At 43.3% G+C, this 62,400-nt stretch overlaps 1 protein-coding gene across 1 annotated transcript; it reads left to right on the forward strand.

The window, feature by feature from the left end:
- Positions 1-33,617: 33,617 nt before the first annotated feature.
- LOC309554744 (olfactory receptor 1468-like) lies at positions 33,618-34,415 on the forward strand (the record flags this gene model as incomplete). Its single annotated transcript, XM_082256446.1, has 1 exon — positions 33,618-34,415. One exon carries the CDS (start codon positions 33,618-33,620, stop codon positions 34,413-34,415), a length of 798 nt encoding a protein of 265 aa, XP_082112572.1.
- Positions 34,416-62,400: the final 27,985 nt, after the last annotated feature.

Raw genomic sequence — 62,400 nt, forward strand, 5'->3', positions numbered from 1 at the left:
CCCTCAGTGCATCTAGAGTGGTGTGAAGTGGTGCGGGGGTTGTGGAGAGTGGATTGGGAATCGGAGCTCACCCTTCAGACATCCACCATCTCGGGAAGCCAGAAATATAGAATTTGTTTTATATGAGCCATTTTTCAACCGTCTGTTTTTGCTTGCAAAAGTTTTTTATTTTGGATAACAAAAGGATAACGAATACAGACAGTCTCAGGTAACATAACCATAACCAAATACATAATAATATACGACTAGCGCCCTCTTGTGGAGAGTCCTAGTGAAGAACCCAACAAAGACATTGCAGTATAATATAAGCATTGCAACAAGCCATGTAAAACGAAAGAACCCGTGGACCGGAATGAAGTCCGAGGGTACTGTAAGTGCATTTAAAAGCAAATCAGCAATCATGTGTGAAAAAACTTCAATGCCAACCTTGAACTGGGTAAGAACAAAGCCCTAGCCTGAGCAATAACAACTTGGTTTTGGCAACCTAAAAGCCGGGCAAAGATAAATCCTGAGAGAGCTAGAGATACCGAGAACCAAGAGAGAATAGGAAAGGAGAGGCAGCAGAATAGGGAAATGAAGGCGAGAAGAGAAGAGGAACTCAAGAGGAGAAAAGATAAAGTAGAGTGATACCGGAGTGGAAGCGGAGAGGGGGAAGAGGAAAGGAGCCTCCTCCCACCCCTCCTGGAAGAGTAGCTACGATGAAGGCGGTGTAATGTACAGACACCAGGGCTCCCATTTTGCATTAAATTCAGCCTGCTTGTCCCGGAAGATACTAACTATCTTCTCCTGGGTCATGATCCAGGAGATCTTGCGCTTGGTCGCCCCCATAGAGATCGAGGGAGACTTCCACGCCCGAGCCAAGGCAAGGTTCGCTCTCAGCAGCATAAAGTGCATCAGTTTTACACTGGTTCTAGGCCCCTTTAGTCCGGGGCCAAGAAGCAGTGCTACTTCCGGGGTCTTGGGAACAGATAGCCCAGTAACTTTGCGAATCATGCTAAACAGTTTATTCCAGAAGCTACGGATACGAGGACACTCCCACCAAATATGAGGCATGGAGCCCTGGTGTCCACAATTGCGGAAACAAAGGGGGTCAGTGCCTGGGTACATTTTAGCTAGACGGGTGGGTACAAGATATCAACGAGTAATAATCTTAACATTTGCTTCTATGAGAGACATATTCAAAATACCTTTAACCGCTTCCATACAGAGCAGTTAGACCCCCTTCCTGCCCAGACCAATTTTCAGCTTTCAGCACTCTCACACTTTGAATGACAATTGCTCAGTCATGCTACACTGTAACCAAACAAAATTTTTATCATTTTTTTCACACAAATAGAGCTTTCTTTTGGTGGTATTTGATCACAACTGGGGTTTTTTTTTTTCGTGATATAAGCAAAAAAAGAGCAAAAATTTTGCAAAAAAAACACTTTTTTTTTAGTTTCTATTATAAAATTTTGCAAAAAATAAATTTTTCTTCATACATTTGGGCCAAAATTTATACTGCTACATATCTCTGGTAAAATTAACCCAAATTAGTGTATATTATTTAGTCTGTGTGAAAGTTATTGAGTCTAGAAGCTATGGTACCAATTACTGAAAATTTATCACACCAGATGTACTGATGGCCTATCTCCTTTCTTGAGGCCCTGAAATGTCAGGACAGTACAAATACCCCCCAAATGACCCCTTTTTGAAAAGTAGACAGTCCAAGGTATTTAGTAAGAGGCATGGTGAGTTTTTTGAAGTTATAATTTTTCCCACAATTCTTGGGAAAATGAAGAAAACATTTTTTTTTCTTTTTTTTTCCCAAAACGTTGTCAATTTATAAGCTATTTCTAACACATAGCATGTACACAGCAAAAATGACACCCCAAAATTCATTCTGCTACTCCTTCTGAGTATGGTGATACCACATGTGTGAGACTTTTACACAGCCTGGCCACAAAAAGAGACTCCACGTCCAAGTAGCACCATAAGGCGTTTTAGGAGCATAAATACACATAAAACTTTCTTACTACCTATCACACTTTTCAAGGCCCTAGAGCACCAATACAATGGAAAAGTCCACAAAATGACCCCATTTTGGAAAGCAAACACTCCAACGTATATTCTATGAGGCATTATGGGTCCTTTGAACATGTCATTTTTTTCCACAAGTTTTTGGAAAATGTGGGAAAAAAATGAAAAAAAATTTTTTTTACACAAAGTTGTAAATTTATAGAATATTCCTAACACATAGCATGTACATAGCAAAAATGACACCCCAAAATACATGCTGCCACTCCTCCTGAGTATGGCAATACCACATGTGTGAGACTTTTTCACAGCCTAGCCATATAGAGGGGCCTAAACATCCAAGGAGCATCATCATGCATCCTAGCCACTTGCCTAGGCCTATTTTTGACATTTGGTGTTTACAAGCTAAAATCAGTTGTTTTTGCTAGAAAACTACTTAGAACCCCAAAACATTATATATTTTTTTTTTAGCAGAGACCCTAGAGAATAAAATGGAGATTATTGCAATATTTTTTATCACACCGTATTTGCGCAGCGGTCTTCCAAACGCATTTTTTTGGGAAAAAAATCACTTTTTTTAATTAAAAAATAAGAAAACAGTAAAGTTAGCCCAATTGTTTTCCATAATGTGAAAGATAATGTTACGCCGAGTAAATAGATACCCAACATGTCATGCTTCAAAATTGCGCACGCTCACAGAATGGTGACAAACTTTGGTACTTAAAAATCCCCATAGGCGACATTTTAAAAATTTCTACAGGTTGCTATCTTAGAGTTACAGAGGAGGTCTAGGGCTCAAATTATTGCTCTTGCTCTAACGATCGCGACGATACCTCACATGTGTAGTTTGAACACTGTTTACATATGTGGGCGGGGTTTCCGTATGCGTTCGCTTCTGCGCGCGAGCTCGCGGGGACAGGGCGCTTTAATTTTTTTTTTTTTTACTATTTATTTTATTTATTATTTTTTATTTTTACACTGTTTTTTTAAAAAAAAAAAATTGATCATTTTTATTTCTATTACAAGAAATGTAAACATTACTTGTAATAGAAATAGGCACGACAGGACCTCTTTTTTGTGAGATCTGGGGTCAAAAAGTCCTCAGATCTCACAAGTACACTAAAAGATAGAAAAAATAAAAAAAAAAAATTAAAAAAAAAATTAAATAAAATGAAAAAAAAAAAAAGGGACCTTTAAACTGGTTGCTAGGCAATGACGTTTGCCGTAGCTCCGGTCCTCCAAGACCATAGAGTCAAGTGAGGGCAAGCTTGCCCTCACTCGACATCCTGTCTGTGAGGATCTGGGACCGGATCGTTTTCCCCGCTGCCGGCGGGTCCGGTAAACGGGGAAAAGGACCAGAATGCAGCGGGAGGGGGGGGGGCACCTCTTTCGCCACCCCGGAAGGGTGATCCCGCGGCGAATCCGCCGCTGGGACCACCCTTATCGGAAAGCCAACCGTCCACCGTTTAAAATAATACCAGGGTTATGGCAGCTATCTGCTGCCATAACACCGGTATTTAGGTTTAAACGGACGACGTATATAAACCTTTTTGGACTTGGACATGGTGGCTGTATGAAGGGTGACAGGTACTCGGGTACTTTGCTGGGCAGGTGACAGGTACTCTGGTACTGATGAGCAAGTGGCAGGTACTCGAGTACTCCGATAGGTGACAGGCAGGTGATAGGTACTGATGAGTAGTACTGATACTGATAGGTGATACTGATACTGTACTGATGATGGGCACTGATGATCAGTACTGATACTAATAGGTGATAGGTACTGATGGGTACTGATGAGTACTGATGAGTAGTGATGGGTAATGATGAGCAGGTGGCAAGTACTCGGGTACTTCAGGTGTCAGGTACTCTGATGAGCAGGTGACAGGTACTTGGGTACTCTGATGGGTAGGTGACAGGTACTCGGGTACTCCGATGACGGGTACTAAAAAGTACCAGAGTACCTGTCGTCAGAGTACCCGAGTACCTGTCATCAGAGTATCCGAATACCCATCATCAGAGTATCCGAGTACCCGTCATCAGCGTACCCGAGTACCTGTCATCAGAGTACCCGAGTACCCGTCATCAGCGTACCCGAGTACCTGTCATCAGAGTACCCGAGTACCTGTCATCAGAGTACCCGAGTACCCATCATCAGAGTACCCGAGTACCTGTCATCAGAGTACCCGAGTACCTGTCATCAGAGTACCCGAGTACCCGTCATCAGAGTACCCAAGTACCTGTCACCGGCCCATCAGAGTACCTGTCATCAGAGTACCCGAGTACCTGTCATCAGAGTACCCGAGTACCTGTCATCAGCCCATCAGAGTACCCGAGTACCTGTCATCAGAGTACCTGATGGGCTGGTGACAGGTACTCGGGTACTTTGATGGGCTAGTGACAGGTGCTCTTTATTGGGGGGGGGCAATCAGTGTGTTTGGGGTGCACTGTACTTGGTAACTAGCTGTTACCACAATCTCCTCCTCACACAGGATCAGTGTGTGAGGAGGAGAACACGGTGACAGCTAGTTACCGTGTTCTCTGATGACATTTGTGACCGGCTGTGATTGGACACAGCCGGTCACGTGGTAAAGAGCCAATTTCATTGGCTCTTTACCTAGATCGGGGATCGACTCTGTCCGAGGGACGAGCCTCGTCCCCGATCACCGCGCTGCGTGCCCCCGGGGGCGCGCATTAAGGAAGGAACGAGCGCTGGAGCCGCTCATGTGATCGGCTGTGATTGACACAGCCGATCACGTGGTAAACAGCCAATTTCATTGGCTGTTTACCTTGATCGGGGTTGGGCTCAGTCCGAGGGACGAGCCTCACCCCCGATCGCCGCGCTGCGCGCCCCCGGGGGCGCGCAGTAGCGGGGAGATCCGGGCGCCGTCATATGACGTACGCCCGGATCGAGAAAGGATTTGTGCCGACGTCATTTGACATGACGCGGTACGGAAGGGGTTAAATGCCCTCCTAAAGATGGAGTTCCAGACATCCGGCTCCCAGGACAACTCAAGATCCCTTTCCCAAGAAAGGGCGTATCCAGGCTTTTCAGGTGAGTCGATCAATGCCCCGTAGATCAGCGAAATACCTCCCCTCTGGACATGAGCCTGCGAACATCCGCTTTCATAGGATGTGGCCCGGGGTTCAGTATCTGAACCCGCGACCATGGATGACAGAAAGTGTCTTATTTGGTGTAACCAAAATTTCTCTGTGGGTGGCAAGTTTACTAACACAGGGCGAGACCGACAGGGGGCCTTGAGGCGACAGAAAATGTCCTATCCTGAACAGCCCCTTGTTGGTCCACCATCTGAAAGCTTCAATGTTCATTCCCGGGGGGAAATCCGGATTATTGAAAATATGTGTCAGGGGTTTATGAGCCGAAATGAGTGTAGGATGTTTATATAGCCTGTCGCAAAGCCCAATAGAGTGGGAGAGGGTAGGTGCCAAAATTGGGGGTCTCCTACATGAGGGGGAACAAACCAAGAAGTCTATAGTGTGATTGGGAACAGCTTGCCTTTCCATGTCTACCCAGTCCGGTCTACCACCCATTGCATATATGACTGAAAATTGTGCCAGTTGGGCCGCATGATAATATCTCCAAAGAAGAAGGACCCCAGGCCCCCCTGTAGACGGCTTCTTGTGAGAACCCTCTGAGGGAGTATGGGTCCCCTAGCGCCCCAAATAAACTGAGCTATTTTAGACTGAAGCTTTTGAAGTTTTCCCTTAGCTATCGGTATAGGGAGTAGAGGGAGGAGAAGGTTCATCTTAACTGAATGAACTCTTCCCAACCAGGAGATGTTCCCTCTGGCCCAAAGGTCCATATCTGCAGACAATTTAGTGAAAAGAGGGGGGTAAATGGCTTGGTATAAGGATGAAATGGAAGCAGTTAGATTGACCCCTAGGTACGGGATGGAAGAGGAGGCCCATGTAAATGGGAAGTGTTCCTGGAGGGTTTGTAGTAGAGGAGGAGGAAGACTGATATTCATGGCTATGGACTTAGAAAGGTTAACCTGGAGGCCTGAGACCCGCCCAAACTCATCTAAAAGCTTGAGAAGGTTGGGGCTAGTGACGAGCGGGCTTGAGAGGAAGAGGAGAAGGTCATCAGCGAATAAGGCGCACTTGTGTTCCCTACTTCCGCATGAGATGCCTTTAATGTTGGGATTACTTCTAATAGCGATACCCAGCGTTTCGATGGCTATCGCAAAAATTAGGGGAGATAGTGGGCAACCCTGTCTGGTGCCTCGGTGTATCGGAAATGCGTCCGAGTAGTGGCCCTGCAGCTTCACTTGTGGATTGGGAGAGGAGTATAAGGCCCCCAGGGTGTTCAGGAAAGAGGGACCGAAGCCCCACCTGGCCAGGATATCAAACATGTATGGCCATTCTACCGTATCAAAGGCCTTCTGAAGGTCCAAGGAAAGGAGGAAGCCCTGCCGAGGCCTCCCTCCATCCCAAGGAGCCCCCAGAAGAGAAATTATGTCTACAGCCCTGTGGATCTGGTCTGGACCCTGCCTGCCCGACATGAACCCCACCTGATCCTTATGGACATAGCGACCTATAAAGTCTGCTAGCCTATTGGCCAGAATTTTTGTCATAATTTTCAAATCGTTATTGATCAATGAGATCGGTCTATAATTCTTAACGTCAGAAGTGTCCTTCCCCGGCTTCGGGATAACCGATATGTACTCTGTATTGGCTGGAGCCTCTAATTGCTGACCCTGCTGGAGGGAGTTGAAGAAACGGGCCATATACAGGGCAAGCACCGGACCAAACGTCTTATAGTAGCCTGAGGAAAATCCATCAGGGCCAGGGCCCGAACCCTTTTTCAAGTGTTTGATTACATCTAAAATTTCAAGATCTGATATAGGTGATTCCATGGAAGCCCTATGGGCCTTAGATATACTGGGGAGTGACATGCCATCCAGGAAGGCTGTCCTGCTATGGGGGATTGCTCCCTGATTATAAGTGTACAACTGAGAGTAAAACTTGTTAAAAGCATTCATAAATTTTTTTTGGGTTCTGAGTCAGGGTCCCCTCCGAAGTCCGAATTTTAGGAAAAGCAAAGGATCTGGGTCTGGGGGATAATTTGGCTGCAAGTCTGGGGCCTATTTTGTCATTTTGGTAGTAAAATTGTGCAGAAGACCAACGCAGGCTTTTCTCAGCCCGGGTGGTAAGAACCATGTTTAGGACTAGCCTCCAGACGCTGTTGCAAGGCCAATGAAGGCTGTTTCCTGTGTGCCCTAGACAAATCTTGGAAATCCCGTTCAAGTTTAGCGACATCAATTTGATTTTCCCGCTTGAGTTTGGCCGCCAACTTAATGAGCTTTCCCCGCATAACTGCCTTGTGTGCAGCCCACAGGGTCCCAGACGACACCTCACCCTTTTCATTCAATTGGAAGTATTCAGTAATGTCTTTTTCCAGCATATTGCAGAGAGAGGGATTACTGAGTAAAGATTCGTTCAGGCGCCACCGAAATACCCCATCTCTGGTCAGAGGGGACATTAGATCTAGAAGGACCAAGGAATGGTCCGAAAGAGGGGAGTCCTTAATAGTCGCCTTGACAGCCAGAGGGACATCTGCTGAAGATAGCAAGATATGATCAATCCTGGCGAATGTACCATGAGGGGCAGAGAAGTGTGTGTATTCCCTGGAGGAGGGGTTGAGTTCCCACCATATGTCTATCAGTCCCAGCGAGTGAAAGTGTTTGGCAATGGTGAAACCGCATTTGGGCGGACATAAGTTGCGAGGTCGCCTAGGGATTGATTTGTACGTCAAAAGATGTGTTGGAATCTCCCCCCACTATCAGTGAGCCCATGAGGTACGGTGTGAGCTTAGCCCACATTTTGGCAAAAAACTGGGTTTGTCCCTGGTTGGGAGCATAGTATGAAACAAATGTGTATTGAGTCCCCTCCATAGTCCCCGATACCAGAATGTATCTCCCATCCAGGTCTCTAACTTCTGATGTGGGGGAGAAACCCATGTGTTTGGAAAAGAAGATTCCTACCCCTTTGGTCTTAGTCTCTGCATTGGCCAGGAAGAATTGAGGAAATTTGGAGTGGATGAATTTAGGCGTATAATTTGCAGGGAAGTGGGTTTCCTGAAGCAGGAGTACGTTTAATTTTTGGGAGTGAGCGTGTTGAAAGTATTTCCGTCTCCTAACTTGGGAATTCAGCCCCTGAACATTGTGAGTTGCTACCTTTAGAGGAGCAAGTGAGGATTTGCTTACAGCCATGTGTCCAGAGAGGAGGTATAATGCCTTGTAAAGGACCCACCTGAAGTCCTGAGAAGAATGGGAAGCCGGACATTCTGGAGCAACATCAAAGGCGTCCACCAACCTTCAGACCGATTAGAAGAGTCCACTCCAGCATCTGAGGGAAAAAGAGACAGATAAGAGAAAGCAGAGCAAAGAAAAAGAGGAAGAACCGGAGAGGGAGAGGGCCAACCCAAAGGCCCCTGAAGCATGAAAGCCAGGGGAACCCCCCCACCCCCAAAGTCTGGGACAGGCCTGCCTAGTCCCAGACCACAGGAGAAAATACCTGTCCGCATAAACTGCAGACAGATGTCTGACTCCGCCCAGGGCAAGTCGCACCGGACGGGGTCCGAGGGAGGCGCAAAGCTCGCGCCCCAGACCAAACCAGACTCCAACCCTAAAATATTGTAAACATCAGAAAATATGAGAAAAACTAGCTAAAAAGTCGACCCCCAACCCCCACCAAGTATACATTTAAAGTGACCTCCGAGCACCTGGAGGAAAAACAGTAAGAGGTGGCTCCTTCCGCATACCAAGGGAGGTGGCGGGGAGCCCCGGGAAAAGACCGCGCATCCCTAACGGATAGCAGTCATCGAGTTCACTTGACCCCGGGACCACCCACCAACTCCCCACTGTAGGGTGGCAACCCCAAGGGCGAAGGTGGAGGAGGGTAAAAACATAACACTGTACAGCTGGCTGAAACAAAAATAACAAAAAATAAAAAATATCACAAAAACACACCAGGCCCAACCCACAGGCCTGAATATTAAAGGGACCTAAGTCCTACAAGGGTGTCTGTGAAGTCCCCTAACTGAAAAACCAAAAAGGGGAGAGAGAAAAAACAAAAAGCTAGATGACGAGCAGTTCAGGTGACATGTGAGTCCTTGGACCTCTTGGAATGTTTCTTCTGAAAAGCAGGGGCGATGGGGCTGGCTGGAGAAGGACGTTTGGAGGAAAAGGAGGAAAGGAGGGCAGAGATTGTGAATGTTCCAGGGAGATGATGCCCAATTGTAGAAGGAGTCTTTCGCCTTCCTGAAAGCTTGAAAAACCATGTGTCTTGCTCTTATAGGCAAAAGAGAGACGAAAAGGAAATGACCACCAGTACTTGATTGCCTTTTGGGTTAAAGCATGCAGTAGCGGTTTAAGAGAACGCCGTTTCTGGATCGTCAGAGGCGATAAGTCCACGAAAATTTGGACCGGGTGTCCTTGGATCTCCAGACGATCTGAGTTCCTGGCAAGTCGCATGACTTCCTCCTTCACCTTTTTGAAGTGGGGTTTGACCACAATATCCCTGGGAGGGTTATCTTTCCGGGGTTCTTGAAGGGCCCAATGAGCCCTGTCTAATTCCAGTCTATGTGTCGGAATGTTGGGAATAAGGGTGGCTATGAAATTCTGAACTGCAGCATGGACATCTTTAATAGCTTCGGGTAACCCCCGTATGTGGAAATTGTAGCGCCTGGAGCGATTTTCAAGATCGTCAATTTTGGAAATAGCTGTTTCCAGGCGATCGTGTAGATCCTGAATGCGGTCTGTGTTTTGGTTGGTTCTGGAAATTGTTTGATCCATTTTGGACTCCATGATTTCAACTCTGGTGCCCAAGTTCTGTAGATCTGCTTGCATGGTGTGTGTAATTTGGCTGGCAGTTTGAGCCAAGCCATCTGAAAGCATTTTAGAGAAAGCTGACATCATGGCATTAAAGTCCATAGAGGGAGCAGGAGTTGTAAGTAGGGATGATCGAACTTTTCAAAAGTTCGGTTCGGCCAGAACATCCGAACATCCCGAAAGTTCGGCCCGGATTTCAGAACCCCATTGAAATCAATGGGACCTGAACTTCGGTAATCAAAAAACACAATTTTTAAGCCCTAAAACCCAATAAATGCCCCTAAAAAGTGCCTAGGGTTCTGGGTCATGCCCCATTAACTATTAATCACACAAAAAAAAGTTCTTAAAAATTGTCATTTTTGATAAAAAAGCCAATTATTGAAAAAAAAAAAAAAAAAAATAGATTTTAGTATCTGGGGGGTCTAAAAGGTGTGCATGTGAAGTTTCAGCTCTGTAGCATGTCCAGAACCATGAAAAAAAAAAGATAATTTTTCAGTAGAACAGTGATGTGGTTCGGGAGCCTCCTTTAACACCTATATGATCTTTTTTTTGGGGTTCTGGACATGCTACAGAGCTGAAACTTCACAGGTACACCTTTTAGACCCCCCAGATACAAAATCACACAAAAAATGCCAGCAAAAACACACCTGGGCATTTTTTTTTTGATGCTAGCCTTTTTTTTGGCATTATTTGGGGTTCTTTTGAGGCAGGCAAAACATCTGAACTTGTGTAGAGTGGTACTGTGCACAAGTTCTGATGTTTTGCCTGCCTCCAAAACCCCCCAAAAAATGGCAGCAAAAACACACCTGGGCATTTTTTTTTTGAAGCTAGCGTTTTTTTGGCATTATTTGGGGTTCTTTTGAGGCAGGCAAAACATCTGAACTTGTCTATAGTGGTACTGTGCACAAGTTCTGATGTTTTGCCTGCCTCCAAAACCCCCCAAAAAATGCCAGCAAAAACACACCTGGGCATTTTTTTATTTGACGCTAGCGTTTTTTTGGCATTTTTTGGGGTTCTTTTGAGGCAGGCAAAACATCTGAACATGTGTATAGGGGGTATATATAGACATATATGTCTGAATATATACCCCTAGACATATATAAGTGTGATAGTAGCAGAAATATATTACTGTAAATGATTTCATTAGCGCAAGCATTTATTTCTGCTACTATCACACCTATATATGTCTAGGGGTATATATTCAGACATATATGTCTATATATACACCCTATACACATGTTCAGATGTCATGTCTGACATCAAACATGTCCTCAAAAAAAGCACTGGCAGTGGCAGCCCCTGCAGCATAAAAAATGCTTGGCTGGTGAGAAGCCATATTCCAGTTCAGAAGCTATTCAGAGAAATGATCATTTCTCTATAGCGGTCACCCTGCTATGGAAGGGTTTGGTCACCCTGCCATAGCAGTCACTGTCAGTTAACCCTACACTACACTACGGTCCCCTGACACTTAACACTTTCCCTACAGAAACTAAATTTTTGAAGCTAACTTAAGTGTAAAGGAGCACTCTAACTACACTAGATATCCCTTTCCTCACACTAAAAATAGCTAAATGACACTTTTAAAGTAAAATTATCAGAACTGCTTCCACTCTCTTCCATGTCCAGTATAACAATGCTAGGAATATGGTGGGGGCGATCTTATATACTGGGGGGCATATTCACTAATGATTGGTCTAGGGACCCCCTAGTCACTCCAATCACATTCCTAGCATTCTCCTGCCCCCTCAATTGGCTTTTGCTAATGGTTCTGGTCCAATCACGGGCTTTTAAAGCCCATTTCCTGAACCATTGCATTTTGGGCGGTTCAGGTTGCCGAATTCTGAACTTTTTGGGCAAAAAGTTCTAAATTCGGCCGAACCTCGAACACCCAATGTTTGGGCCAACCCGAACCATTCGATCATCCCTAGTTGTAAGCTCAGAGAGATTAGAAACTGAGGGGCTGCACTGTAGGCCTCGGGCAGGGGTGTGCAACATGTCCCCCAAAGATCTTCCAAGGAGCGATTCCGTGGAGGCTGGTAACGGGGCAACTTGAGGGGTGTTACTCACTGTGCCATCTGGGCATGAGTGGGGCGAATGGTGGCCCCCTGCATCGCTGTCCTCCATCCCCTCCGTTCTGGACTCCCGGTCCTCTGGCGTGTGCGGCGCCATCTTGTGTAGGCCCGAAGTCTCCGCTCCGAAGCCCAGGTTGCGGGAGAGGTCCCTGCGGACCGACCCTGAGGCCATGAGGAGAATCTCTGAGGTGCCCTGACCTGATTGAGGGGTTCAGGGCCGTCTGCATCGCTCGATGCTAGCGGGATGGAGCTGGATGGTCCGGGATGAGACTGAGCCTCGGAACTAAGAGGCCATATCCGAGCGCTCCGCGCATGCGCCTCCTCAACCGTCTTTTTTTAAGTACTTTAACATGTGAGTCCCTTTTTTCTTTGTTTTTTTCTTCTTCTTTTTTAGTAGGTCAGATTGACCACTGTCTATTAGGATCTGAAACCCCCAACATTAGTTCCTGTATAGAGCATCTTTCTTTCTTTTTTTTTTCCTTCCCTGAGTTTCTTCCCTTTTTTCTTGGGATGGTCATGGAGGAGTCAGGGTGCAAATGTTGCTCCTCTCTTATGCAGGCTCCCCCCTTTTAATTTCTGTTTTGTAAAACCTAAAATGCACATATGTCATTGGGTTAATTTGATTATTATCAGCATTATTTTATTTTTATCTATTTTAACAGCTTTCTTGGATGTTTTTTTGCCATGATCGGACACACAGTTAAACTAATATCATGGAATGTTAGGGAAATGAATGACTCACTTAAATGTCAAACCGTATTTGATGATGTGTTTTTTTTCCAGCCTGCTCTCATCTGCCAACAGTAGACTCATGTTTCTGCAGAGACCCCTCATTACCTTGAGAGGCATTTTGTCCAAAATGCATATCACTCACATTCTTCAACATATCTTTGAGGAGCTTCTGTCCTGGTTTACCGAGGTGCAGTGTTCTCCTGTCAAAAGTTAATAGATAACCTGTGCGCAAACCAAAAAAGGCTAAAATAAAAAGAAACAAGGCAGCCACCAACACTCAAATGTGTCCCCATATGTAGCGATAAATAAAATGTAAAATATGTGTTGCGCTACCTCCAAATAAACAGATCAATTGAGCAGCAAGTAAATATATGTGCAAATAGAAAATTAATAAATTAAGTCATAAAAATATAAAATAAAATTATATCCTTACTGGATATTTAACTCCAGATCACTGGGGCTGTAAAACTTATAACTCATGATAAATGCAAGTTAATATATCAAAGCATACAGAAGCAACTTTAATTTGCATAAGTGAAATAAAAAAATAAAAAACATCTAAAATATGTAAATAAGAATCCATTGAATGTGAAAACTAGATCAGTAACTCTCCCACTCGGCTGTCATATATCCTCCTCTCCTTTACTCAGTACAGGCCATATGAGTTAAAATAAATCTCCATAGTGTAGTATTTTTAATACAGTATATTTATTTAGCAGTAGTAAATTGCATGTGGATGCAAGACAATCAGCATCAATATCGTAAGAATTTCTGCTCTCTGCCACAACGGGAAGTGACGTCAACGGGCTGTCGACATGTTGGGATCAACTCTAAGGGCAGATATGTTTTTACCCATTGTTATTTTTTTTTTTTATCTAGAATGTATTATTGCTAGTGTTTATTTTCAATCTCCATATACCCCAGGGCTGATTTCCCTTTTTTCTAAATGTATTTCTAACTATCATTCTGTTCCTGTTCCAGGGCTGCAGGACCACATACTAAGTGAATGGTCAGGAGAGATCGGTGCAGCTGTTTCCTCTAGGTCTCCCTGCAGTGCATCAGAAAAACAAGATGAGGCGCAGGAGGTCGAGGCAGCAGTGCTATCTTGGCTGGGCTCTCTCAGGCGCCAGCTGGAGGACCGATGTGAGCTTCTAGGGTCAGCATTCTTCCTTTCATTTCCACAACATCTCTGCCAGATAGAGTCCAGAGGTGAGAACAGGCTTAAGTAGCCATATTGATTGCAGGCAAGCTTTGTCCACTGGTCCAAATCATTTGGTGGAGGGGTGATTATGGTGTGGGGTTGTTTTTCAGGGGTAGGGCTTGGCTCCTTAGTTCCAGTGAAAGGAACTCTTAAGGCATCAGCATACCAAGACATTTTGGACAATTTCATGCTCCCAACATTGTGGGAACAGTGTGGGGATGGCTCCTTCCTGTTCCAACATGACTGCGCACCAGTGCACAAAGCAAGGTCCATTAAGACATGGATGAGTGAGTTTGGGGTGGAGGAATATGACTGGCTTGCGCAGAGTCCTGACCTTAAACAGATAGAAAACTTTTGGGATAAATACCTTTGAAAACCTTTGGGAGCTGAGACTGCAAGCCAGACCTTCTCGTACAATATCAGTGCCTGACCTCACAAATACGCTTCTGGAAGAATGGTCAAACATTCCCATAGACACTCCTAAACCTTGTGGACCGCCTTACCAGAAGAGATGAAGCTGTTATAGCTGCAAAGGGTGGGCTAACTCAATATCAAACATTACCATTAAAGTTTATGTGCGTGTAAAGGAAGGCCCCCCCTGATACTTTTGACAATATAGTGTATATATACAGTATCTCACAAAAGTGAGTACACCCCTCACATTTTTGTAAATATGTCGTTATATCTTTTTATGTGACAGCACTGAAGAAATTACACTTTGCTACAATGTAAAGTAGTGAGTGTACAGCTTGTATAACAGTGTAAATTTGCTGTCCCCTAAAAATAACTCAACACACAACCATTATTGTCTAAACCGCTGGCAACAAATGTGAGTACACCTCTAAGTGAAAATGTACAAATTGAGCCCAATTAGCCATTTTCCCTCCCCCAGTGTCATGTGACCCATTCGTTTTACAAGGTCTCAGGTGTGAATGGGGATCAGGTGTGTTAAATTTGGTGTTATCGCTCTCGCTCTCTCATATTGGTCACTGGAAGGTCAACATGGCACCTCATGGCAAGGAATCCTCTCTGAGGATCTGGAAAAAAAGAATAGTTCTGTACATAAAGATGGCCTAGGCTATAAGAAGATTGCCAAGACCCTGAAACTGAGCTGCAGCATGGTGGCCAAGATCAAACAGCGGTTTAACAAGACAGGTTCCACTCAGAACAGGCCTTGTCATGGTCAACCAACGAAGTTGAGTGCACGTGCTCAATGTAATATCCAGAAGTTGTCTTTGGGAAATAGATGTATAAGTGCTGCCATCATTGCTGCAGAGGTTGAAGGGGGTCAGCCTGTCAGTGCTCACACCATACTCCGCACACTGCATCAAATTGGTCCGCATGGCTGTCGTCCCAGAAGGAAGCCTCTTATAAAGATGATGCACAAGAAAGCCAGCAAACAGTTTCCTGAAAACAAGCAGACTAAGGACATGGATTACTGGAACCATGTCCTGTGGTCTGATGAAACCAAGATAAACTTATTTGGTTCAGATGATGTCAAGCATGTGTGGTGGCAACCAGGTGAGGAGTACAAAGACAAGGGTGTCTTGCCTACAGTCAAGTGGGAGTGTCATGGTCTGGGGCTACATGAGTGCTGCTGGCACTAGGGAGCTACAATTCTTTGAGGGAACCATGAAGGCCAACATGTACTGTGGCATTCTGAAGCAGAACATGAGCCCCTCCCTTCAGAGACTGGGTCGCAGGGCAATATTCCAACACGATAACGACCCAAAACACACTTCCAAGACGACCAATGCCTTGCTAAAGAAGCTGAGGGTTGGTGATGGACTGACCAAACATGTCTCCAGACCTAAACCCTATTGAGCATCTGTGGGGCATCCTCAAATGGAAGGTGGAGGAGAGCAAGGTCTCTAACATCCACCACCTCTGTGATGTCGTCATGGAGGAGTGGAAGAGGACTCCAGTGGCAACCTGTGAAGCTCTGGTGAACTCTATTCCCAAGAGGGTTAAGGCAGTGCTGAAAAATAATGGTGGCCACAAAATATATTGACACGTTGGGCCCAATTTAGACATTTTCACTTAGGGGTGTACTCACTTTTTTTTCCAGTGGTTTACACACCCATGGCTGTGTGTTGAGTTATTTTGAGGGGACAGAAAATTTACACTGTTATACAAGCTGTACACTCACTACATTGTAGCCATGTGTCATTTATTCAGTGTTGTCAAATGAAACAATATCATGAAATATTTACAGCAATGTGAGGAGTGTACTAACTTTTGTGAGATACTTTATATATATATATATATATATATATATATATATATATATATATATATATATATATACATATATATATATATATATCACAATTATCATTATTTATTGTATTTATTGCGTATATGGGACTCTCCACTTCCTGTATGGAATAGGTATATGCCAAGATTTCTGCTGCAGGAGGTGTAGTCAACCTCATGGAGACTTGATTCACTTGCTGTGGTATTGTCTAAAACCTAAACAATATTGGACTGTTATTAATTGTATTAACACTGTAACTGGTATTTCACTTTTATCCTTTGATATGTATCTTGAGATACTTAAATTTTTCTCTTTTGCATAACGATAAATCTTTGACAGGCATCTAGGTAACTTTTTGTTGCCCACGGGAGGATCACAGTTAAAGCGGAGTTCCATCCAAAAGAGGAACTTCTGCTTAAATACTCCTGACCCCCTGACATGCCAAATTTGACCTATATAGTTTTTTTGGGGGTTGGAGCGGGTACCTAGATTTGACAGGTACCCGCTCCCACTTTCGCTCGGGCTGCCTAGGTGACTCGAGCGGAAGTTCTCCTGTCCCCCTCCCTCCCTGCATCTTCTGGGAAACGTCAGAGGTCCCAGAAGATTGCCTGGCCATTAACAATGTGCAGCGTGACTCGCACATGTGCAATGTGCACACGGCTGGGAAGCTGCAAGCTGTCTCAGCCCGATGCCCACACTAGAGATGCTAGTGAGAGGAGCAAGGTTTCGGGTGGCTGCATCGCTGGATCAAGGGACAGGTGAGTGTGTGTTATTAAAAGTCAGCAGGTACACTTTTTGCAGCTTCTGACTTTTAATAAACACAAAAATGAATGTAACTATGCTTTAAGTGAGTTTCAGCCTCCCCCCTATGATTCCTCAATGGTTACAGGAGTTTAATAAGTGTATTGCAATTGAGGAGCAAACATATATTTAATGTAATGCTTTGTTAAGTTTGACTGTATATGGAAATGCTGGCTAGATTCTTCATACAGTTGTGTTCAAAATTATTCAACCCCCAATGAAATTGATTGTTTTGGCCAGTTTGACATTGATTTTGATCATTCAGTCATCCTGCTTACAATTAAATCAAAGAGGCACGTGTAGGTCAGACAAATATAACATAACATTTATAATGAAATAACCACAAATGTCTTTTCTGTGCTCACATCATTATCAGTTTTATTCAACCCCCAAGTGATATTCAATCTTAGTACTTAGTTCAACATCCTTTTACAGTTATAACAGCTTTTAAACATGAAGCATAGCTTGACACAAGTGTCTTGCAGAGATCTACGGGTATCTTCGCCCATTCGTCATGGGCAAAAGCCTCCAGTTCAGTCACATTCTTAGGCTTGTGCACTGCAACTGTTTTCTTTAAGTCCCACCAGAGGTTCTCAATCGGATTTAAGTCTGGTGACTGTGATGGCCACTCCAAAATGTTCCAGCCTTTAATCTGCAACCATGCTCTAGTGGACTTGGAGGTATGCTTGGGATCATCGTCCTGTTGAAAGGTCCAACGTCTCCCAAGCCTCAGGTTTGTGACGGACTGCATCACATTGTCATCCAATATCTCCTGGTACTGAAGAGAATTCATGGTACCTTGCACACGCTGAAGCTTCCCTGTACCTGCAGAAGCAAAACAGCCCCAAAGCATGATTGACCCCCCCGCCATGCTTCACAGTAGGCAAGGTGTTCTTTTCTTCATAGGCCGTGTTCTTCCTCCTCCAAACATAGCGTTGATCCATGTGCCCAAACAGTTCTAATTTTGTTTCATCAGTCCACAGAACACTATCCCAAAACTTCTGTGGTTTGTCCACATGACTTTTGGCATACTGCAGTCAACTCTTCTTATTCTTTGGAGACAGCAAGGGGGTGCGCCTGGGAGTTCTGGCACGGAGGCCTTCATTACGCAGTGTGCGCCGTATTGTCTGAGCAGAAACTTCAGTACCCACATCTGACAAATCTTTTCTCAGTTCCTCAGCAGTCACACGGGGACTTTTCTCCACTCTACGCTTCAGGTAGCGCACAGCAGTCGAAGTCAGCATCTTCTTTCTGCCACGACCAGGTAGCGTTTCAACAGTGCCCTTTGCCTTGAATTTGAGAATGATGCTTCCTATGGTGTCTCTTGGTATGTTTAACATCTTTGCAATCTTCTTATAGCCATTGCCCTTCCTGTGAAGAGTATTCACCTCTTCTCTTGTCTTCCTGGACCATTCTCTTGACTTCACCATGTTTGTAACCACACCAGTAAATGTCTAGAAGGAGCTGAGTACCACAGTCATTTTAAAGCTGCCTAATTGGTGCTTATTAGGCTTTATTGCTGCTCCCTGACATCCACAGGTGTTTTCAATACCTGATTGAAAACACTTCAATGAACCTCTGTTCTTTAGAATGGTAGTCTTTAAGGGGTTGAATAATTGTGTCAATGAAGAATTCACAAAATAAACATTTACTACTGTATTACAAAACCAATTGATGTCATTTTAGTTGCATATGGTTCTTTAAGAAGTCCTTGTAGGATTTCATTCTGAATACAATTACAAATGTACACTAAATTCCCTAAAACCCTTTACAGCATTGTGGGTTGCATAATTTTGAACACAACTGTATGTAGATATACAGGAGTATCTCATAAAAATAGAAAATCATCAAAAAGTTAATTTATTTCAGGAATTTAATTTAAAAAGTGAAACTCGTATATATTTTATATAAATGCGTTACACACAGAGTGATATATTTCAAGCATTTCTTTCTTTTTATATTAATGATTATGGCTTACAGCTTGTGAAAACCCAAAATTCAGTTTCTCAAAAATTTGGAATATTACATAAGACCAATAAAAAAAGGATAAAGAAAAGTATGTCCAAGTACAGTATAGTATGCACTCAATACTTGGTTTTATTGTTTTTAGATCATTTTGAAGTTGTATCAGTTGATGCTACTTAATATTCCTGAAGCTAATTTTACAGCTTCATTTTCTAAGAGATGTCAAATTAAAAAAAGAAAAAAACACCCATTATTTTACAATTAGTGCATTTCTCATTCCTAAATCCTTGCAGACCTGTACTCTAGATAATTGTATCCATATCTTCAGATGATTATTTATTTTAGGCAGAGATTACTGTATATATAACTAAACACATTACTGATGCTAGCTAAAGCTAATTTGACAGCAAAGATGCTGTATTTTTCAAAAAGGGAGGAACTTAAAGACAAATTATTTGGCAGGTGAACACTCCCTCTTATATGTATTTAGCTGTTTTAGCTGTTTGCCCAGAGATCAGCTTCAAAAGAAATCTATAATTGGAAAAACATGGAGGCTACAACTGTTGATCTCCTTCTGAAAACTCTAGTTACATGTGTATCCTTAGTTGTAATTTGTTCTAATAGTTGACCAGAACAGCCAATGAAATCAAAGAAAAGTCAGAAGTCCTGAGCCCAAGACTTGTTCTGGGTCAATGTCTTAAAATGTTTAAGCCTTTAAATCAGTAAAATGACCAGTAGACTATCACTGGTATTCCAGTCCATTTTAATTACTGGCCTGCACTATGTTAAATCACAGGCTGGGGCGGGGTCCAGGATGGGTAATTGAGGGTAAATAGTGTTGCCAATCAGACTGAGGAATTCTAGCAGCAGAAAAAGTATCTAATGAAAGTATATATTTTTCTTACTACTGCATTTCCTTATTATTTCAGAATATGTATAACAATTTTAATATCACACAAGTTGTTCTTTTGGGGTTCCCAGGACTCAGCCACTTTAAAATAGTGGTGTTTTGTCTTCTTTTGATGATCTATTCAGTTACAGTTTGCGTTAATGTCCTGATCATCGTGTTGGTTTCCTTCAGCAAGAACCTCCACACCCCAATGTACTTCTTTCTCACCCAGCTCACCATTTCAGACATTATGGTGAGCACATGCATTATGCCAAATACTCTTTGTGTCATATTCAGTGATGGTGGCACTATTTTATTTATAGCCTGCCTTGTTCAGTTTTATCTGTTTTCTGCTTTGGAAAGTCTGGAATGTTATCTTTTAACTGCCATGGCTTATGATCGGTATCTCGCCATTGGTAACCCTTTACGCTATACTGCTATAATGACTCCTAGGTTATGCCTGGTGTTAATCATCCTATGCTGGCTTTTAGGTTTCATACCACCTACACTGCTGACAGAGAAAATATGGCAAGCCAATTTCTGTGGTTTCAACATAATTGATCATTTCTTCTGTGATCTTGATCCCATTGTCCATCTTATTTGCTCAGATACATCACAAATAAAAATGGAAGCAACATTCTTTGGCGTACCAGTCATTATCTGTCCATTTGTAGCCATCATCATATCTTACACATACATTGTAGTTACCATTGTCAGGATTCCTTCTGTTAGTGGGAGACAGAAAGCTATATCCACATGCAGCTCTCACCTTTCTGTCGTGGTCATTTTTTATGGGACTCTTCTAGCTATGTATGAGTTTCCGAGTTCAGAGTCGAGCACCACCAGAAAAGTCCTCTCCATGCTCTACACTGTGCTGGTTCCTTTACTTAATGCTGTTATTTACATCCTTCGAAATAAAGACATCAAGATAGCTTATGAAAAATTAAGAAGTGGTTTCTACGGAGCACATATAGGGAGATTTATATGAAGAGTTATACTGAAAGAGTGCAAACTGAATATGTAATAACACAGGAAAAGAGAATTTGTGCTATCTGAATAAAAATGTAAAACAAAATGCAAATCTTGAGGAATAATGTGTGGGGAAATAAAATATTCAACAATGTGATCTTAAATGATAAAACACAAAATAATAGGGAGTCACAGGATTTTTAAGACATAATTAACATACTAAAATCAGAATTAGGTTTTTTGACGCAACCTATCCAAAAAGAACACTTTAGATAAGATTTCTGCAGCCTGTAGATGATTGCTCCACAGTCCTAGTGGTTTATATTAGTTCTGAGCTGATAGCAATGTTGAAAAACTTAAAGTTTCAAAAGTCAAATGCTTAAAATTGTATAATACCCTTACACTTTTTATTGATGATATGTGTCTTTCGTGTTATGTTTGTGTGTGAAACTGTAGCAATTTGAATTTTCATTTCTTCTTTTGAACAGAAGTGATTCTACCAGTCACTTTTCTGTGATTTAGCAATCTGACCACGCCAAACATGGAAGCAGATCCATTAAAGAGGTTGTAAACCCACTGTTATAACTTGTACCTATAGGTAAGCCTATAATAAGGATTACCTATAGGTACTGTAAATATCTCCTAAATGCGTACCGTTTAGGAGATATTTACTTTTCATGTAGCCGATGACGTCACCTATGCATGCGCACTGTTCGTTCAGAGCCCTGTGCCGTGATGTCATCGCGCCTCCTGCCAATCAGCTGGCCGGAAGACTTGAACCAGGAAGCAGGACAGCTGAACATGTCGGCCGTGTCACTGCTGAGTGGGCGGCACTGTGGGGGCTTCGTTCTAAGGTAAGGATTTTATAATGAGCTAGTATGCAATGCATATAAGCTCATTATGCCTTTGTCTTACAGGGTTTTTTTTTCATAATTTTTTTTGAGTTTACAACCTCTTTAAGTTAACAATCTCTGTGCTTATGAATGGCATGCCTGCATCTCTATAGTCTGTTTCTCTAAACACAGCCAACCAATCAGTGACCCATTGTATGTGGCATAAATGCACTATACTCCAGAATAGGCAAGTATTTAGACATATTTTTACAGCCAATAGCAATGAAAAAGGTAGGCACTTGATAATATACTAAAAGGAGTGGAACTGTCTGATGACACTTTATTAGTTACAGTGGACGTTGAGCCCTTCTTTGATAATATTGTAGTTAGAACTACAGAATGGGTCCCTTAAGAAATATTCCAAACTAAAAACCCTCCAAACAGATTTCATCATAGAAGAATTAGAAATGGTATGGCAAACAACTATTTTTTATATAATGGAGATTTCTTTAACCAAGGGAGTAGCAATGGGAGCAAGGTATGCCGAGTATTACTAATACCTTGCTTATTAAATGGGAGGTAGAGATTTTTTTTATGAGACTGGCTGAAGAAAAAACCTTTAAAAGGTTTATAGATGATATCTTTATAATTTAGGAGGGGAAATAGGAAGAGTTATAAATACACTATATTACCAAAAGTATTGGGACACCTGTCTTCACACGCACATGAACTTCAATGGCATCCCAGTCTTAGTCCATAGGGTTTAATATGGAGTTGGCCCACCCTTTGCAGCTTTAGCAGCTTCAACTCTTCTGGGAATACTGTCCACAAGATTTAGGAGTGTGTCTATGGGAATGTTTGACCCTAATATTTTTGGTAATACAGTGTATTTCTGAACCACCTAAATGGCAATGTATAAAATTTATCAGTACCTGGCACCAACAAGAAATTCAATTCTTAAATTTGGAAATTTACAAGGTAGGCAATGAGCTACAAACTCGTACCTATGTCAAAGAAATGGACAGAAATATATACATTTCCACCAGGAGCTGCCACCACCCGGGATGGCTGAGAGCTATCCCTAAAGCACAGTTGATTAGAATAAAAAGAAACTGTGACAGTGAGGAGGACTACCTGGTTCAAACTAATACGTTAACAGATAGGTTCCAGGAAAAAGGCTATAAGAAACAGGACCTGGTGAAAGTGAGGGATATGAAAAGAGATAATCTCCAGACGCCCAAACAGAAGAAGAATAATGGGAGCTTTGACACAGCATTTATATCAGGCTACAATTTGCAAAATAGAGATATGGAAAAAAGTATCAGAAAACACTGGCCCATATTGTTAATGGACCAAATCCTAAACAAGATCCTGCCAAAAAGACCACACTTTATTTCCAAAAGGGCCCCAATCTTAGGAATATGATCACAAAAAATGTAATTGAACCCCCTAAAAGAATTCCCACTTTCTTAGACCAACAGGCTTCTGCAGATGTAAATGTTGCACTGATTGCAGAACGACACAAGATAAAAATATGAAAACAAACGATTTTCACTCAACAGTAACAAGGAAACAGTATGACATCATATAGTTAAAAGGTTGTTGCCACATTATAAACAACATCAGTGACTACAGCTTTATTCAAAGTTGGGGGTATTCCATACCCTCAGTAAAACCACTGTTTGATCTGGGACATATTGAAATTTGCATACACAAACTCATTATCCAATGGGAAACAGTCAGGGGATTTAAATATTAACTGGAAATGGTGGACCGATCACTTCTTGAAGATGCCATTTGTTGGTAAAATGTATGTCGAGGCATTGGACCTGCCACTTCCAGTAAAAAAATGAGGTCATGTCCAGTACAATAGTGAGGCTGGAACGCTTGCCAATTCTGATAGGCGGTGAGGGGATTATTCAAACACAAAGTGGTATACACTGATGCCGGCATTGGGCACTATAATATGTAAGTTGGCAATTTTACTTTTATAACAGTTTTAATTACATTAAATACTACACTATGAGTACGCCCTTTGCTATCCTTTGTTTTTTTACGTGAAGAATTAAACATCTAAGATTGTTGAAATAAAGAGGATATTGAAGAAAACAACCAGGCTTTGGACAACCTTGCGATGTTTGACGTTCTGTAGGGGGGGGGGTCGTGGATTTTTGGTGAGTGTGCAATTTAGCTATCCTCTGGGCACAAGTAGTGAAGATATATGCTTATATTGAAGAGCTGACTTTATATCTTATCACATCTTTGGTGCTGGGCTGTGCACATTGACTCATTGACTGACTTTTTAGTAAATCCAAAGAGTGTACAAGTACACAGTACATATGATGCTCCTAGGAGAAGGGAAAAGTCCTTTGTTCCATTGGAACTTTCATCTCATGCATTTGAAGAAGAGGGCAAAGTCATGTACACCCCCTCCCTCGACATCCACCAGGCATTTTGACAGCTGTCATCCTGGCGTGCAGCCTAGAACACCGCCACTAATATCCATACTTTGAGCTGGCTGGCTCCCTGTCATCCTCTGTCTCTATTTACTCAGTGATACCTACAGTCTCACAGTGATTATAGCTGCTCGGTCTCAGATGTTCCCCTATCCATGCTGTTTCATGCCAACCTCAATGTAAGTGTGAAGTTTATTTTAATAAAGTGCTTTTTATTTGATACTGACCTTAGCACCTAGCTATTCATTTCCTTCTACATTGAAAGACTTTTTAGTTACTTTTTCATTTTACATTTTTCCACTGCTATTATTTTGCATACTATATATTCATTTTGCATAAAGTTGATACCACATTGTTTGAGATATTGCACTTTAAATCAGGGATTGTGATTTATGATTGCATACGTGTAAGCGCCAAACTTTTTTTTTATCGTTTTTTTTTTGTAAAAAGGACCTTATTGTAGGCTGTGCATTTGACTGCCAAATAAAACAGCCAAAAAAAGTAAAAATATCTTGATTTTGTTTGTTAAATTATTTTGCATGTAGAAAATAATAGTACAATACAGCTTTCGGAGAAAGCAGTAAAAATAGATACAGTTTATAAGAGGTATCACAATTTGTCAAGACAGTAGTGGGGAAAATCCTCCATTTACACAGATAATAATGTATAATCTTAGTAATATGCAATGAAGAAAAAAAGAAAGGTTGAAAATGATAGCTGTAAAAGAATCCCTGGGATTGACTTAGGAGGAAGTCTTAGGTTCCTCAATAGGGGGAATTTGTGGGAAATAAGGAGATAGATGGAAATACATATTCATTTAGTGCAAGAAAGAAAAGGGGGGGTGGTAAGGGTCTTGTGCAGCAAGGGGTTGGAGATATAATAGGTGCATTCAAGGTATAAATGTTTATTTTTTTTTACATTAAAAAATGTAATTTCGTGATGCAAATAATATTTTCTTTATTCCAATGACTTTTAGTTGCAAGGCATTCATATATATACCCTAATGTATTTCTTGTCTGCTGAATTTAGTTTTTTCTCCATCCATTTTCCATCCATTATGACGCCTGAGGGGGGACATGATAGCAATTTATAAATATCTCAATGGGGATCTCAGCTTAGAAAAACAGCTATTCAGTCGAAGGGATTGCATGAGGACTCGAGGGCATACAATGCGTTTAGAGGAGAAGCGTTTTAACCTCAGGCTACGGAGGGGGTTCTTTACTGTTAGAGCTACAAGATTGTGGAATTCTCTACCACAAGAGGTGGTTTCTGCGGGTAGTATGGTGGCTTTCAAAAGACTCTTAGACTTACATCTCAAGGATCAGGACATTAAGGTGTATGTGAGATGATTACGGCCACACACACCTACACTGGTTGAACTGGATGGACTATTGTCTTTATTCAACCTCACCTACTATGTAACTATGTAAATTATATTGGAAGTCCTTCACCTTGTTTGCACTCCTGCGGAGGAGCTTGGACTACGCGTAAGGAAACATCTGTTAATCCATAAGTTACAGTAAATCAATCACCTCAGCTAGTGTATCTTTACCTTTTAGTATAGTTGTCCCTCATCATGCTTTATTCTATTCATACAGCTGTTTGTGTTCTAGCTCAGCGTTTCTCAACTCCGGTCCTCAGGGTACACTAACAGCCCAGGTTTGCAAGAAAGCTGAAAGACATCATAGGTGATATAATTTGCTGCTCAGTGTTTGCAGTATTCTAGTCTGCCTCTCCCCAAGGTAATACTTAAAATCTGGCCTGTTAGTGGGTCCTGAGGACCGGAGTTGAGAAACACTGATCTAGCTAATCATTTTATGTCCATCTACACATTGAGGCTGATGTACGAACAAAAATAATAATATTTCACAATATTCACTTCAATTAATCAATCATGTGAAAGGCAGATTTTTGTTGATTTATTTTCACTGCACATGATTGGATTCAAAGTGATATATACTGTATATACATTTTTGGTCCATTAAGTAGGCCATTCCAAATGAATGGGCTGCAACACCTTAAAGCAAGATAAAATAGTTTGGCACACTATAATACTTAGAGGTTGAGTTACTAAAGCAAAGAGGCTGCTCAATTTACAAGGCTTAGTGACTGAGAAGAAGCTCTGCTGAGTTCCATCATCCAATCTTGTACAAACAAAATGCTGTTTTTTATATTTTACTTGCATGTGATTGGGTATTTTCTGTGAAATTAAACTTCACCACAGCCTTTCTGTAGTGGAGGTTAAATGTATTTTAATTCTGACATAAGGACTGGAGTTCTCCTTTGTCTTTTGTGATGACCTTAAAGCAGATCTCCTCCCTCACCCCCACCCTCCCCACCAATCCAAACTTTGTTGTGGATTATAACCATTTCAGGTACTCACCTACCCAGTGGATCCAGTGCTGTTCTGCAGAATCCTCTTAGAATTCTGCCTCCACTTGGTACCATGCCACCATCTTCTTATGTGATGTCATTGGGAGGCCCACCACCTCTTCCAGGTTTGGTCACTGGGCTTCACACTGAAGAACCAATAAGCCCACCCCACTCCCCCTTTCTTAACCACTTAAGCCCCGGAAGATTTTACCCCCTTCCTGACCAGGGCCTATTTTGCGATTAGGCACTGCATGACTTTAACGGACAATTGCGCGGTCGTGCGACGCTGTGCCCAAACAAATTTGATGTCCTTTTTTTCCCACAAACAGAGCTTTCTTTTGGTGGTATTTGATCACCTGTGCAATTTTTTGATCATGCGCTATAAACAAGAAAAGAGCGTCAATTTTGCAAAAATAACAATATTTTTCACATTTTTTTATATGAAATTCCCCAAAAAAATTTAAAAATCAAAATGTTTTAACATTTTAGGCCAATTTGTTTTATGCTACATATGTTTGGTAAAAAAAAAAAAGTTATTGCGTTTACTCACTAAGGGAAAGATTTTTTATTTGAGAGGGAGGGGTTAAGTGTGTCCCTAGGGGCGTGATTCTTACTGTGATTGGATGTGGCTGTGTGTGTAACAGCACAGATCAATGGTCCTACATAGAAGGACCGAATCACCTGTGCTGTTAAACAGGGGAGACCGACAGGCGGCTTTGTTTACATTAGCCGCCTACCTTTCTCCCGCTGTATCCGCCGGTCACTCGCGCGGAGGGGTCTGTGACCGAGCGGGAGCGTTCCTCCGGTGGCGCGTGCTCGCTCCCTAGACCCTAGTCGTAGACCTACGTCACTTTGCCTGTGAGGGGCTGACTGCCGTTGTAATTCGTCGTTAGGCAGTCGGCAAGTGGTTAATGAAGGATTATGCATCATGGGATATGTGATGTGCATATCCCAGGAGGCACAGTGGGTAACTTGGATGTCATTCGCCTAGGCAAGTGATGTGCAAGGGGGGCCTTCCTGAAGTTTTTACACTAAAAAAGGGTAAACAAAAAAAAAGTGTGCTCTGTGTGTGGAGGAGGGGAGGAGAATATGGAGAGGAGGGAACTTAAATTTTCTAACTGTGTATATGGTATATAGAACACATGTTCTATTTTCTGGTCGTACTGCAAATTTTTAGGTGTTGTATTATTAAAGTTGGATGGTTTTAGACCCCATTCACACTAACGCGACTTGTCAGGCGACTTGGTCGCCTGACAAGTCGCAGTGGGTCGCCTGCCATTGATTAGCACAGGACCCGTTCTAATAGGAGCGACACAATGTGTCGCTCCGACTTAGAAAAAGGGTCCTGTAGTACTTTGGGGCAACCTGGAATGCGACTTGCATTGACTTCACAGGTCGCCCCAGCAAGTCGTGTCGCCCCTGTGTGAATGGGCTCTTAAAATTTTTTCTTTTGTTTATTTGTGTGCCCTAACAAATCCCCACCAGATAAACATGTACAACAAGCGCTCAGGGTTAAACACATATGGATCCCTGTTACCTGATATAAGGCCAGTCCATGGAGTTCTTTCAGAAGGAAAGGCTTTGTGGGAGAGCCATGCAAAGTCTATAAGAAATTAAATTGATGAAGTTTGGAAAGCTGGGACACTTTGGGCAACAAGCTCTTCTGAGATGTGTAAGCTGAGTCTGTAAAGCTGATACATAGGGAACAGAGAAGTGCCTCTAATTGTAGCAGTTTTCTGCTTCCTATAAAACAAATCCCCACCACCTGCATTTTTTTTAATATATTTATTGGGTTCTAATGAACACAATGTAGAACACCAAAAGTATGGGCGCTAGCCCAAATACCAGGCAACCTTTACAAAAGCAATACTTGGATAAAGGATAGATAAAAAAATTACAAAATAAAAGGAAGGGAAGAGGGAAAAGGGGAGGGAGACATGCTTAACCAACTCAAAATAAATGAAAACATAGTAATCTATGAGAGCATCCTCAGGAGTGGAAACATGAATAACTATAGTTGACACACAAGGTCATATAACAGTTGTTTGAGCACATTCAGTCATTAGATTTAAAGTATAATTGGCAATGGATGTTTAGCTAGCTAAGAGGTCCAAAAGAACTAGGGGGATTAGGAGAGAAAGAAGGGGCTGGTCACGATAAAGTATTTTGAGCCTGCCCAAGGAGTTGGAAAGATCTCTTTTCGGGGTACCAGTCAGTATAGAGGAAAGGGTGCATGGTGGAAGAGAGTTCCTCTTGTGAAAACGTGTACTCCATGAAGCTTTGCCATCTAGCAAAAAAAAAAAAGGGTATTGCAAAAGTTCTGTACGGTGGTGTCCAATTTCTCCGGATTGAAGAGTGATAGTAAAGCCTGTTTCACAGCCATGAGACCAGAAGGAGAAGGATGGATCCAGTTACAAATAATTGATCTACAAGCTACCACTAAGCACATTTGCGCCCAATGTGGGACGGTCGGTGGAGTGGAAGACTGAAGTGGGGTATATAGATGATTAGATCTCTACTATCCTATCAGGAGTAGGGGTTTTTGCCGTCGTCCCTGAATAATTTGTGTGTGGGGGTTGGTACCTCATGCCAAGTTGGGTGGGACTTTTTAGGCAGGTAAATTTAGTAAGGGTACTACACAATTTATGTAAAAACGAGAAGATTTAATAAATAAGATTTTAGCAGTGTACAAGGTAAGTACATAGATAATAGTGATGGGTTATAGACCCAAGTGAAGAGGTGTAAGAAGTTGGAAGTTTTCATGACATGTGATTTATGGTGACTTAAAGGATAGATCTCTCTGTCGTTCCACGCTGTATAGCCTGGAAATTCTTATAAGAGAGGTTCTCCTGCGTTCCCAACGCGTTTCGGCTCCAAGTGAGCCTTTTTAAAGGGTAACATAAATTGTGTATTACCCTTACTAAATTTACCTGCCTAAAAAGTCCCACCCAACTTGGCATGAGGTACCAACCCACACACACAGACTGAAGTGGGGTAGCTGTCACTATGACAAAGAGATCCTTGGGTAACCCACATTTTTTAATTTGTATACAAGTGTTCATATCCCCCCTTAATCGCCTCTTCCCAAAAACAAAACAAATTCAGTGTATCTTTTTGTTTAAAAAGTAAACAGAAATTAAATTTACTTTATTTACCCTTTCAGTCTGTATCAATTTTGCATCAGTCTGTATCATTCAGCTACTTTTATAACAGAAACTAATATTAACCATTCTTTTTATTTTCCCTTTTTGAATTCTTCAAATATCCTCATTATATGTTTTAGGATCCACCCAAGTTTATATGTTACTCATTGTCTGTTATGCGATTTACATTGCCATCCTTGTCTTCACACTATGACGACTGCTTGACTAATAGTTTGATTCAATGGTAGTACTTTTTAAGCTGTTTTCTACAAATACACCAATTTAGACAAAATGTGACTATATGATGGTAATATTCATATACTATATGTACTAAAAGGCTTTCTTTTCAATACAATTTGTTTGGGGAATTTACTTACATTAAGAAATATTTCATGATTTTGAACTGAATTAATAATTTTGCAATTGTATGTTTTAATGCTATTTTTCATTCATGCAGCTAATGCTACAACTATTTATATCTTAGATATGTCTATTTTACTGAAATAAACTCTCATTATATGTTTAATCATTCTATTTCTCTTTCCTAAATCCTTGCAGACCTGTACTCTAGAGAGCTCCATTCATATCTTAAGATGGTTTGCCTATTTAAACAGAGAGTATATTTTACCGAACAGATTGCCGTGATACCAGTTAATGCTAATTTGATAGCAAAGATGTATTATTTTTCCACGGAGTACTTTAAACATAACCCTTTTTTATATTCCTCATAATTGGCATATATGAGATTTTGAATTAGACTGGAATAGTTTGCTGTAAGTTGGATTTTTATTTTGAGAATTTTTAAGTGTTTAAAAATGAGAATAAAAGTCAAACGGTCTTTTGACATTTTTTAAATATTCTGCCAATAAAAGGAATTGTGATAACAAATCATTGCTTAAAAAAAAAAAAAAAAACACAGCTATATATTTTTTTTTCTGAAATTTAATGCACTTAAATCAATACCATTAATCATCCCTGTGTTTAATTCTTTAACAAATTTCAATCCATCGATGGCAGATTGGTTGTATAAAAGTCAATCTCTTGATGGACTTCTGTAAAACCAGCCTGTTAGAAGATTTTTGTTTGATCAGTGCCACTGTCTATAGCCAGAAGTGCTGTTGAGTGTATTCTGATGGTGAGGAAGCCTCTTCACTGTCAGAATACAATATCTCCATAACCTCCGATGTGTGGATGGTGGAATCGATTTATTTTCTTTTGTATGACCCGCTGGTTAAAAGCAAGAAAATGAATCATGTATGGCTTGCCTAAGACTTTTATTTGGTATTCTGTTTTAATTAATTCCCTGTTTGTGTTTTTTTTATTATTAATTGTCATATTGTACCAAAATGTCTAAAGTTTGCAATTTACACTTTAACATCCTATAATTTTTTTTTAACGAAGAATTCCAGGTAAGGCATTTTTTTACATAGTTCACATACAGCTTGGACCAATAATGTAACTACGTATATAACAGAACTGTGGGAGCCCTCAAAAGGTGCAAAATCACTCCAGTGATCCCCACTAGTTTCCAGGTTCCGAGCCAAATGGCTGCCTTCCTGCATTGTGGAGGTTGGCCACTAGGCACAAGCACCAATGCAAATAATTTTCTGGTTGCACAAAGTGGAGAGTGTTACATCACTTCCCTGCCTGTCCAACTTGTTAAATCAGTGAATACTTTGCATTCACTGAGAAAATACAAAGCATTCTTTGAATGGCACCCATGTCTAACATCTGACCTCCTGTGTTCACAATGTAGCAGGGCAGCTGCTCATCACAGGACCCAGAAGCTAGTGGAGATCACTGTAGTAGCAGTGCCTGTTAAACACCCTTTGAAAAGTGATACACCTTGGTTCTTCAGAGGGTGACCCAAGTGTGAACAAACCTTAAAGTGATTGCAAAGTTTATTTTTTTTAAAATAACAAACATGTTATACTTACCTGCTCTGTGCAGTTGGTTTTGCACAGAGTAGCCAGCCCAGGATCCTCCTATTCTAGGGTCCATCTTCGCTGCTCCTAGCCCCTCCCTCCTGTCAATTGCCCCCACAGCAAGCAGCTTGCTATGAGGGCACCCGAGGCGAGCTGCAGCTCTGTGCATCCATTCAGACACGTATCTGCCATTTGGCCCCTCCCCTCTCTCCCCTGATCAGCTAGTTGACTTTGATTGACAGCTGCAGGAGCCAATGGTGCAGTGGCTGTGTCTCAGCCAATCAGTATGACTAAAGTATGACTAAAAGCAAAACTTTTTTTTTAGATTTAGATAAAGTAGAGAAGGATTGGACACTGGTTAGGTTTTTATTCCTCCCTGTTTCCTCGGGAGATTCAACCTCTATTTATGATGGTGAGTGATGATCAGTGTCATCAGTCATGATCAGTGAAAGTGAAAGAAAATCTTTTCATTTTAAGTGGTCACTCGAACAGGAGGAAATCTGATTGGGACAGTAGTTCTGATGACTTTAGTGATTCCAGGGATTTCCCTCACTTTTTAGGGATTTCATCTTTCTTCCTGTTTTGACTTTTGGATAGGAATATAAGAGAAATCTCGCCAATGGGATAGAAATGACAAAAAAAAAAAAAAAACAGCCGGGGTTCTGATCTTTCCATAGATTATCCAATATAAAATACAAAAGTTTTGCCATCAGTTCTACTTTAAGCAATGACGCCACCAAGCTACTTATTCACTCTCTTGTTATCTCTCACCTCCTCATTTCTCTCTCTACACAGGCTACCTCCTTACAGCCTATTATGAAGGTTGCTGTCAGACTCCTCCACCTTATCTACTGTTCAATGTATGCCATCCTTGGTGATTCCAGAGATTTACCTCACTTTTAAGGGATTTCATCTTATTCCCTCTTGTGGGAAGTGAAGAAAAATCTCACCAATGAGACACAAATAGATAAAAAAACCCAACCGGGGTTCTGATCTTACCATAGCCTATCCAATATGAAAATCAATGACACCACCAAGCTTAATCACTTATTCACTCTCTTGTTATCTCCCACCTCGGCCACTGAAACTCCCTCCTCATTAGCCTATCATGAATGTTGCTGTCAGACTCCTCTACCTTATCAACTGTTTAATCTCTGCCATCCCTCTCCACCAATCCCTCCACTAACTTCTGAACATACAACAAATAAAATTCAAAATATTAACAGCAGCTTGTGAAATCATTTACAACACTGCCTCCAGCTACATCACCAACGTCATGGCAAAATATCAACCAAAACATCTGCTTCGCTCCTCCAGTACTTCTCCCTTGCCTCTCCCATCCTCTTCAGCTCCTTATTCCAATAAGTTTGATTATATCCTATTCTGTCTACCTTCAGGTGATCCCTGAAAACGTATATTTTGAGGGAAGAATATAATGCCTCCCATACCTTTCGCACTCAACCCATCACTGCACAATTACCACCTTTTGTATAATGTTACCCTCTCTTTGGATTGTAAATTCTCATGTGCAGGGTCCCCCTTACCCTCTTGTCTTATATAGTATTGGAGATGTACTGTCTTCTTTTACTTTTGAAAGTATTTCCCAAACTGTCAGTGGTATATAAATACTATTTTATACTCATAATAAATATCTACTCCTGATAGCCTAGACTGTTGTCATTGGAAAAAGTTTCCCTATTGTAATATTTATCTATTTTTGTTCTCGTGATAATCAAATATATTGAATTCTCCCTCACTTTTAATTCTGGTGACAGTGGTCACTAGGACAAATAAAGAGAGGGGATCTCCCATACGGGGACACGGACAGAAAGACAAAAACTACCAAGGGTTCAAACCTTTCACAACTCTATCTAAAACTAAACAAAAACAAAAAAAGGGCTTTAGTTACTCTGTAAGATTATTTCTAATTTTTTTATTTTAGATTTTGCAAATTATTGTTAAACTTTATAATATTTAAATGTATATTTTCTATTATGACACAGATCATGCTTAAAAGTAATATTACAACAATATCCTTTATGGGATTTCATAATATGGGCAAATTTAACCTTTTCGTCTTCTCCCTAATCCTTATTATATATTGTGCAGCAATCTGTGGAAACCTCCTAATCATCATGCTGGTGTCCTACAGCAAAACCCTCCATTCCCCCATGTACTTCTTCCTCACCCAGCTGTCTGTATCTGATATCATATTGATTACCGATATTGCTCCTAACATGCTTAATATTGTACTACATGAGCAGACTTCCATATCTTTCCCTGGATGCATCACACAGCTTTATTTTTTTGCTTTATCAGAGACATTTGAATGTTTTCTTCTGACAGTGATGTCCTACGACCGCTATCTAGCCATTTGTTATCCTCTGCATTATGTCTCCATTATGAGTCGAGCTCTTTGCATTACATTTGTTTTTGTAGGCTGGCTATTAAGTAGTTCTGTAACATCCTTTATAATACATGGTGTGTGTTCATTAGAATTCTGTGGGCCAAATACTATTGACCAATTCTTCTGTGATTTTTATCCTGTGATGAAACTTTCTTGCTCAGACACATCCATTGTCCAGATGGAATCTACATTGCTTTGCACTGCAGTCATAGTCTTGCCATTCCTCTTGATAGTACTTTCATATATATACATTGCTTTAACTATATTAAAGATTTCGTCCATTTCAGGGAGACTGAAAACCTTTTCTACTTGCAGCTCCCATCTGACAGTTGTGTCTATATTTTATGGGACTCTAATCTCCATGTATGTCCTTCCAAATGAAGGGCAGTCACAGATGATCAGTAAAATACTGTCTCTATTGTACACAGTGTTTACTCCTTTTATAAACCCTTTTATATACAGTTTGAGGAATAAAGACATCAAAAAGGCTTTAGGGTTTATAATGCATAATAAAAAAAGACTGTGAGGCTTTTGCAAAAAAATAAATAAATAAATAACAATAATAATAAAATACCTGCTACCTTAAGAATAAGACAATGAATCCTAACCTTTCCTGGTGCCTGGGCTGCTGGTCACTGCATTGTTTATGGGTACAGTTTGGGCACATCATGGGATCCATTCAAATCTGAGATATCCAATGCCAGGACTTTGGGCCCCAATGATTACCAACATAGTGGCCAGTGGGAGGGGTTTGGAGAAACTAATGGAGCTTTATTTCCCAGTGCCACCCCTTTATTAGGACCTCCCTGGTTCTAGGTTTTTGGAGCAGAGACATTTGGTCCAGTTATTTTTAATTTTATCCAACATTGGTATCTGTTAAGTCTGGTACACATGATGATAAAATCAGATAAAAAAAATGCTTTTGGAGCAATCGTCAAATAATCTGATTGTCTGCACACAGCTTTCGAGAGCCGAACACCACAAGTTCATACAAAAATATCCGATGGGACACCGATGAAATTTTTTCTCTTAAGATAAAAGCACAAATTATTTTTGTGTAATTAGTATAATGTTTGTAAAAAAATAAAAAAATAAATAAAAAATAATTAAAACAAAAGAATACATTACTGTACAATAAAATACATTGCATCACTTTTGAAGTTGTTTTCTGTCATACAAGAATTTTTGTAACTTTAGTAACCTATTTGTTTTTGATATGAGACTAGCATGCAAAAAAAAAAGAAAAAAGAAAGAAAAAGGACGATAATTTGTCCAATATTCTTATTGTGTGAATTAGGTTTTATTTTTCACATGTTCACTGTTATTGTCATTTTTATACTTGCTTTGTTGTGTGTTATACAAATAAATATTCCTTCTTCAGCCTTGGTGTCTCAAAAGATGTAGTGTTGCCAGGAAGGTCATTGGCATCCAGAAATAGGGGACCAAAACTTTAGGGGGTCAGCACTACATTTGATACTAAGCCACACCTAATTATATATAAACCTTCCATATCAGGTGCAATGCGTCAACATCCTTTGTGCCCCCATTGTAAAAGCAAAAGAGGTCAATATGTCATTAGTCCCCACTTGTTAATGGATTAGATGTCCAAAGGTCAGGACAGGGAATCCCTCATAACTCGAACGTGTACTAATCAAGGGGTTATTTGTACCCCTTGGTTGGATTGCCATGTGCTTAGATTAAAATAGAATTCCTACTAAAACCTACTAAACCAAACTTAAAAATTCTCCCTCTTCCTCCTAAAACCCAAGTTGACTATAACCTGTGTAAGAAAGATGTGCATACTTACCTATTTTAGCCTGCTCTGGTATGGTCGTGTGTTCTGGTTACCCTGTGTGAGTAAGTGACAGCTGCAAGGGAGAGGAGAAAGTGCCAACAACAGATGGACCTTTATTTATTTATGGGTCATGCCACCACTCCTAGTCATTACCAGACACTGTCAAGCACTATTCCCATTCCTCTGCAGCTGCCAATGACTGACACATGGGACCATGTGATCTGGAAGGGGTTACATTAGGTAAGAATATACATATTTTTTGCACAGGTTAGTCAACAAAGGTGTTAGGAGGGGAGGAGCATTTTTTAATTCGTTGGGCTTCAGTTGAAATTCTACTTTAACCACTTTAGCCCCAGAAGATTTCACCCCCTTCCTGACCAGAGCCTTTTTTTAAATTTGGCACTGCACTACTTTTATAGAGCTTTCTTTTGGTGGTACTTGATCACCACTGGGATTTTTATTTATTTTTGTAAACTAAAAAAGACTGACAATTTTGAAAAAAATATATTTTCTACTTCTTGTTATAAAAAAATATTTAATAAATTCAATTTTTGTCATAATTTTAGGCCAAAATGTGCTTAGCTATATGTCTTTGGTAAAAAAAAAAAATCTCAATAAGCGTATATTTATTAGTTTGCGCAAAAGTTATAGCGTCTACAAATTATGGGACATATACTGGAATTTACACAGCTTTTACTTTCTGACTGTCTATCTCATTTCTTAAGGGTGCTATAATGGCAGGTCAGTATAAAACCCTCCAAATGACCCCTTTTTGGAAAGTAGACACCCCAAGGAATTAGCTGAGAGGCATGTTGAGCCCATTGAATATTTAATTTTTTTGTCACAAGTGTTTGAAAAATGACAAAAAAACGAAAACTAATTTTATACAAAGTTATCACTGAAATTATATATTGCTCACACATGCCATGGGTATATGTGGAATTACACCACAAAATATATTCTGCTGCTTCTCCTGAGTATGGGGATACCCCATGTGTGAGCCTAGCCACGTATAGGACCCTGAAAAACAGTCACTGCCTTCAGGATTCCAAAGGGCGTAATGTGCTCATTTCACTTTCTCACTACTCCACTAAATTACCCATTTTCGGAAAGTAGACACCCCAGGGTATTTGCTAAGAGGCATGTTAAATCCATGGAATATGTTATGTTTTGCCACAAGTTTCTGGAAAATAACATTTATTTTTTCTTATACAAAGTTGTCACCTAAATTATATATTGCTCAAACATGTCATGGGTATATGATGTGGAAATACACCCCAAAATACATTATGCTGCTCCTCCTGAGTATGTGAGACTTTTTAGTAGTCTAGCCGCATACAGGAGTCAGGACCCCAAAAACCAATCACCTCCTTCAGACTTTCTAAGGGCATGAATTGCTCATTTCACTTCCTAACTACCTATCACAGTTTTGGAGGCCATGAAATTCCAAGATAGCACAAACCCCCCCCCCCAAATTACCCCTTTTCAGAAAGTAGACACCCCGAGGTATTTGCAAAGAGGCATGGTGAGTATTTTACGCCTCTCATTTATTTCGGAAATTGACGAAAGAAAATTAAAATGTATTTTTTCTTTTCTTTCTCAATTTTCAAACCTTTGTGATAATAAGTAGAATCTGCAAAATACTAAACATGCCTCTTAGCAAATATCTTTGGGTGTATAATTTCGAAAATAGGGGTCATTTGGGGGGGGGGGGTTGTTTTATCTTGGCATTTCAGGACCTCCAAAACTGTGATGGGTAGTGAGGAAGTGAAATGAGAAATTTACACCCTTAGAAAGCCTGAAGGCGATGATTGGTTTTCGGGTTTCTGTAAACGACTGCCAAAAAGTCTCACAAATGTAGTATCCCCATACTCAGGAGAAGCAGCAGAATGTATTTTGGGGTGTAATTCCACATATACCCAAGGCATCTTTGAGCAATATATCATTTAAATGACAACTTTGTGTAAAAAAAGAAAACAAAAAAAAAACATTTTGTCATTTTCTAGAAAATTGTGGCAAAACATTAAATTCTCCGTGGACTCAACATGCCTCTCAGCAAATAGCTTGTGGTGTCTAATTTCTTAAAAAGGGTCATGGGGGGGGGGGTTGTGCTATCTTGGCATTTCAGGGCCTCCGAAACTGTGATAGTGAAGAAGTGAAATTAGCAATTTACGCATTTACGCCCTTAGAAAGCCTGAAGGCAGTGATTGAATTTTGGGGCAATGGTTTGGTGGTGAATTGGCGCAAGAAGAGGTCTCAAAAAAAAAAAAAGTCTGGTCCTGGGGACCCGGGGGAGGGGGAGAAGGGAGAAGGGAAACACCAAGGGTGGGGGGACCCCCAAACAGTTCAGGGGGTAGCTGTCCACTGTAGCGGCTGCCAGCGGAAGAGACAGAAGAGATCTCTGGGGGGAGACAAGAGGGAAGACAGCGCAGCACCTTCTAAGTGCAGCAAGACATTTATTGAAGTATGTGCAGCAGTATTACACTCACATTTAGTCGGTGAATAAGATGCAGTTAGTCAAGTAATGTTGATCATCAGGAGCATCACTGGAGCGGGTCCTGGTGGTGGAGGCAGTGGATCCCGGTGAGAGCGGCAGGGGGTTCCTCCGTGTGTACAGGGATGGCCTCGGTGGTGTCCGTGGGCTCCTCGTCAACTGGTGGAACGCTGGCACTCGTGGGTCCTGGGATCCTGAAGTCACTCCTGGCAGTGATGCGGGATGCTACGGCGACGCGTTATCGGAGCATGCGCTCCTTCCTCAGGCCGTGGATGCACCATGTTTGGACAGGGCATTTATGCAGTGATAAGGACGGTGGCTCAGGGGAGGCAAAAAGCATGGCTTGAAAGTCTGCAATAGGTGGAATATCGGTGTTTGGCCACTAGGTGGGGTGTGTGGGTACACAAACTGATGTGGTTAAATGCATGGGGAGGGGAATAACAGACCATGTGGGAAACTATAGTGTAATAGGACCGTAGTTGAAAACTGAAAAGGGGGGGGTTTTGTTTTGGGGGGTTTTTTTCACTGGGAGGGATGGAGATGACAAGGGAGGGGGGGTTTTGGGGGGATTATGTGTATAAGTGTCACGGATATGTGTTGCTATGTGTATGGTGCTATGGGATAAGAATAGGGTACATGGTTTGGGCACGGGGACATATTGGGGGGGGGAGGGGAGGGGAAGGACATGTTGGGTGTTGGGGGGGGGTGGAGGAGGGGAAGATGTGATGTAAAAAAAAAAAAAAAACGCATGTACAATAACTGGGGATGGTTTTGGTTGTAGCTGTTTTGGGGGGGGGGGGGGGGGGTTGTGGGGGTTGTTTGTTTTCACGGGCAGTTTGATCCGGGGGGGGGGATTGGAAGGGTGGTGTGTTGTCTTAACAAAAAAAAAAAAAAACGCACAAATCAATAAGTATCAAATCCGAACTTTTGCAACAGGCGATGGGGGGGGGGTATGGCTGGGGATGGTTTTGGTTGTGGTTGTTTGGGGGGGAGGGAAGGGTTGTGGGGGTTTTTTATTTTCACGGGCGGTTTAATCCGGGGGGGGGGGTTTAGTGGGGGGCGTGGAAAGAAGGTGGGTGGGGTGCATGGAGAAGCATTACAGTAAGGTGTTGGTTTCTATTTCCTCGTTAAGGCCTCCAGGCGCGAGGGTGTCAAGTGTGTAGATCCAGAACGTTTCTCTGCGACAAAGTCGCTTGTAACGTTCAGTTTGTGGGAATGAGTTGGGGATGGACTCGATGACCCAGACACGCAGACCTGTGGACGATTTCTCATGGTGTTCGGCAAAATGTCTGGGCACACTATGTTTGTCTTTTCCGGCCTCGACTAGGCGGCGGTGTTCGCCAAACCGCTTTCTTAGGGTCCGGATGGTTCTCCCTACATAGAACTGGCCACAAGGGCAGGTGAGGCAGTAGATCACGTATTCGGATGAGCAGTTGTGGAAGTGTTTGATGGTGTATGTTTTGCCTTTTACGTTGAATTCTTTTTGTCCATGTTGTATGTGCTTGCAGGTGAGGCAAAGGGCTTTGCGGCATTGATACATCCCAACAAGTGGGATGAGGCATAGGGTGGCTGTGGGGGTTTTTTGTTCTTGTTTTAGTTTGCTCGGTGCTACAAGAGTTTTGATGCTTCTGGCCTTTCGGTAGGATACCTTAGGCTTTGGGGGGATGGTGGATTTTAGGTGGGGATCTTCCAATAGGATGGGCCAGTGTTTGGTGAGGATCTGTTCCATTCTGCGAAATTTGACATGGAATTGGGTGGTGAAGCGTATGGGCTGTGTTGTGGGTGCGTCTTTGGGGGTGGGGGCAGGGATGTTTGTGTACTGGGAGTAAGCTTCATTGATGAGGGGTTGGGGGTAACCTTTTTCAACAAATTTTTGGGTTAGCAGGCCGCTCTGTTCGGTGTAGTCATGTTCTTTGGTGCAATTTCTTCTGAGTCGGCAGAATTGGCTTTTGGGGATATTTGAGATCCATCTTGGGTGGTGGCAGCTTTGGAAGTGTAGGAAAGAATTGCCCGCAGTGGGCTTGGTGTAATTCTTGGCCAATATGTGTTTGTCTTGGTGGTATAATAGGAGGTCTAAAAAGGCGAGTTCTGTGGGGTTGCATACTGAGGTGAATGAGAGGTTGTAAGTGTTGTTATTGCAGTGGTTGACGAACAGTTGGAAGAGAGGCTCGGGGCCGTCCCAGATGACAATGATGTCATCTATGTATCGACCGTAGTAGATGATGTTGGCGGCGAACGGATTATTGTGCCAAATGTGGTTGGTTTCCCAATAACCCATGGTGAGGTTGGCATAGCTAGGGGCAAAATTAGCCCCCATAGCTGTGCCATTGACCTGGAGGAAAAACTTACCATTGAATTCAAAGTAGTTTTTTTGGAGGCAGAATTCTGTGGCTTTGCTGATGAAGTTGGCTTGTTGAGGGTTGATGGTGGGATCGTCCATGAGGAAGTGGGTAACGGCTCTGAGGCCTATGTCATGGGGGATGGAGGTATATAGAGAGTTGACATCAAGGGATGATTCCCAGGAGTAGTGGGAGAGTTGTTCAAGGAGGTACACTCCGTCTCTGATGTATGCTGGGAGGTTTTGGGCTAGGGGTTGGAGGAATTGGTCAACGTATTGGGAGAAGGGGCTGGTTAGGCTGTCCATGGCGGCTACTATGGGCCTGCCAGGGGGGTTGGTGGAATTTTTGTGAATCTTGGGAATGTGGTAAAAATATGGTGTGGCAAAAAAATCCTTAATGAAAAATGCCAGTTCATGTTTATTGATTATGCCGGCCTCATGTGCCTGCATAATCAATAAACATGAACTGGCATTTCATATGTCCCCGTGCCCAAACCATGTACCCTATTCTTATCCCATAGCACCATACACACAGCAACACACAGCAACACATATCCGTGACACTTATACACATAATCCCCCCAAAACCCCCCCTCCCTTGTCATCTCCATCCCTCCCAGTGAAAAAACCCCCCAAAACAAACCCCCCCCCCTTTTCAGTTTTCAACTACGGTCCTATTACACTATAGTTTCCCACATGGTCTGTTATTCCCCTCCCCATGCATTTAACCACATCAATTTGTGTACCCACACACCCCACCTAGTGGCCAAACACCGATATTCCACTTATTGCAGACTTTCAAGCCATGCTTTTTGCCTCCCCTGAGCCACCGTCCTTATCACTGCATAAATGCCCTGTCCAAACATGGTGCATCCACGGCCTGAGGAAGGAGCGCATGCTCCGATAACGCGTCACCGTAGCATCCCGCATCACTGCCAGGAGTGACTTCAGGATCCCAGGACCCACGAGTGCCAGCGTTCCACCAGTTGACGAGGAGCCCACGGACACCACCGAGGCCATCCCTGTACACACGGAGGAACCCCCTGCCGCTCTCACCGGGATCCACTGCCTCCACCACCAGGACCCGCTCCAGTGATGCTCCTGATGATCAACATTACTTGACTAACTGCATCTTATTCACCGACTAAATGTGAGTGTAATACTGCTGCACATACTTCAATAAATGTCTTGCTGCACTTAGAAGGAGCTGCGCTGTCTTCCCTCTTATTGAATTTTGGGGTCCTGTATATGACCAGACTGCCAAAAGGTCTCACATATGTGGTATTCCAATACTCATGAGAAGCAGCAGAATGTATTTTGGGGGGGGGGGGGGTAATTCCATATATACCCATAGCATGTGTGAGCAAGATATAATTTATGTGACAACTATGTGTTAAAAAAAAATATTTTCCATAAAGAGCAAACTGGATTCATTCCCTGCCGACAAGCCGGAGACAACGTGCGCAGGGCTATACACTTAACCTATCTCGCACGTCGTCGTAACATCCCTGCCTGCTTTGTCTCCCTTGACATTAGAAAAGCATTTAACTCCCTCTCCTGGTCCTACTTACAAACCGTATTACACAGATGGGGTTTTGGCCCTCGCTTTCTCTCTTGGATATCATCGCTCTATTCTTGTCCGTCAGCGTTTGTCCGCTACGCAGGCTTCCGCTCATCCCCCTTCCCTATTCGGTCTGGCACTAGGCAAGGCTGCCCTTTATCTCCCCTCCTCTTCGCACTAGCAATAGAGGCCCTAGCACACAAAATCTGTGCCAATCCTGACATAAAAGGACTTGAATTTGGGGGCTTCCACCACAAACTGTGTCTCTTTGCGGACGACATCCTCTTGTTCCTTACGTCCCCTCTCATTTCGGTACCCAACCTCCTCGCTACCCTGCCCCAGTTCGCACACCTTTCAGGCCTGACTGTTAACCCTGGTAAGTCGCGTGCTCTCAATGTTTCTCTGCCCCCTTCTCTCCTTTCACAACTACGTGCGGTGCTCCCCTTCTCCTGGGCGCAGCACTCCCTACCATACCTGGGGATTAAGTTGATGGCGGACCCGCTGGAGCTGTTTTCGGCTAACTACCCCCCCATGCTTCGTCATCTCACGAACTTGATGACATCTTGATCCTCCATACCTCTAGCCTGGATGGGGCGCATCACTGTTGCTAAGATGGCCATTCTGCCTAAGATTCTGTATCTCTTCTGTGTGCTCCCGATTAATGTCCCCTCTTACTACCTTCGCCAGCTTCAGCGACGCACCTTCACATATGTCTGGGGCAAGTCTAGACCTAGAGTACCCTGCAGAACACTCTTTCTCCACAAACTCCGAGGCGGCCTAGGCCTCCCACACTTTACCAAATACTACCAGGCAGCCCAGCTGGCCCAACTACCCAAGTGGCATGCCACCTGCGAAGTCCCACTCTGGGTATCCCTGGAAACGGTTGGTGGACATACTGGGTGCCTTTGCTGTAATACTATCAGCTGGGCTTCCATTATGCCCCCAATTACCTTTCAGGAGGGATGGGCCACCTCCAGGCTCACCTGCCCCCTATCTATCCATTAGCTTGCATGTGCTCCCACTGTGGAGACTCTTTAAAATTCATTAGAGTTAGGACTGCAGGTAACAGGGAGCCTTGACGTGGCCCTGCAGCTTTCACATGCGTTTGCAAATGTGTGCTAACTAAACCCCTGTATTGACGCAAACTGTTAGACAGGCCAATTTGGTTGGTAAGCAGACTGGTTGGCAAATTGAACTGTGAATTTTACCTTTGTTTGTTTCATGTGCGTTGCCCTTCCATGTGTTCTTTGCTATGAAGGCCAGTTATAGGTGGGGGCAGAGGCCATTTTCTTTGTTGTATATGTGTACTGGTGTGTGGACATACTGGGTGCCTTTTCTGTAATACTATCAGCTGGGCTTCCATTATGCCCCCAATTACCTTTCAGGAGGGATGGGCCACCTCCAGGCTCACCTGCCCCCTATCTATCCATTAGCTTGCATGTGCTCCCACTGTGGAGACTCTTTAAAATTCATTAGAGTTAGGACTGCAGGTATCAGGGAGCCTTGACGTGGCCCTGCAGCTTTCACATGCGTTTGCAAATGTGTGCTAACTAAACCCCTGTATTGACGCAAACTGTTAGACAGGCCAATTTGGTTGGTAAGCAGACTGGTTGGCAAATTGAACTGGGAATTTTACCTTTGTTTGTTCCATCTCTAATCCCGTCATGCGCCACTCCCTACGTCTCTGGGACACCCTTAAATTCAAATTCAAGCTACAATCACCACACAACCTGCTGCTTTCCTTTCTACGCAACCCATCCTTTCTCCCGGCCTGAGAATCCCCCTCGTCCTTCCGACACTGGACGTCAGCTGGTCTACTTTGGGCACACATTCTGATAGCATCCGACACTATTAAGCCTTTCTCTACGCTTTGTGAGTCACACCACCTACGGAGCTCTGAGATTTTCCGCTACCTCCAACTAAAACACTTTTATGCCAATTGCATCCACACTGACTCTTCTCTGCCCACCATGACAGCTTTTGAACATACCTGCCACCGTGACCCACACACCCGGGGCCTCATTTCCCAGCTGTACTCCAGACTCACGGACTCCCCTGACAACACCCCCCCCCACTTATGCTGCTAAATGGGAACAGGATCTGGGGTCCTCCTTAGATACTGAGGCCTGGGCTAAGATCTGGCAAGTGACAAAAGCGGCCTCCCAAAATATAGTTGCCTTGGAAACCAATTACAAAGTGCTGATGCGGTGGTACTTGGTACCCTCACGTATTGCAAAATTCCTACCCTCCCACTCTTCCACATGCTTCCTAGGCTGCCCGGAGGCGGGCACACACATGCACATCTGGTGGACTTGCCCACTAGTAAAAATCTTCTGGCAAGCTGTCTTCCAAATCCTCTCTACCTTGATGGCTGAATCAATCGCACCTGACCCCCTCTTTGCGTTACTCAATGTGAAGCCGGACACTGTATCTAACTCTAAGCACAAACTATTCCTCCAAGTCACCACAGCAGCCAAACAAACCATTGCAAGAGCATGGAAGTCCCCGCACCTCTCCTTGCCTGAGGTCAAGCAGCGGGTCACTACAGCCATGATACACGGTTCTAATAGATAAAATAGACAAGGGGGGCGTGGCTTGGCACCGGACCCGAATGGCCGCAAGATAGAGAAGCTCTCTGCACTGGGGGACAAACTTTGAGATTTTAGGTGTCTTCTCCTCATCCCACAATGGTTAGATCGGGTCGCAGTGCCTCTGCCAATCGTGTGCCATCCGACCAGGGCACCCAGATGTCTGGAAACATTCCTGCTCTTTTCCGGACCCAGCGAGAAGGCCTGCGAGCGGCCTCACCTTCTCCCGCGCCTAGCTCCTCAGACGTGCTGCCTGCCTCTCACACGCTACCTCTGTCTGGACACACCATGGCGACCCCGCTTCCAAGCCTGGCAGACCTACAGTCAGTAGCGGCTGACATCAAGAGCACTCTGGGCTCTGCCATCTCAGACCTCGCAGCGGAACTGCGATCAGTCACCGCAAGGCTGACTGATACAGAAAGATCTTCTGCCACTCAAGCCACTGCTATCAAACAACTCCAGCGGGCATCGGACTCCCACTCTGCCCATTTTATTGAGCTGAATCGCCACATAGAAGACCTTGATAATCGTGGCAGGAGGCACAACATCAGACTGCGTGGTCTCTCTGAATCTGTTGAACCCCCTGCCCTTACTCCCGCACTGACCGCCATTTTCAATGACCTTCTAGAGAGACCCGCAGACACCCCCATTGAATTTGAGCGGGTGCATCGCGCTCTGAGGCCGAGGGGGGGTGAATCTGATCCCCCGAGAGATGTCATAGCATGTCTAGTAAGTTATCCGGTAAAAGAAGCCATCCTCCGAAAGGCAAGAGCACGGGAACGTATATCATATGAAGGTACGGAGGTCAAGCTGTTTCAGGACCTTTCTGCCATTACACTGCAGAACCGCAGAGCTCTCCGTCCCCTCCTTGACTCACTCCGCACCAGAGGAATAACTTACAGGTGGCGTTTCCCATTTTGTCTCTCTGCCTCCTTTCGGGGAAGATCAGCATCTCTCCGAACCCCTGAAGATCTTCCTGCATTCTGTGAAGCCATGGATGTACCGCTCCTGGATCTACCAGACTGGTACAATGCCTTCTACACACCGGAACCCTGGGTATCTGTCACATCCTCCTCCACACCGAAGGCTCAGCGACATCGCCACAGGCGACACCAATCTCGCTCCAACTCTACACCAGCTCGTCAGCGGGGTGATCCACAACCCAGCCCACTCCGTCCACCGGATCATTAGAGGGAGCATCTAGACCTCTAATCCTGCAGTTTCCTCTAGCCGTGATGAATGCAATGTGAGTCCACCTTACTCATCCCACCTCTACACCCCCCCCCCCTTGTACTAACTCACTTGACCCGCTCACCCCTATTGTCGCCCCCGGTCCAGCTAACCGCCCTGATAATACTTACCTAACTACCGGCTGCTCTGAGCCCTGCTCTCATCCATCCCCTGGGACTTGCGCAAACACGCTGCTGACAGATCCCTGGATCATGCAAGGAGACAACTGCTGCTGGAATCCTTCCCTGCTCCATCCCCTCCCTCCCCTCTGCTCTCGCATACCGCCGGAGTCTTCGACTACCCTGATGAAGCTTAAAATCCCTGGACCTTTAGATCATAGCCCTGCTTACCGTATAGACTGCAAACCGACTGCCACGGGTCCCTCCCGGGACTGAATACACTCCTTCCTTGCACTACTTCCTCCCACTCACTACCCCGCCGGGCTCGAACGGTCCCGTATGCTGTCACGGAGGATACACTACACGGCCTGACAAGAGACTTTGCTTAAAGAAGACAACAGCACCCAACATACGGAAGGTGAATCTGGGGATGTGCAATTAACTCTGACTTTGGTTGTGTGTGGTAGGGTGGGGGGAGTGGGGAGATTAGATTGATCCCTTAACTTGCCTTGCACCTTCTTTGATAACTGCTCATCCTTCTACTCTCCCATCTTGCTCTCCCTGAAAGTTCTTCTTCTCCTTGAAAGTTCTTGTTCAGACTATACTATCCATCAACCGACTTAACTCTGTCTATCTGCCCCCCTCCTCTCCTATGCTACCCTTATCCCCTCCACGCGCACTAACCGGGTCCCTTACGTCCTCTGGATGTACGGGGGCGATGGGACCCCGGAATCCGCGTAGATCTTTGCCACCGGCAACTGCTCTCTACCCTTCACCCTAGTCCAGATGCTCTCACTGATCCCTCTATGTCTTCTTGCCCATACACCTATCATTATTTTATCTATTTATTCCCTCTTTTTTTTTTTTTTTATCTCCTCTTCTCCTTTCCTGGGGCGACCAACCACCCCCCAACTCCTATCCTGATCCTTACTCCTCTTCCGCTTCCCTGGAACTATGCGCTATATCCTGCAATGCTCTCTCTTTGCCTCTCTACCTTTGGTTCATGGAACCTTTTTACTGAATGTTACCAATCTATATATCCAATCCATATCACCATGAGGTGGACACACACTGTCTGATTTCACAATTAACAATGCTATTATACAGTTATGCACTATTACTATGTTACTGGGTTCTGCCCATACTGGGTTATGTTGTTCACTGACATTCCTAACTTGACATGACATTTCTGATCATCTTATGCTACCTTGTACATCAACAAGTTACACTTTTGTATTATGATATGCACTGTCATTTTTTTTTTTTTTTCTCTGAAATTTGTAGCTTTCGTTCTAATGCTTGGAATTCCTACAACTCTAAACCTTATCATCCACATCCCTGGCGGCCCCTAGGTAATGCACAGGAGACACCAATACTGCACTCGTCACTTGCTGTCCCCCGGTGCCGTGTAGTTTCACGGTTATTTGTTGTTCGTATCCAATCCCCTTCCCTCACAACACCAGTTGTCTGGGTCACTCCCAGACTCCTGCTGACCCCTAGCACTTTGTGCGTATCACCTTCCCCCATTCCTCTAGGGCTTGGCCAGTAACTCTGGTAAGCTAATCGGGGGCCTCTCTTTCTTTCTTTATATCTTCTCTCTCTCGGCTGCCTTCTCTCCCACCTCTTCTTTCCACGTCCCTCCCTTGACCCTTTTCTCTTTTCTTCCTACCACTCTTCTTACCCCTTCCTCCCCCCATCCCCACTTTTCCTACCCTTCTGCCCTTCCTGTCCGACCCTCATCCCCTCCCCTTTTTTACTCCTCTTTATTATCTGTTGTTGATCCCTACCCTTCCCCCCCCCCCCCCAATCTTAGGGTTTTTTTTTTTTTTTTTTTTGGTTCTTGTCTGCTTATCCCTCCCCCCCTCCCCCCACATGTCTAAACCTGAAGTGGTGCAGTCTCACACCAATATTAAAATCCTTTCTCTTAATGCGCATGGCCTAAATGTGCCTGAAAAGCGTTCCCAGCTGCTAGCGGAGGCGCATAGGCTCAAGGCGCAAATACTCCTACTCCAAGAAACCCATTTTAGGACTGGAGACCCGATATTTCTCTCCAACAAAAACTTTCCTACGGGATATCATGCTACGTCGGAAGGCTCCAAATCACGTGGGGTCTCGATTCTCCTTGCTCGCCACTTGCACTTTGAACTACTAGACATTAAAAGGGACCCGGCCGGACGGTTCATCTTCATCAAGGGCCTCCTTGAGTCACGCCCGGTCACGATCGCCAATCTGTACGCACCTAATTGTAAGCAAGTCGCTTTCTTTAGATCCGTCATTCCGGAGCTCCGGGACTTCATGTCAGGTCTCCTGATTCTCGGAGGCGACTTTAATGCTCCTTTAAACCCTCTCCTTGATTCCTCCACGGGCTCATCTGCGCTCCCATACAAGGCGTTGTGCCAAATCACTAATCAGCTTCAGTCTCTCCGACTCCATGACTCCTGGAGACTGATTCACCCGGATACAAGAGACTACACGTTTTACTCCGCCCCCCACTCAAAATTCTCCAGAATAGACTATCTGTTCCTCTCCCAACCGGATCTACCTTACCTGCTATCTGCCACTATTGAACCTAAAGTGCTCTCTGATCATAATCCGATCACTATGTCCCTTAAATTCCCTGAAACCGAAGCGAGATGCAAATCATGGAGACTTAACTCCTCTCTTCTGCGAGACAAGGCTGTAGTAGCGAATCTTCAAAACAGTCTGTCAGATTACTTTACTAGAAACGATACTCCTGATACCACGGCATTGACCCAATGGGAGGCACATAAGTGCGTGATCCGGGGAGAATTTCTTTCCTTGTCAGCCTCGCTTAAGCGAGCACGCCAGAAAGAGATATCAGACCTCTACGCTCGCCTTGGCACACTTGAAAGGTCATTTAAACGTTCTCTTGCCCAAGCCACTTTATCTGAGCTGACAGCAGTTCGCACCGAGCTTCGCGACAAATTGGGACTTCAAGCACACCGTAGGCTTGTTCTTTCCCGCAAGATATTCTATGAGCAGGGAAACAAGAGCGGTCGCTTCCTAGCTCATGCTGTTCGCGCGCCAGCCTCATCCTCCACAGTACACCTTATTCGTGATGCCGCTGGTACCTCTCATTGCTCAAACCCTGCCATAGCCAAGCAGTTCGAGTCCTACTATAAGAAACTCTATAACCTCTCTGACTCCCTGGCCACCAAATCCTCCCCGGAATCCAGAAGGGTTCAACTCGACGCCTTCTTCCGGACCCACGGCATGTCCCCTCTGTCGGAAACGGATGCTGAATCCATGGAAGCCCCCATCTCTGGGGAAGAACTAACCCGGGCTCTCAAAGAAATGAAACCGGGCAAAAGTCCAGGCCCCGATGGGCTAACGCTACAATACTACCGTACTTTTGCTGACACCCTCACCCCACATTTTCTTCGAGCATTCCAAAGCCTCGCCACTTCCCCTTCACACCCTCCCTCCCTATTAGAAGCACACATATCAGTCATCCCCAAAGCAGGAAAAGACGCCACTTCAGTCACCAGCTATCGGCCGATTTCACTACTAAACGTAGATGCCAAACTGTATGCCAAGATTCTGGCTAATAGAATTCTCCCCTTTCTACCGTCTCTTGTCTCTTCTGATCAGGTGGGCTTTGTCCCTGGCAGAGAGGCGCGGGACAACACCACGAAAGCCCTTAATATACACCACTGGCTTACCACCAAGAAGGTTCCCGGTTTTTTCCTATCCCTCGATGCCGAGAAGGCGTTCGACAGAGTGGCCTGGGACTACTTAATGAAGACTCTGGAATCCATCGGAATCCAATCCCGGATGCTCTCAAGCATCGAGGCACTATACACGGATCAGAGAGCCCGAGTCCGGGTTAACGGCCACCTGTCGGACGCCTTCTGCTTATCCAATGGCACAAGACAGGGCTGTCCCTTGTCCCCAATTCTTTTTGTTTTATCCCTTGAACCTTTGCTAAACATGCTCCGATCGAACCCCGATATACACGGAATCCAGGTCGGTGACTACACTCATAAAGTGGCAGCGTTCGCGGACGACATGCTCCTCTTCTTATCACAACCCCACCTCTCCATCCCGAACCTACTTAGAGACCTGAAGCATTATGGCTCATTATCAAATCTCAAAATAAACTACTCGAAGTCTATGACCCTTAACATCTCACTCCCGCACTCAGAAGTAGAACGCTGCCAACGCAACTTTCCTTTTGTATGGACCACGTCTTCACTCCCATACTTAGGCATTCACATTCCACGAGCTCTCTCGAGTCTTTACGACTCCAATTATCAGACCCTACTATCCACCATATGCGCGGATTTAAAAGCCTGGAGGAACATCCGAATCTCCTGGTTTGGTAGGGTGGCCCTCCTTAAGATGTCCATCCTTCCAAAACTATTATACCTTTTCCAAACTATTCCTATACACCTACCTCCTGCATTCTTCTCCTCTCTCCGTTCCCACTGGCTGAAATTCATATGGCAAGATAAGCCACCCAGAATTAAGTTTTCTCGCCTTACAGCCCCTAAGCATAGAGGTGGACTAAGTCTGCCGGATGTACGAAACTACTATAAAGCTTGCCTACTCAGTAGAATAGTAGATTGGAACCTACACACTGGCCAAAAGGCGGTCGTGGGTGTGGAAAATGCCTGGTCTGCCACCCCGCTAAACCTCCTCCCCTGGCTCCCTATCTCTGCTGTCCCGCAATCCCTTCGATTGCACCCCCTTATCGGACCTCCATTACTAGCACACGACAAATGGCGCAAGAGTTTGAAAATTGACCCCCATTATGGCCCTCTTACATCCCTGCGTTTCAACCCAGCTTTCCCGCCTGGGTTGTCTGCTAGCTTTCTACGTTCGTGCTGGCCGCATCAAGAAGTTTTGGCCAAGCACTTTTTCAAAAAAGGAACACCTATCACCTGGGAAATGCTTAATTCCACCCTTCATCCTCCAGGTCTCCCACTATGGACGTTTTTCCAAATCCGTCACTTCCTCTCATCCAACCATGCTCATTCCAAATGGACGAGACCTCTGACACCATTGGAATCTATCTGCGAGAGAAATCGCCCTCAACGCCATATCATTTCAGAATTATACAACCACTTGCTTGATGCACCTTCAGCTTCCTCAGCAACGTTCACACAAGCATGGTCAAAAGACCTGCAAATTACCCTGTCTGATATTGACTGGGAATCCGTTTGTCGTTCACCCCATCGTGCTTCAATTAATGTCACTGCTCAGGAGAATGGTTACAAAATCTTAACACGCTGGTACAGGACCCCTGCGAAAATTCACAAATTTGCACCGGAAGTGCCTGATACATGTTGGAGATGCAATGCAGAGACCGGAAACATGTTACATATTTGGTGGACATGCCCAGCTTTGCAACCCTTCTGGGAAAATGTTCACAAAATTGTGACTTCCGTCACATCTAGCGTCTTTCCGTATTCTCCGGAACGCATCCTACTTAATTACTCTCCACGCAGTGTTTCCACATATACAACCGTCCTAGCACGTCATATGCTGACCGCCGCTAAATTATGTGTCCCATGCCATTGGCGTTCAACTTCAATTCCCTCGACTCTGGAATGGTTCCGCAGGTTGAATAAGATTGAAGAGGTCGAGGAGCTGATTGCCATCTCCAGAGATAATATATCCAATTTTTCTACCGAATGGCTCGACTGGCTCCGATTCAAAGAGACGGATCTATACAAATCAATCATTGAACCCGCCAATGGGTCTCCCCACTCTACATGACTCTCCCATGGAAGATGATGACCATACACCGAATTCGGTTCTTGACGACCACACCACTTCATATGGGCTGTCTTTATTGTCACAGCGTAAATGGGTGAATACAGTACCTTCCCCATCAGGGACTCCCCCTTCTCCCCCCCCCTCCCCCACTCCCTAACCCTTCCCTCCTCCCTCCTTTTTTTTTTTTTTTTTTTTTTTTTTCTCTCCTTCCTAACTCCTCCCTCCTTCCTTACCCACTTTCTTTTCTGCTTTTACTATCCCTTCTTAACTTCAGTTAACTCACGGACCTGCACCCCCACGGGCTACATCCATAACACTGGTACCCCGATATTAGATCCGTGGACCCCCTAGGCCTCAGGATATAACATTTCTCCTAACCTGATTATCCATACTCTAAAGCTTTTCCTTGATACCACAGGGGTACATGTATCCAGAACCCTGACAATTATGGCCCACGTTGGAGTCATGCTCATTCCTATTGTTATACTGTAAGACTATCTATGCTGAATTTTTTTTTTTTTCCTGAATGGGGGTTTTTTTTGCAATGTACTTGTTACAGTACGATTCTCTGCCTCTACTTCTTTGCGAATCCTAGCTTTTCTATTACTATGTTGAAATGTTCAATCACAATATGTCGTTTGATGTATCTCCTTTTATCTTTAATAAAAAAATGTTTATGGAAAAAAAAAAAAAAAGATAAAATAGACAAGTACAGTAGACTTTGGCAACCTTGGGTTGACAATTTTCTTCCATACAATTTTGACACCTCCCTCCTACTGCCCTGATATTAACCTGAGGCTTACTGGCTACTACTCCCTGTTCATTGCCCCCCCCCCGGCGAACCTCCCTTCTCCCCCCCCATTTTTTCCTTCTCCGCCTCCCCACATGATTTGTTCTGGCACCAACAACACACCTGTTTGAGCCTGTCAAGAACTACAGAGTGCACCCCGCAGGCTCCCTGGTTTGGCCTGCTTTTCCTGGTTTTACTTATTGTATTCTCTGTTTCCCCCGTCTAGTTGCATTACCATGTGGATTATCGCACACATTTATCCCTTCTCACGTACTACCGAGCTACTGGGCTTTGTTCACCCTTGCTTCACCTGCTGCTTGGCCGCGCCTCCCCACCTGGGCACAGAGTGTTCCCTTCATGGGGTGCCTATGGGTTGGCTACGCCGGTTGCAGAGTCCTGGCTACAGCCCCCCTGTTGCCTCTTATCTACATACTCCTAAGTTTGACCCATGGTTATTGTAGCCATTATTTTGTTAGTGCATCTGGCTTGTACTTATCTTGTCACTCTGTTTACCAATTGTTTTTACCTGTTGTTCTCAAATAAAATGTTTGAACCATAAAAAAAAAAAATATTTTTTGTTATTTTCCAGAAACTTGTGGCAAAACTTAAAATATTCCATGAATTCAACATGCCTCTCAGCAAATAGCTTGGGGTGTCTACTTTCATAAAACTGAACTTTTTTTTATAAGAATCAACAACAAGTGGGACACAATCATGAAGTGGAATGAAATTTAATGGATATTTCAAACTTTTTTAACAAATAAAAAACTGAAAAATTGGGCGTGCAAAATTATTCAGCCCCCTTAAGTTAATACTTTGTAGCGCCACCTTTTGCTGCGATTTCAGCTGTAAGTCGCTTGGGGTATGTCTCTATCAGTTTTTTCTATCAGCATATCTGCAAAGCAATGGTTAGCAATAAAATAACAGCTTTTTTATTTTTTATTGCAATCTGCAAAAAAAGAGTAAAAACTATATGGCCAAGCATAGGGGAGATCTGCCCTCTGAGCCCCCATCCCTATGCTTCACCATTTATGCTCTTTTTTTACTGTGGTGGTGAAATCACATCCTACAGCACTGGAGTCACTGATTTAGGTATTGTGAGTGCAAACCCTGTTACTGTCAGAATAAACAAATCAGTGCTGCAGAAAAATGGCATACCTGCAAAGCAAATAATGGTTAACAATAAAAAAACACAGCAACAATAAAACATTACAATATAGCAGTATGGTATTCAGTGCAGTAAAACAGTAGAATGGTGGTATCTGCAAAGCAAACAATGGTTAACAATTAAAAACATGGTAACAATAAAACATTTCAGTATAGCAGTATAGTATAAAGTACAGTAACACAGTAAGAACAGAACATTAACTCAATAAAACAACAACTATTTTTTGCTTTTTTATTTTTTTATGTTTTTTTTTTTTTTTTTTTTTACTTTTTTTGTAACTGTAAAAAACTTTGGAAGTTCAACACCCTGTGTGAAAGTGTGCCCTAGAGTCTGACGTGCTGTAGCCAATACATCCGGAAAATGCCTCTACAGCTGGCTCACTGCATCTGGATTGGGAAATTGGGCCACAGCACCTTCTGGATACAAAAAGGGCTGTGATGATCTCTTTCTGGAATTTTAGGAAGGATCCACTTCGACGCTTATACATAAGCGTACACATGTACATAAACGTTGAACAGAGCCAATTAGATAAAGTATACAGACACTTTTTTGTACCAGCTTTTGGCCTTATGGGCATCTAAGTATGGCCCCATCATCTGGTCATTGAAGTCCACCCCTCCCATGTTAAGGTTGTAGTAATGGACACAGAGGGGCTTCTTAACAACACCAGTCGCCTGCAAAAATGAAAGATGGAACGAAAACATTCTGTTTGTCCTTCCACCTCACTGCAAGCAATTCATTGCACCTCAAGCAGGCTCTCTCCCCTGTCTAAGTGGGGCATTTTCAAGCCATTGGGGGAAGCCCTGGCGATTAGATCGCACGGTGCCACATGCGCCAATTCCAAATTGAAAGAGATGTCTAAAGAGTGGCACGCCTGTATAACAATTATCCACATACAAGTGGTACCTATTTCTGAATAAGGGTGACACCAAGTCTGGGCAGTCACAGGGCTCCATGCTGCTATCTTCTCTCTCATAAATCTGGAAACTACATGTATAGCCTGTTGCCCTATCACAGAGCTTATACATTTGGACCCTTGGACCCTATCTGTCACGCTTGCTGAGGAAAAACTGTTTGAAAACATGGAGGACAGAAAACCTAACCAGGGACTCATCTACACAGACAGCTTGTTGGGGGAAATACAAGGATGCAAATTTTTGGTTCAAGTGACTTAGGAGGGGCCAAATTTTGTGGAGCCAATCATATAAAGGGTCACCCCGAGGATGACAGAGTTCATTGTCGTTGTAGTGCATAAAGATTTGCTCATATCTAGTCCTGGCCATGGTAGCAGAGAACATGGGCATATGATGATTTGGGTCAGTGGACCAATATGACCGCAACTCACTCTTTTTAGTAATGCCCATGTTGAGGGATAGGCCACGAAAGGTCTTAAATTTGGGAACCGTGATAGGTTTCCATGCAAATTGTCTGGCGAAGGTCAAATTTGGATTTGCAGTGATAAATTGATTGGCATATACATTGCTTTGGTCCATAATTAGATCTGAACAGATCTTCTGTGAAAAACAGGTAAAAAAAAAACCAAGGGGCGTTTAGTCTGCTATTTCCGCCTGAATTTCAGAATGGCCAGTGAATGTTGGAAGTACAGGCACTGCAGAATCGGTGGGCTGCCAATCAGGATTTGCAAGTGCTTCAGGGAGGGCACTATGGGCTCTAAAGCCTGTGTTTGAATTCTAAGTTGCTTCGGAACACTACTAGTGCTAGCCAACACACCAGCTTGAACTGCACTTAAGTCCTCCTCTTCCTCCTGCTGCTCAGCCTCGAGTACCCTATCCATAATGCCACACAGTGTCTTCTCAAGCGGAAACAAAGCAGGGATTGTGTTAATGATGCATGCATTGTAACGGCTCACCATCCTTGTCGCCTCCTCAAATTGTGACAGTACAGTGCATGCATCCTTCATAAGCAGCCATTGGCGTGGGGAAAAAAAGCAGAGCCGGCCTGAGGCTGTCATTGGGCCACACTCACACAGGTACTCGATGACGGCCCTCTGCTGCATGTGCAGCCACTGCAGCATTGCCAAAGTCGAGTTCCACCTGGTGGGCATGTCACAAATCAGGCGGTTTACGGGCAGGTGCAATTGCCGCTGAATTTCAGCCAACCAAGCACTGCCTGTGTATGACCACCTTAAATGGCTACAGACTCTTTTGGTCTGCTTCGGCAGATCTTCCAACCCTGGGTACCTATTTAGGAAATGCTGAACCACCAAATTGAGGACATGTGCCAAGCATGGCACATGTGTCAACTTTCCCTGTCTGAGGGCGGACAGAAGGTTTGTGCCATTATCGCACACCACCTTTCCTGGCTCCAGCTGGCATGGCAGGAACCACCTCTGGTCCTGGCCCTGCAGAGCTGCAGGAATCTCTGCTTCGGTCTGGTTCCTGTCCCCTAGACACACCAACTAGGCACCTTTTAGCCTGACTCAATGAATAGCCCATGAATGCTTAGGGGTACTTGTGGTTCATAGGACAATTAAGCAGAGGAGGGCATTGAGAAGGAGGAGGAGGTAGAGCTGACAAATCTCCCATCATCACCACTAGCTGTATAGAGACATGGCCGCACAACAAGCTGCAACACTGAGCTCTGCCCTGCATCCTTCCGAGTTGCAAGGAGAGTTACCCAGTGTGCTGTGAACTAAATATAGTGTCCCTGACCATGCTTGCTGGACCACGTGTCAGCAATAACGTGGACTTTTCGGCTGACTGTCTTGCCCAACGAAGCCACAACATTGCCTTCGATTTTATGGTACAGAGCTGGAATTGGCTTACGTGAAAAGAAATAGTGACTGGGAAGCTGCCATTGTGGTACAGCAAATTCTGCAAATTCATTGAAGGGGGCAGACTCCACCAGACAGAAAGGCAGAAGTTGTAAAGCCAGCAGCTCTGACAATCTTGCATTTAGATTCTGGGCATGTGGGTGGCAGTGACTGATTTTTTTCACTGCAGCAGATGGGGAGAGAAATTTGCCAGCTATAGTCTACAGCTGGTGGTGTGATATTGGCAGATGTGCTGTAAGGACCTGGGATACCCTGCGCTATAACATTATCCCTGTCAGTGGAGGCTGCCGAGAGGTCATGAGGTATAGTGGGGGTAGACTGAGATGATTAAGGAGGAGGAACAGAATTGAATCCCTTTTGTGTGGCTTTAGAAACATAGAAACATAGAAACATAGAATGTGTCGGCAGATAAGAACCATTTGGCCCATCTAGTCTGCCCAATATATCTGAATCCTATGAATAGTCCTTGGCCCTATCTTATATGAAGGATAGCCTTATGCCTATCCCATGCATGCTTAAACTCCTTCACTGTATTTGCAGCTACCACTTCTGCAGGAAGGTTATTCCATGCATCCACTACTCTCTCAGTAAAGTAATACTTCCTCATATTACTTTTAAACCTTTGCCCCTCTAGTTTAAAACGGTGTCCTCTTGTGGTAGTATTTCTTCTTTTAAATATGCTCTCCTCCTTTACCGAGTTGATTCCCTTTATGTATTTAAAGGTTTCTATCATATCCCCTCTGTCTCTTCTTTCTTCCAAGCTATACATGTTAAGGTCCTTTAACCTTTCCTGGTAAGTTTTTTCCTGTAATCCATGTACTAGTTTAGTAGCTCTTCTCTGAACTCTCTCTAGAGTATCTATATCCTTCTGGAGATATGGCCTCCAGTACTGCGCACAATACTCCAAGTGAGGTCTCACCAGTGTTCTGTACAGCGGCATAAGCACTTCCCTCTTTCTACTGCTTATACCTCTCCCTATACATCCAAGCATTCTGCTGGCATTTCGTGCTGCTCTATTACATTGTCCTCCCACCTTTAAGTCTTCTGAAATAATTACTCCTAAATCCCTTTCCTCAGATACTGAGGTCAGGACTGTGTCAAATATTCTATATTCTGCCCTTGGGTTTTTACGCCCCAGGTGCATTATCTTGCACTTATCCACATTAAATTTCAGTTGCCAGAGTTCTGACCATTCTTCTAGTTTTCCTAAATCCTTTTCCATTTGGCATTTCCCTCCAGGAACATCAACCCTGTTACATATCTTTGTGTCATCAGCAAAAAGACAAACCTTACCATCGAGGCCTTTTGCAATATCACTTATGAAGATATTAAACAAAATTGGTCCCAGTACAGATCCCTGAGGTACCCCACTGGTAACATGACCTTGTTCTGAATGTTCTCCATTGACTACAACCCTCTGTTGTCTGTCACTCAGCCACTGCCTAATCCACTCAACAATATGGGAGTCCATGTTCAATGACTGTAGTTTATTGATAAGTTTTCTATGTGGGACAGTGTCAAAAGCCTTACTAAAATCTAGATATGCAATGTCTACTGCACCTCCACCGTCTATTATTTTAGTCACCCAGTCAAAAAAATCTATAAGATTTGTTTGACATGATCTCCCTGAAGTAAACCCATGTTGTTTTTCATCTTGCAATCCATGGGATTTAAGATGTTCCACAATTCTATCCTTTAATAGGGTTTCCATTAATTTGCCTACTATTGATGTCAGACTCACTGGTCTATAGTTGCTCGATTCCTCCCTACTACCTTTTTTGTGAATGGGCACGACATTTGCCAATTTCCAATCTTCCGGGATGACTCCTGTTACTAATGATTGGTTAAATAAATCTGTTAATGGTTTTGCCAGCTCACCACTAAGCTCTTTTAATAATTTTGGGTGTATCTCATCAGGACCCTGTGACTTATTTGTCTTCACTTTAGACAGCAATCTTAGAACGTCTTCCTCTGTAAAGACACATGCATCAAACGATTCATTAGTCATCCTTTCAAGTGGAGGTCCTTCTCCTTTTTCTTCTGTAAAAACTGAACAGAAGTATTCATTAAGGCAGTCGGCTAGCCCTTTATTCTCTTCTACATACCTTTCAAGTGCTCTTGCCAACAGGCTGAGGGTGGGAGGTTAAATTCCTTGTTAAGCATGTGCTACCCAAATGGCTTGTGTTTTTGCCACAGTTTGTAAATTGTAACAGTGCGATCAGCTACACATGTGCTAAAAAAAGGCCCAGACAGCTGAGCTGTGGGAAGGTTTCTGGGAAATAACAGCTCTACAATATGATGGAATAGGGTGGCTGCTCTCTACTCTTTAAGGATGGTTGCCTCGTTGGGGTTCTGCCTCACCCTCACTTTCCTCCTCTGCTCTATCTTACACCCAAGTCACATCAGTGACCTCATCATCATCATCTCCTCCATCCTCATTACCACTGGAAACAACTTGGCAATACGCTGCGGCTGGAGGAACATGACTGCCAATTTCTGTACCAGTGTTCTCCCCTTTCTGTAGGCTCATGTTCCTACCTTGCTCAACCTCAGAACCAACATCTAAATCAAGTAATGGCCGTGCATCGTCAAGGAGCAAGACGCTGACGCTTTGTTCAAATAACACATGTGACTCCTCCATGCCTGATGCTGGCGCTATGGCAGGAATAGTTGTGGACAAGGAGGCATAATAAGCCACTCTGGCAGCTGCAGTGGACTGTGTACTAGTCTCTGCTTGGGTGACGGAGAATGAGGAGGATGAGGATGGTTTAGTAAGCCGGTCCACTCCCTCCTCTGCATACTGTGGCTGGATAGCACAGGTAACTGTACTAAACAGAGGAAATTATGCCCTGCCTGAGGACTGACCACATCCACCTTTGCCTGTGGACACAGACACTGCTGGCCCCCTCATAGTGTCATGGGAATGTCTGCCTCTCATTGTTGGTCTCCCAGACATGATGGGGGGGGGGGGGTGCTTATTAACAAAATGTAATAAGGATGTGGAAATGTATACGTGGATGCACTTTAATCAATGGAAAGTGGAGTTTGGGGCACTTTAACCTCTGAGTGCTCACACAGACATACTCCGACACACTACAATATACTGCAGTAAAACTGCACAAACACACAAAAATATACTGTGTTAAACATGCACTAACGCACTGATCTATAATGCAGTAAACCTGCCCTGACAAAATAAACTGACACTAGTAAAAATGAATGGTCACTCACTACACTCACACTGACTGAACTATCACTGATATTCTACACTGACAATTGAATCAGAATAGCACACTATAGCACGCTAACTCTCTAGTAGCACTGAACAGAGCCCTGTTCTATCTCTCTCCATGCCAATATCACACTACAAATGTTCGCTATTGAAATAATAATTTTATAGTGTTGGGCGGGACTAAGAGCAATGACCCATGATTGGATAGAGTCATTATTACTTTCTCCAATTATGGCTCCGACTGTGCTCTGTGACCTAATTGGGCAAAGCTTTGATTGATTCAGCCAATCAGAACTTCCAATGCACAATGCATTGTGGTCATTTGGCGGGCTGACCAAATGGTCAAACACCATTAAAATTTTGGTGTTTATCGAACAGGCAAACAGCCAATGTTTTGGCTCAAACTCATGCTCGGGGCCCAACCGTTCGCCTATTCCTACTATTAATGCTATTTTACATTAATGCAGCTAATGCTACAACTATGTACAGTATATCTTAGATATGTCTATTTTACCTAAAAAAAAACTCTCATTATATATATAATCATTATATTTCTCTTTCATAAATCCTTGCAGACCTGTACTCTAGAGAGCTCTATTCATATCTTTAGATGGTTGTCTATTTGAGCAGAGAGTATATATGACCGAACAGATTGCTGTGATATCAGTTAATGCTAATTTGATAGCAAAGATGTCATACTGTTCTTTGCTTCAAGCATAACGCTTTTTATACATTCTTCATGGTTTGCATATATGAGATTTTGAATTAGACTGGAATAGTTTCCTGTAAGTTGGATTTTAATTTTGAGAATTTTCAAGGGTTCCAAGCGTGAAAGTCAAACGTTCTTCTGGAATTTTTAAAATATCCTGCTTATAAAAGGAATTTTGATAATAGATCATTGGTAAAAAAAAAAAAAACAGCTATATATTTCATAGGAACCTAAAAGCAGCACTGGTATGTTGTATGTTCCTGCTAGTTTAATTATAACTCTATAAATAATTTTCCTACCTGCATAATTTAATATTGTTTATAAGGCTGAGTAAAGCCAGCCATAGATGGATCAAAATTCAGCTGGTTCAGAAGAGACTGGCCAAATTTCAATCTATCGATGGGCAGGCTGGTTGTATAGAAGTCAATTTCTTGATGGACTTATGTAAAACCTGCCTGTTGGAAGATTTTTGCTTGATTAGTGCCGCTGTCTATAGCCAGCGGTGCTGTTGAGTGTATTTTCATGGCGAGGAAGCCTCCCTGCTCTCAGAACACATTAGCTCCATAAGAGGCTTTCCCCCATCCACCGCCAATGTGTGAGTGAGAGAATCAATTAATTTTCTTCTGTTTGACCCGCTGGTTGAATGCAAGAAAATTAATCATATATGGCATGCCTAAGACTTTTATTTGGTATTCTGTTTTAATGAATTCCCTGTTTTTTTATTATTAACTGTCAAATGTACCAAAATGTTTAAGGTTTGCAAAATACCCTTAACAGCTTATAACTTTTTTTAAAACAAGAATTCCAGGTATGGCATTTTTTACATAGTTTACAAAAATAATGTAACTATGTATATAACATAACTGTGGGATCCCTCTAAAGACTAGAAATCACTGTAGTGTTCCAGTGATCTCTACTAGCTTCAAGGGTCCCGAGCCACATGGCTGCCCTCTTGCATTGCACAGTTGGCTGCTGGACACAAGCACCAATTCAATGTATTCTATGGTTGGATGAAGTGGAGAGGGTGACATCACTGCCCTGTCTGTCCGCCTTGTCAAATCAGTGAACACTTTGCATTCATGGAGAAAATGCAAAGTATTCTTCAAATGGCACCCATGCCTAATGTCCAACCTCCTGTGTTCACAATGCAGCAGGGCAGCCGCTCGGCACAGGATCCAGAAGCTAGTGGAGATCACTGTAGTAGTAGGGCCTGTTAAACACCCTTTGAAAAATGATACACCTGGCATTACTCTTCAGAGGGTAGCTCGAGTGTGAACAAGCTTTAACAATGTCAATTTTTATCATAAGTGTCCTGGTATTTTAAATATGGCATTTTACCTAAGGCATGGACAAAAAAAGGCATCTAGAAACTGTGCTCCTGACAGAATGCAGGTGAACCTGTATTTCCTCATCCAACCCTGTATTTGCCAGTCTGACTACCACTCACTCCACCCTTTAATATTTAACATCCACTACTTTTTTTTAAATAATGTCTTAAACTCTCATTCCTGTACTCCTCTTCTCCATCTCTCAACATACATATATACTGTATACAGCTCCAGACCATGACACCCCCCACTACCATGCTTGACTGTAAGCAAGACACACTTGTCTTTGTACTCCTCACCTGGTTTCCGCAACACACGCTTGACACCATCTAAACCAAATACGTTTATTTTGGTTTCGTCAGACCACAGGACATGGTTCCAGTAATCCATGTCCTTAGTCTGCTTGTCTTCAGCAAACTGTTTGTGGGCTTTCGTGTGCATCATCTTTAGAAAAGGCTTCCTTCTGGGATGACAGCCATGCAGACCAATTTGATGCAGTGTGTGGCGTATGGTCTGCGCACAGACAGGCTGACCCTCCATCCCTTCAGCCTCTGCAGAAATGCTGGCAGCACTCATTTGTCTATTTCCCAAAGACAACCTCAGGATATGACGCTGAGCATGTG

This window comes from Pelophylax lessonae (genome assembly GCF_965119305.1).
Source record: "Pelophylax lessonae genome assembly, chromosome: 4".
In the NCBI taxonomy this organism is placed as follows: Eukaryota; Metazoa; Chordata; class Amphibia; order Anura; family Ranidae; genus Pelophylax; species Pelophylax lessonae.